Here is a 72,089-nt window from a genome sequence, read left to right on the forward strand (position 1 = left end):
GGAATTCAACAAAATTAGAAGCAATACAAGCTAGACATCACACATAACATGCAACCACATATAATAGTGCCAAGTTAGAGGGAGCACCGGTGATGCTGCACTAGGGGAGACGTGCTCATCATAAACACATCTTTGTTGAGTTTCTATGCATGTTTTGTCTTGGAAATCAACTTGGGGGTGTGGAGGAGTAGAAACTGTAGAGGCCCTCCGTTCGGAAGGAGCACCTTTATCCGCTGCCTTGCTAACTTCCTTCTTCTTTATTGATTTTGAATTGTCAAGTAAAACCGACAAGAAAACGCAATAAAATTCTCTCTTGAGAACTCATTCATGCATGATACTGACAATCACTACTTTGATGTAAGGCAAACACAAGATACCAGGATGGAATATGTACGAAAAACAGGACGGCATGGCATGTTCACAACTGTTTGTGTAAACTAAGCAGAAACCATTCCGGCAAATAAGAAGCAATGCAAGTTAGACACCACATGAAAGATGCAACCAATATGACTCTGCCAAGTTAAAAGCATCCCATCATAAATGGAATTTCAACAAATTAGAAGCAGCGCATGCTATAAATCATATGAAAGATGCAACTAATATCGCACTGCATATACTAAAGGTGTCTCGTCATATTGATTGATGCTGGATACAAAAAACAATAGTTTTATGTAAGGACATGCTTAATAGACAGATGTACTATGTACTAAATACAGGTATAATGTATAAGCTAAGCAGACTAGCACATGGAGTTTAACCAGATTGGAAGAATTACAATCTAGACACCATATGCAACATGCAACCTCATATCACACTGCCAAGTTAGAGCAAGCACCTGCGATGCTAGTGTAGGGGAAATGATGTAATCAACTACAGAGCTACGTTCACTATCTTCATCTAGCATTTCTGTTTCTTTAGAATCATGTCAGGAGGCTGACGCTGCATTCTTTAAATGAGGAGTAGTCCCCTTGCCTGCCTGCCTCATAATAAGTGATTGATGAGGGATACACAAGAACATTTGTTTGATGTAAGAACATGGTTAATACACATATGTACTAGTATATACCAAAACAGAAAGGCATGTCATATTCAAAGGTATAATGTGTAAGCTAAGCAGATGCAATTTAACCAAATTGGAAGCAGTACAAGCTAGACATCCGGCTGGAGTAGTGAGCATGATCATCTAGGACCTGAGAGCCTAGTGGGAGGCGGGCTGCTTCGCCACCATCGCAGCTTTTTAGTTGGCTTCTAGGTGATGTCTATCTTTGCTCGGCTTGTCATTGGCTCGGCCAGTGCCCTGACTAGCTATTTGTCTTCTGGTGCGCACGGGATGGTGGTTCATGTAAAAAAATATCTTTCCTTATCAGACCGACTTCGGCCTTTCGAATACAAGCTAGACACCATATTGAACATGCAACCACATATGACACCGCGAAGTTAAAGCAAGCACCTGGGATGGTGGTTCATTGTGAGCGAGGTCATCAACTCTAGAGCTATGTTTACCATCTCCATCTGCTGACACTGCACCCTTTATAGAGCTATAACGTGACGTGCATACCCGCGAAGAAAGCTGATGCAACTTCTCTCTTTTCTTTGCTGCTTCTCTTTCGGCAGACTCTGAAATACCCTTGCATAAAAACACAATAGTGAGAGTATGGGTGAAGTGTGTGTAGAACTAGTGCACTGTAAAAGTAGCAGATAGCAAGTGGTTGAAAAATAAATGACAGGAGACATATGATAGCTCTACAATATTGCATGGCAAACAAAATTAGATTCTACTCCGTATGATTTTGTAATATATGAGCATAGGAAATGCAGGTACTCCTCCAGCACACCACCACATGTGGTCATATCTAAGATAACAGTCAACTGAAAATAAATAGGTCAGTCGATTTTTTTAATGAACAGTCTGATCTATAAGGAACGGGCAGATGGCCTTCGTCTACCTCCCGCCAGTCACTGTTGACGATCTTTCTCGAACCGCCAGCGACCACCAGCCCAGACCCCTGCCTCCGCCGCCCCGCCCTCCCCTCGACCTCACACCACCGCCGTGCTTGGCAGCGCCCCCAAGCCATCCCTTTAATCCCGGCCGACCTCCAGATTGGGCCCCATTAGCTCTAGGCCGCACACGTACCTAAGATAAATACCAAGGCGCTGCATCCCCGGCATAATAGGCGTACTAGCGCCTGTTACGCTGGGGAATGCTTCCGTTAATTGGGAATCAATTGGCTAGAATTTGAAATTCAGGGGGGCGACGGACCTCTAGCTAAGGTGAAGTAGTATATGAGGAGAAACCTTGTGCATCGCGAGTTATTAGGAACATCTAGTATCAAGAAGAAGCGGTCAACTAGTGTCTTCTGTGGGATGAATACCGTGCAAGCAGAGACGTAAGATTTGCATGAATAAGGGAAGAGGAGTACCTTTTTTGGTTGCCGGTGTGGTCACCTCCATATGTCGCGCCGATCTTCTTCTTTTTACTGGGGAAACCGATGTTCTGGAGGGTGCAGGCTTGGACGAACCCATGGCCAAATTGTTGAGTGTGTTGCTGTGGCCGTATGTCGGTAGAGGTGAAGCAGATCCGAGGCGGCAAAGGACGGCGTAGCAGGAACAGCTCCGGTGCGGTGGAGGGTGGCAAAGTTGGAGCGGCAGCGGTGAGGCGCAGGACGACGTGGTTGAACTGGCTTGGGTACGGACGGCTCAGCCTCGGCTTCAACTACTAGCCGTGGAGGGCGTTGCGGTTGAGGTTGCGGTGGACGACGACGTCGGGGTATCGGCTCCGGCGTGATGGAGGAGGGCGGCGGTTGATGGGTGGGATGGGGTGGCAGACGGAGGACGCCGGGGTTTCGCAGCTGGTGGGGAGGTAGTTTTGGTGCCCACGAAGTACGAATGGGGAATCAGACAGGTGGGGGGAACCATGTTTCGGTCTGGGACGCGCTTGTTTTTGGCTTTTTTTGAACAGAAGATGGGACTCGCTTGTTTGAAATTTGGGGAAAGTACAAACTTTGCCCCCTCTTAAATTTCGGACCTACTGCGGGTTGGGGTAGGATGGTAATCCCAGGTGTCCCAAATAGTGGGCGGGAGCGATTTCAGCCGCGCGCATGTGTGCTTAGGCGGCCATTGTGTATGAATGTTTTTCTGAGGCGATTGTGTGGCGTCTAGATGAAGCTACAAACTCACCCCGGTTTAGACCTTTGGACGTCAGGCCAGTAGGTTTCACGGGTCGGAGTTATTAGAAAAGTAATTTCCTTGTACTACCAAACATTGGTCTGACGCGGTTTCAGGCGAGTAGAGGCTCTTTTGGCGCTTCGTTCGAAATTTTGAAACACAAGCATTCACGTTTAGAGTACTCTTGAACTATGAGGATTGACCTAAATAGACAACGTTATATTTGACCTTGTATGTTTGAAAACCTCATTAAATTATCCACTTCTTTTTGAAATTTTGACACTTGAAAATCCTATAACTATGATTATTTTGGAATGGAGAAGCTAAATTTGAATCTATTTTGTACACGACTACATATGCTATTATGTACAAAATCAGAGCAAAGATTGGTGCCCCATAATTTAGGTATGGTTTACAAATGCCATGATATCAAATTCAAATAATTGAATGGACTTCATGTTGAATTCGATTTTTTTAAAACCATCTTAAGTTGAATTCAAATGTATGCTAGTTCATAGGTAGCTATTTATAATGTTCATTGTGTAACTTTCGTATGTATAATGTGCTTTACACACACAACATGAACTATACTCACGTTTATATTCGATTGCTAAAGCGATGCATTGTCTGGAGTTAAAAATACTAACTATGTGGATCAATTGTGTCGAATAATAACATAGACATGCTCAAATTCGATATAATCTAGATGTCTGATGGATCAATGACCGCTCCTTGCGCGAATTGCAAATATCATGATCCCTTCCTAATATTTGGATACAATTTATATCTTTAATCAATGTGTAAAGCAGTCTTTTACGTGTAGTTTCACTCTCCGTCGGTGGTCTCTCACATATGCTCACACACTCTCTCCCGAGGTGTCTTTCTCGCACACATGCTCTAGATATAACCCTCCCTCCCTCTCGTAACCATTTACAATTGTTTTCACTAACCTTTATCACAAGCACTCTTCCTCTCGCAAACATACACACGCACAATCCCCGTCGACCCTTTCTATATACATGGACCTGCCTGCGTGTCTCATGGACGCACATTTTCTTTAGGCCTGTCTCTCACGCATTGTCTCATACCTCTCTTCCTAATCGACGAGTATGATTCTAGCAGAGCATTCTGTAGGATGCCCCTTAAAGTTAGGTTGGATCAATAGTAATGTCTGAGATAAAGGGGTTACCTTAGTCCGAGAACCTAGGGTTACAAATCCTAGCCGGCTTTGTCAGTGGACACAGAGTCCTTCACAATTCTGCTATCTTTGTCTTGTACGACTAGTCATCCATGGGTCTTCTTAAATATGTCACGGGCCGACCAATGTGGCGCAGGACGGAACCGAACGAAGGGCCTCACCTCGACCCACTAGACCTCAGGCGGTGACACACCCTCTTCCCCCACGTCTCATTATCTTCTCACACCCACACATACCAACACAAAGACCACACACACAGAAAATTTCTGTTGGTGCCTCTATTCCCTCCCCCTTGCATATACACACTCAAGGGAATGGAATCTCTTGTCGTGACGTTATATTCGTCTCTCTCTCTAGACCACTCTCATTTCTCATGCTATCTCTCCCACTCCCCACCCCGTCGGTCCCTCTATCCATGCCTCTCTCGAATACATAATGCACACACATACCTCTCTAGGCCCCGCCAAATGCATCAACTACACATTCACACATGTTACATCACATACCCCATTGATCTAAAAAGCCCTCTCTTCATGTTTATTTCGCATACAACATTCCTTTTGAATAAAGCACGGCCAAAAGATTATGTTAGAGTTTCTACATATATACAACATTACAAAGTTATATGGAGGAGTACGAACGCTAATTTGCATTGCATGGTGCCCACAATGATATTTATTTCGCACTGTGAATTTGTATATTTTTATACTATATACAAAGTTAGTCATAATAAAGAGAAACGAAGAGCATCTCTCTCTCCATCGCATACCCCCCCTGTACGCCCCTTTCACGTATGCACACAAAACTATCTCCAGGTCCTCTAAAAGTAAGCCCCCAGAAAATTCACGCATGTTTCATCTTTCTCTCGCGGTATATGCAATGATGATCATTGTATTTGAAGCGAAAGCACGATACATACATTGGACTTCAGAATCCACTCATTACGGTCACCATTTACGTTTAGTGGTTATTATACAGTCACGGGCTCACCGTACAACTCTGTATTTGCTCATGACATGACTAGTTGACCAGTTAAACGCTCCACGTGGCACCTCTAGTGTTGCATCACATTATCTCACTACCATTGTGCCCACCTGCCGACTTGTATCTACTCTACATCTACACTCTTATAAAATACACTCTTATAAAAAATAGAGTTGGTGATGATGGTGTGCCTGCCATCCTGCAATATAGGTCATCCGATTTATATCTGACGATAGGAAAGAAACTATGGAAATTTTGCAAAAAGGTACCCACAGACCTCTCCACATTTGCAAATAAGGCCTTCCCTCGTTCATCCTTTTCTCTCACAAGATAAAGAAGTCATACAAATGCATCTTGATGTTACGTGCAACGCATGGGCATCTTGCTAGTAAGAATGAAAACAAACGACAAAAAAATATTTGGATGGTGGTTCGAAGTCATGACTGCGGGCACAGCGGACAAGGTGGCCTTGTATTGGTATGTTGAGCCGTCTATTTTAACAGACAGGAGCTAGTGTGGTGATTATACACACACGCACGCATGCACACGAACTGCATCCACGCAACACTCACACAAACACATGCACCCACGCACGCACACAACACTCACACGTACACACGCAGCCATGCATGCATGCAACACTCACACACACACGCACGCATGCATGCACACACCAGTACACCACACGACCAACACACACTCTCATGCTCAAGTGCTCAACCTACACGTGCATGCGCACACATCAGGCCCTGACAGACACATACACAACCAGGTGATTCACGCGCACGGGTTGGCGCCTTGTCGCGCCTGCGTAAATTTGTGTTTATCTGACCTTTTCCCTATGTGAACTAATAGGTGGGACCCACAAGGAACATGGTCAATTTAACTAGTCAACATGGCTCCACGCAGACTATTTGGCCGGTCAACAGAGTGCAATCCGATGCTGAACCGTGAGCAAGTGACCGTATGATCACCGCAAGACATATATAGTGACCGTAATCAACTTATTCTGAAGTTCGGTGACCGTATTACGCTTTTCTCTCTGTAGGCCCTCCAAAACTACATCTCTACATGTTCTCGCATGTTACAGACTACTACACTCTAACACAATAAATCATATGTGTTTTTAGTTTTACTACATATCATATTGTTACTTATAATTATTCAATTTGCATACATTAAAATTGCCTTTGAAATGTATGGCCAGTATCATCTACCGCGCAGGAAAAATCCCGCCCTTTCCTGTTTAATCGGGTTTGTATCAATGGATCGTGCGAAACAACAAAACTTTAGTACTATACAGTACAAGTGACAGTTCACTGGGCCGTCGTGTCGTCTACTCCTCTGTCGTAAGAGTGGAGGGCTCGCTATCATAAATCTTCTAGTCCCTTTCGCCGACATGCGGGACATCAAGCTACCGGGTCCACGTGCCATACCAGAATATAGTGCAGAGCAGCCGGGGTGAAGCACCCCAGTCATGGCGCCGGTGTAGTAATGAGCAATGAGGCGTCAAATCACAAAGCTGCACCTTTCCCGCAGTTAAGTTGGAGGGACGAAGTAATAATGCTAAAAAAAGAAGTTGGTGGGACGAAGCAACCATCATTTCACTCGTTGTTGAATCCGCTTCTCCCTCATCTTCTTCAACTTAACCATGTGTTGCTTCTGCCGTTGTTCTGCCTCATGTGGGATACGGATCGGCTTGGTAAAGCACTGACACGTGGGACTGCATGTTAGCAAACCGCCAGGACAAAGTCCTACAAAAATAAGACCCCCCCCCCCCGCCATCCGCACGGCAAAATCACCTCCTTTTTACTAATCTTGATTCTATAATTTTTTAGATCAATATAATTGAGATTTGTATAGATAGCACACAGGAGCAAAACCAAGTGGTACAGTTAAGGGCATCCACAATGTGTAGCCAAATGTGAAAATAGCTTTTGGCATCGTGGGAACCATTGTGGACGGTGTTGCCAATGCCAAAAAGATGGAACCGAAGCTCCCTGATTGATTGATTGATTGAAGGAATAGAAAAATGCAACGTATCTCCTCTTTCTCCCATGCTTGAACGCATGTAGTACAGTATAGAGCACAGAGTCTACTCCCCTGTCCCTTCTATCACAAATCACAAAGCAGCAAGGCGTCAAATCATAAAAGCACGGACGAAGCAACCATCATTTCACTCTTCGCTAATTCCGCTTCTCCATCGTCTTCTTCGAGAAACCATCTCACCACACTAGTACTCCTAGTAGTACTAGTCCTTTGGTTCAACGGACTTCCTGGATGCAAATAAGGCGGTTGTCTTGGCTTGTAGGCGGCACTTGCGAATGACTTACCGTGGTCTCCCTCGATGGTGTTCTCCGTCGAAAGCACTTCGCCAAACCACAAAAAAAAAGATATCGTCGACGTCACCGCAATGGGGAAGGAAGTCAAATATAGTTACTACCTCCATTTTTTGTACACAAGTCCAGTATATCAAAATTACAATTTGCAAAGGGCCACTAACACTAATCGAGGCAAAATTGATGGGGTTGGCAACCAAGGACATTAATATCCCCTGTATGCATGCGGAAGTGAGAAGGTTGGTTTGCATGGCGCTGCATTAATCATGCGATGAGGAGTGAGATGGTTAGCTCTTTGGTCTTTGGAGAAAAAAATACGCATTAATTGACATGTGAAACGAGGATTTGTATCGATTAAATCCCGCGAAGGAAAACCCCGCCTTTCTTTTTTAACACTAGTACTCCTAGTACGTATGTACTTGTCCTGTTTGGGTCTAGGCCTTGCATTGCCAAACTTCGCCACACATTTTTGCCAAGCTTGCCTAATGTTTTCAAAATGAGGAGGTACACTTGCGCACGGCTGTTGCGGTCGCACCACACCCTCACACGGTCGCTCCTGCATGCCGCGGTCGCATCGCACCCTCACACAGTCGCTCCTGCACGCTGCAAACCCAACCAAGGGAACGTACCCTCACAAACATGTGCTGTCGCATGTGAACAAACCAAACTCAGCCATCCTATCGCTGACACATAATTTTCATTCATAGAGTATGTTTATCCAACCACATGTTGGGGAGTATCCGTACGGCCCGTGCGGTGGTTTGTTGGGGAAGAAGAAGAGGTGAGGAAGAAGGAAAGAAGGGTTAGGAGACGTTGGATATTCATCCAACCACTTGAAATGGTAGACTGACCCAAGTCAGGCGACTTGCATAACAAATATACGTTTTTACACAGCAAAAGATCCATAAAAACAACAACATAAAGAAAAACTATCACTGCTCGCGGAAAGAGACGGCCTCGTCATCTTTGGCTGCCGGCGCGAACCAGCCGTAGTTACCGACGTGTGTCTCTGCACCGTGGTTGTCCTCGGCCTCCAGCTACTTGTTCAAGTGAAGCGTGCGGGCGCTCTGCACGGACGAGAGCACAACCCAGTTCAAGTCGAGGATGTCCGGTTCCGCCTGCAGGAGGGCTTCGATGGCAGCGGCATTCGCGCGCTCCGCGTCGAGTCGAGCCTCCGCCGCCCGGTTCAAGTCTAGGACGTCCGGTTCCGCCTATAGGAGGGCGTCGATGAGAGCAGCATCCGCGCGCTCTACGTCGAGTCGAGCCTCTACCGCCCGGTTCAAGTCCAGGATGTCCGGTTCCACCTGCAGGAGGGCCTCAATGGCAGCGGCATCTGCATGCTCTGCCTCAAGTTGAGCCTCCGCCGCCCGGTTCATATCCACGACATCCAGTTCCGCCTGCAGGAGAGCCTCGATGGCAGCGGCATGCACGCGCTCCGCATCAAGTTGAGCCTCTGCCTCCCGGTCGTCCTTTAGTATTGCGATGTTGAACCGCTGGTCCTCCTGCACCATGGAGGACTCAGACGCTGGCACGAAGTCGACGTCCATCGTCTCATACCCATCGAGGGCCTTCTGCACCGTGACCTCCGCCATGAACATTGGATCGACTTCCTCCTCCTCATAGCTTGGCTCCAGAGAACTCCGGGATTGGCCCGCCGCAAAGCGAGCTTGGGAACGGAGGTCTGTGGCGCCGACTACCGCTGCGATTTTTGCATGATGCTCCGGCGTCAGCATCTTGTAGTAAGTGATCTTGTGGCGCACCATGGCTTTCCAGCGAACTAGGGGACGCTTGATGCAGGCTAGGGGATCGAAAGGTGGGGGAACGGGATGGAGATTTGGTGTGGTTTTAGGGCAGTGGCTGGCGTAGGCCGAGCAACGAAGGTTCTGGTGTGAATAGTGGTTCCGGTGACGACAGGTCAATCGGTTTTGACTGTACATCGCTCTTGTCGCATTCGCGTTGTAGCCCAGCACACTGGACCCTCCACATCACTCACCGAATGGAATGCGCTTTGTCTTGCGTTTTCGCTCGCTTGTGGGACCGCAGTTGAGAGCAAACCGACATCCCTCCCCCTCCCCCGCCCGCGTCATTTATTATACTACCACTCCCTCCGTTTTATGCAGAGTAAATAAAAACAGAGGGAGTATACTACGGATGAGGATCCCCTGACGTGGCTGAACCCATTGAGTAACTGACATGCGGGGCCTAGCAAGCATGGGGTCCACCAATAAGTGACTGAAAGGGAGGGTAAGGGAGGGATGCATACGTCAGAGGATCCACTTCCACTACTACTCCCTCCTTCCATTTACTATAGAGGGCCTAATGTGTTTTTTGAGGCTAACTTTGACCAAATGTTAGAGTAATAATATATGACATGCAACTTACACAAAGCATACGGTCAAATTCGTATGTGAAAGGAGTTTCCAATGATATAATTTTCACATTATACATCTCATGTACTATTAATCTTGTCAATAGTCAAATTGGAAACCATCTCGAGTACAAATCTAGGAGTACGTACGAATCTAACAATATTGATTGGGCATTGTTGAATGTTGATACCTTCTTGATCAAAGTAGAGATACTTTGACTACACATAAAACCTATATGTAAACTAGAAAGGATAGGAGGGAGTATATTGTACGTTCAAAAATGAAACGAACATTGAATACCCTTTATATATGATTTGCGGATGCTATGATCACCGGTTCAAAATTTTGAATCCGCCTTAGGTATCACGTGCCCCCACTCGTTCCCTCTCAATTTCATCTCGGGGTCCGGAGATCTATTGAAAGAGGACTAGGGTGGGTACATGCGAATGATACTCGGCGGAATGTTCAAATGAGGCATGTGGGAGGATGGACTCTACTGGAGGGCGACATGATCGATGGAGAAGAGGGTTGGAGAGGAATGAGAAATAAGCAAATGCCACATGATTATACTTGAACGGCTCAAATATGGCCGGGAAAATAGGGAAACCGACATGTGGGGCACACCCGTTGGGACGATGTAGCGCAGACTAGTCCAATGGAGGAGCTGGCCCACGACCTCCTCGCCACCGACAACCGTTCATGTGGGTCGTTGGGGCCAACAATGGGGCGCAGCTCCAGCACCGCCTCTGGACACGGCGACCGCGGTGAGCGACACACTCATATCGTCGCTAGGCACGGTCGGTTTCAGTGTGCCGAGGGTGGCGTTAGTGATGTGGCACGACCAACAGTATGTTTGGTTTGTAACCAAGGTTGCCCCATCAAAGCATTGGGTAGCCAAAATTTTGGTAGAGGTATTGGTTGCCCATGATTTGGCCGACATTGGCAAGAAAAATGAACTAGAGTTGGCTAGAGTTCATTGGCATGCCAAAAAAATGGCAACCATCCAAACAAAGACCAATCTTTGGGTCATGACCAAAATTTTGGTTGAGGTATTGGTTGCCCATGATTTGGCCTACATTGGCAAGAAAAATGAACTACATTTGGCTAGAGTTCATCGGCATGCCAAAAAAATGGCAACCATCCAAACAAAGACCAATCTTTGGGTCATGACCAAAATTTTGGTAAGGTGCACTTTGGCCACAATCCAAACACACCCCAACACCCGGCTCGTCGAGGATGCACAGGGCGCCGCGACGCGTCCGTGGAGTGGTGTCGCGCGGCTAACTGCATCCTATGGACCTGAGACCATGCCGGGTCATCTTGCTTTTCCAATGACATGCGGGGATCGCATATGAGCAAAGGGCATCTCCAATGTTGCCACGACCGCAGCTGACTACCCTGGCACACCAAAACCCACATCCCTCACGCCATCGCGCAGTGTGTTCCCAGCGGGCGCCAGCTGCCCGCATTCATGTTGTCCTTTCGTATGTCGTCGTTAAGAGGCTAGGTGCCCGAGGAACCAACTCTGGTTACTTAATGACGCACCCGGACGCTTGGCCTCACCAAAATGCGCTACTTAAAGTGGCAACACCCAACTAACCTCCACATCATAGCGCATCGTCCTCCTACCTGGCACCACATCCGCCATGACCGCATATGCGAACGCTCTGCGGGAGAGCTTGTCTTCGGGGATGAAGATCGAGGTTGCCGCCCTCGCTCAAGTCGCCTCTCATGATGCAATAGCGGCGTAGCCGGACGCAAACGCGACCGCACAAGCGGTGGCCACGCTGGCGGCCGACGACGGGAGCACCATCAGCCACGCGTCCTACTTGTCGCCGTCCAACGTCCAGCACCGCCGAGGTCGGGGACTCCTCCGAGGATGAGTAGGGCATGTGAGGCGGCAGGGCATGGTGTGCCAACTGGCCGGTCCATATCCCGTGTTCTACTCTTCCTCGCCAGAGACCGCACCTTCACTTCACGGGTCTTGAACCCTGCCCCGTACATAGAGATCGCAAATGGAGGACGTCGGTCGCCGTTGTAGAATAGGTTTAGGGTCGGGTTTCTTTTATTTTTCAGTCCTATAAAAGTTCGAAATGTAATGAAAATCTGCCATGTTTGCATTAATCTCGGCCGGTGTATATGAACTTTCACAATAATATACATATTGTAGGAGTACTAGCAAGATGCCCGTGCGTTGCACAGAAGATCAAGATCTTGTGGGAGAAAAGGATGAACGAGGGAAAGCCTTATCTGCAAATGTGGAGAGGAGTGCGGGTAAATTGTCATAGTTTCCTTCCTATCCGTTAGATATAGATCGGACAGCCTCTATTGCAGGATGACAGGCACACCATCATCACCAACTCTGCTTTTTACTGAACCGAGACAAATATAACATGCGAAGTAAAATAAACATACATAAATTATCTTAGGCACTCCAATAGTACGTCCACTACACATTCACGCATTTCACATCTTTCTACATCTACGGGAACCTACGAAAGGGTTAACATAAATTTCCTCTCTCTCTCCTCCCTTGATTTTCATGGTGGTGGGCCCCTCCCTCCCCCAATCTACAATCAACAGCTCACATGTTTCACAATACATTAATTACGTAACTGGGATTACGTAGGTGTAGCATTACTCGTCCTAAAAACCCAACTAGGCCAACCTCCCAGCATATCGCGCGGGAAAAGACCCGGCCGCGCCGTTTTAGTCAGGATTACCGAATTAATAGTAGTAGTATCGATGGATCACACGAAGCGACATTTTTTTGAGGGGGCGAAGCACCTAGATTAAAAGGAAAAAAGGCGGTACACTCACAACACTCCTGTCGCGGTCGCATTGCACCCCACACACATTCGGTCCTGCACACGGCTCACACAAATGGAACGTGCTTCGGCTTGCCTCTTCACTGACACGTGGGACTGCACTTGGAGAAACTGACCATGCGCCAAACTCCCCCCGCCCACCGTGCGAAAATCTTCCCGCCCCCCCACACACAAAAATTCCCCCCAAATCCGATTCAACCGCCCTTCGGCCAACTAGCCAATAATATTCCCCAACCCCCCCCCCCCCCCGCCCCCTCTACTCCATTCGCTCTGCCAAAGCCGCCCTCCCCGCCATGCTGATACGTCGGCGCCACGGTTCATTGAGGGAACGCACGGTGATCCTCTCGCTCCCACAGTATGCTCTCGTATACTGTCATCCTCTAGCCGCGCCGCCACCTCTGGCTACGTTCTTGTGGAGGCGCACGGTTGTCAACGCCGCCACTGCTGGCGACGTTCATGTGGAGACGCACGGTGATCAGCTTCTCCCACGGTACGCGCATTCTAGACAGAGGCCCCGTTCATGTCGGTGTAGCGCTGAATGTTAGCTGATAGACGCTGTTAATCTCATTGTTTGCCGAAGTAGTTTACTGTCAATATGCTCTGCTTAAGAAGCTTCTTGCCCTGTTCTGCACTCAATCTGCTTAGCTGAGATGGCATGCCAAGGCCGATTAGTTGCTAAAATATCCTGCCATATATTTATTGTGACATAGATTTCCATGGTCTAGTAGCCAATCTGTTAGGTGAAATAGCTCTACACCGTTTTATACTCGATCTTTGTTGCTGCGATGGCCTTCCATAGTTTGATGGTTGTGTGCTTGGCCTCATTGACTGCTGAAACAACCTGCCATAATTTGGCACTCAAATTTGTTTGCTGAATTAGATTTACATATATTTCGTTACTTAGATCTGCTCATCCAAATATCTTGCCATAGCTTTAGACATCGACCTAGGTAATTTTTTTCTGGACTTCATAAAAAAGCATATATGTTTTTCCTATAATATCTAGTAGAAGAACTAATTTGTATGTCTAACAGATGGACATGATTTGGATAACTTCTGCTTGAAGATTCTCCGTTGCATATGTCGAGGGGGTTGAAAACTCCATGAACTTTATCAGAGCTGAGTACGGTGGTCCGAAATCATATGTGCTCTGCTCATGTAGCAGTTGTATGAATTCTGTTACAAGACCCCAGTTAACTGTGCAAAATCATCTACACTTGTATGGGATGTCGGTCACACATACTAGGTGGGTTCATCATGGTGAAGTTGTAAACATCAATGTTATTGACTACATGGAAGCAGCAGATCACCATCTTGATCTGCATGATGCTCAAGTGGAAGAGGAGGAGGAGGTGGTGGTGGCGGAGCCAGTGAGTTTGACCAACATTGAAACAATGCTACGGAATGCTCGTGCATTCCGTAAACTTTCACCTGCAGAAGAAAAACGGTGGGCCCACATGTTGGAACAATGCAACGTTGCTGTCACTCCAGGAAATAAGCTATCAGTATTCTCAGCTATGGTCACCTTTCTTCAGGTGAAGACATCTGAGTGGATGACCAACAAATCATTCGATGCGATGTTGGATGCTTTCCGCAAATCTTTCCCATATGCATCTGAGCTGCCACACACCTACAGTAAAATGAAGAATTTCCTTCATGCAATTGGAATTGGATATGATATGATCCATGTTTGTAAGAATAATTGTGTTCTGTTCCAGAAGGATTATGCCAACTTAAGTGAATGCCTGAAATGCAAATCATCAAGATGGAAAGATGGCGATGCTGTGAAGAGGGTTCCTCATAATGTTCTGAGACATTTTCCAATTACACCAAGATTGCAGAGGTTGTTTCATGATGCTGAAACAAGAGAGGATGTACTGTGGAATTCTAGGAACCAGGAGTACAGAGATCAGAATGTAATGAGCCATCCATCTCATGGTAGTGAGTGGAAAAGCTTCAATCATAAACACAAAAGGTTTGTTGCTGACCCGAGAAACATTAGACTTGGCTTAGCTTTAGATGGATTTAACCCATTTGGCCACCAGAGTGCCACATATAGCATGTGGCCAGTGCTTGTTATCCCTTCCAACATGCCTCCAAATGTCTGCACCAAAGAATCAAAGTACATGATGGCCTTGCTCATCCCAGGTCCAAAAAGTCTTGGAAAGGATTTTGATTTGTTCATGGAGCCTCTTGTGGAGGAACTTCAACAACTATGGAAGGGTGTTCTCACTCGAGACCTATATAGTAGCCCACCAACTGATTTCTTTCTGTGTGCTGTTATAATTTGGTGCATCCATGATTATCCGGCTTTGGGCACTATGTCAGGGCGAACGACACATGGTTACAATGCATGTGTTTGGTGTGACAGGAATCCGCTGTCATACGCAATACTTAGCAAGATCTTTTACATTGGACACTACCATTTCCTTGCCAAGGACAAGCCGCATCCTAGAAAATACCGAAGACATGTGTTCAATGCGAAGCATGAAAACCGTGATGCGCCAAAGATGCTCACCGCCGATGAGTTGCAAGTGGAATTAGAGAAGGTCAGGCATATTACACCAGGAAACCATCCTGGTAATGGTAGCAGGAAAAGGAAGCATGGCAGGGCAGAAGAGAGATTATTGTTTACCCACAGGTCCACTTTGTGGGACTTGGAGTATTGGTAAGATTTGGATCTGCGGAATAATCTTGATGTGATGCACATCGAGAAAAATATATGTGACAGCATTATCGGCACACTTCTTAATATTGAAGGCAATACAAAAGATACCTTAAAATCTAGGATTGATTTGACACACCTGGGTATCACAAAGGATTTGCAGGTGCAAGATGAAGGTAAACCACAGGATATGGCACCAGCTGTGTACGTCTTGGACAAGGTAAAAAGAAAAGAATTCTGCGAGGTCCTGTAACGTGTGAGATTCCCACATGGATTTGCTTCCAACCCTGAAAGGAGAATTAGTGCAGATGGAAACGAGGTACAAGGGTTGAAAACTCATGACTGCCACATCCTACTTCAAAGGGTTTTACCTGTTATCCTTAGAGGATTGGGCCGCCCTGACTTATACAGAGCAGTTGCAGAGTTGGGACAATTCTTCAGGGAACTCCGCAGTAGAAATATCAGGATAGATGCTTTGGAGCGTCTTAGAGACAAGATACCAACTATCCTATGCGACCTTGAGAAGATATATCCTCCAACCTTCTTTGGTGTGATGGTGCATTTGGCTGTTCATCTACCTGATGAGGCACTACTTAGAGTTCCAGTACAGTATGGCTGGATGTTCCCTATTGAAAGGCGGCTAGGCACTTTCAAGGGCTATGTTAGGAACAGAGCTAGACCCGAGGATTCCATTGCAGAGGCCTACATTGCTACAGAAGCGTTGACATTCTGCTTAAAATACATTGAAATAGCTGATCAGCTTAGCAAAGAGGTGGGTGAAGACAATCTCGGGCTCAATGTTTTCGATTATTCTGTTCGAGTTACAGGGAAGAGTCGATAAGAGGACAAACCTAAAGATTTGGACAAAATGGTTTGATATGTGTTGAATAACTGTGCTGAGATACTACCTTATATCAAGTAAGTGCAGTACTGCAGCTTATACATCATAATCTACTAAACTTGCAGCACATTCTTATATATTTAGATGTTTGACGCGATCACTATGTTGTGCAGCATCTACAAAGAGGAGTTACTGTCGCAAAATCCAAGAAACATTGACAAACTGGTTATGGCAGGATTTGCGAAATGGTTCAAGAACCATGTAAGCTTTTGAAGTGCACTGTCAGTTTTTTAATATATTGAGTACATAAGAAGATCAGCTTGTCTACTTTCTAACCATAGGTTAAGAAGATGCGGGAGGATGGCAGGCAGTTGATGATGCCCTTTACTCACTAGCAATGGGTCCTGATACTCGGGTAAGACATTATGAATCTTTCGTTGTTGGAGATGTGCGCTACAACACCCTTGCACGAGACGAAGGCATGTAGACACAAAATAGTGCCATCATGAGCATGGATACGTATAACAAAGAGACAACTGAAATGTATGCTAACATAACAGACATTGTTTAGTTGCAGTATATCTCTAGTTTCAAGGATCATTGGTGTGTGGTTCTGTTGTGATGTCGTTGGTATAACCTATTTTCCAGGATCGCAAAACCCAGAGCTGATGATTATTTCAAATCCATCAATGGCAAGGCGGCGTACTAGACCAATGAGCCTTTTATTTTGGCAAATCAAGCAACACAAATATTTTTCTTGGAAGACACATTTCCACGTAGCGATGACTGGAGAGTATTGCAAAGGTTTGAGCAGAGGAATTCGTTTAATGAAGTTGCACAACAAAATGATGCTTACACTGCTCCTGATGTACAAGATAACACAGATGTTCCTAATATCTTTGAGAACCATCACGTCAATGACGCCGGCGAAAAGATTGCCATTTGTGCTGTGGACATACAAGATCTGATCAAGAAGAAGCCAACGTTTGAGGACGTTGAGGACGAAGAAGAAGATGACACTGTGGGGAATTACGATTCAGACTGATACACATGGCGAAGATGTTGACACTGCTGCTATGGATGATGATTACATTGCTTTTGTCGTATTTGCCTATCAGAAGACGTTTTTTATCTACTATGTGAAATTGTGTTTGCTATGACAACTGAAACCTGATGAACATGTTGTTTAGTATATTGCTGTGAGAACATCACTTGTTATGTATGCTGATTTGTGTTTGGTGATTGTATGACAACTAAAACATGATGACATTGTTGTTTAGTTGTACTCATGTTTGGCTATGAAACTTGAATTTGATGACATAGTTTGCTGTTGGACTGCAATTTGCTCGATGTCTTCGAATGAGAACAAAGCTGACCCGACAGGGCCTCTGCTATTTATGTATTTATGAGAAAAAGGGGATACCCCCTGATTTCCGTTAATATAAATCATTAGATGTTCACAACACTACGCCCATCCTGCTACACATGTTTCATTCATTACTAGTTTCAGCAAATTTCTCATGTCGTAGCCACTGAATACATCACGAGTGCTACATACACTGCAAATAAAGAGACAATCATCCTACAGAGCACATCGATTTTGCCCATTATCTTCACAAGCTCTTTCATCTCCTCATTGATGTCAAGGCCGTTCAGCAGCTGTTACTTGGCCATGATAAGAGGAACTGCATCTTTAACCTTCTGCTCTGCATCTTCCTCTTCTGTCATTCATTCAGTTACTTGTCCAACACCCCAACCTGCTGGTATTGGGATTCCTCGGCTAACCAAATAATTAGCGTAGTTGCATTCCCCCACATCAACAACTTCCCAGAAATACAAATCATATGAATCTTCCCTTTTCTGCACGAATCAAATTGGAAGATCATCAACCAAACTATTAAAAAATCAGCAACTGAAAGCAGCAGAACAACTATTAAACATATTATTACCCCATGATTCGGGCATTTGTAGAAGACTCGGCCAGGGTTGAGGATTGTGGTTGAGACGCGATAGATGACTCTGCGTGATTTGTATCAGTGGCACCACACCAACGGCAGCGGGTTGCGATGAGCAATCGGCTGCAGTGCGCGTGCCGGCGGGGGTGTGATGAGACCCACAGGCGATGGTACGGGTGGAGACTTGGCGCATATCTGGTTTTTGCCTGCTGAAGAGCAAGTGGACGAGCAGCCAGCAGACATGGTTGTTGCGGCCAGAGCTTCTGTTGCTAGGCAGAGTAAGTAGAGAAGAGGAGAAGCGAATGTTGGATATGTCAGTTTCATTACTTGCAGAGTAGTATAGCACCATATATAGTCATAGTTCAGGTTTGGATTCGAACCAGCTACAGGAACACGTCTCTCTTTTTTCTAAAACTCGGCAACGTATCTTTATTGGTACACTAGCTTGTTTTGTACGCCTTCCCAAGTCTTTGATTTTCTTTCCCTTTTTTGCGAGGAAGGATGGAGGACAAAATTCAGAGTTCCTGGGACTCGAACCCAAGACCTCTCGGTTGAAAACCAAGGGTGCTAGTCACTTATGTGGCGAACGTTCCCTGTGAGGAGGATGGAAGACGAACGCATTTTCCTCGCAGTTTTCTTCCTATATAAAAAATGTATTCTACTCGGTGTCCGCATAGTCAACAAACGATTGTGCCAACCTTGATCGTTGGATTGACATTCAATGTCTGTTGCGTTTCTTTAGTCTCTTCTTCCTCGAGCCGCCAAAGCCAAACCAGCGCCGGCGGGACCGCCTGCTCCCGCCTACCACGGCTGGCTGTGATCTTCCCCGGCTCCTGTTCGTTCTCGTCCAAGGCCTCACCATCATCCTCCACCTTGGTTCGCTTGCCGCGGCGCCGCCCTCCGGTGTTATCAACATGGTCAACAACCGAGAGGAATAAGGAAATGATTGTACATGGTGAGGATGACAGTAGGGACCCAGCAGCGCGCGCAGTAATTTTGTTTTTTCGGGATGGAGAAGGGTATCAACTGGGTTGTGCGGGACCCGTGGCCCGTCTAGCCCAGGCTTTTATTTCATATGTTTAGCACGTGACCAGCCCAGTTTCTTTTTTTTTCCTTTCTGAAAAATGGATAGCCAGCTATTTTGTTTTTGCGGAATAACCAACATAGGCCTACTTGCTTTTCTACGCCCCGCTCGGCCGAAAATCTTTCAAGACGAGGAGGGATGCATTTTGCCCAGAAAATGGGCTATAAGTAATAAGAAATGAGCTATAAATAATAAGAAATGGGCTATAAGTAATAATAAATGGGCTGTAAAATGAAAAAATATAGCAAACAAGCAATTAGTTCCAAAATACTGTTTTCTTTCGGATTTTGATATTTTAAATTTCATTGTTTTTGTGCAGGTAAAATTTCATTGAATTTAAATTAAGGTATATTTAGATTTAAAATTAATTTGAATCTGGCTAGAAATTTCGGGCGGTATGCTGTTTGGGGCAGATTTGGAGGCTGACGTGTGGGTCTACTAGGTTGATTGTACTTTGGCTTTGTCAACTTAGTCCACAAACGATTCTAGCAGCAGTGACCGTTGGATTTTAATCCAACGGCCGTGCTGCTTCTTCAATATCTGATCTTCTTGCTCCAGCCACCCAAACCAGCTCCGGTGGGACTGCCTGCTCCCACCTCCCGTGGCCGGCTGTGCTGCTGCACAAGCCGCATCGCCCCAACCTACTTCATTGCTGGCCAGGCCATTCCTCTACTCACCCACACCTCTTGTTATTTTCCGGCGACAACAGCCGGACCAGTAAACCCTCGTACTCCCCACCGCGTGGGAAACCATTGTCGAGTCTTCCCCGGCTCTGTGTCGTTCCCTTCCTAGGCCTCGCCGTCGTCCACCGCCATGGTGCTCTCGGCCCGGCCTGGTCAATGTGGTCAACGAACGACATCCATCGGTCGTGGACTGTACGTGGAGAGGCTAACAGCTGGGTCCATGGCCGCACACAAGGAAATGCCTCCTTATTACGCGCAAAATAATGATTCCTCCACCTGACAGCTAGGACCCACCGGAAGGGCCTCTGTATTTCACGAAAAAATGTTCCCCCCATTGACATGTCGGACCCACCAGCTATATCTTCGCACGCAAGGAAGTGCCTCCTTATTACGCACAAAAAATGAATACCCCCCTGCTAGCTGGGACCCACCATAGTGGGAGGATGACTTGTGGGCCAACTAAGTTGACGGGGACAGAGGGCTTTGTCAACTTAGTCAATATGAACGATTCTAGCTCTAGTGACCGTACGATGTTCAGCCAACAGCCGTAGTGCTTCTTCAACCTCTGGTCTTCTTGCTCCAGCCGCCCAAAGCAGCGCCGGTCGTGCCGCATGCTCCTGCCTCTCGTTGCCGGCTGTGCTGCCACGGAGGCCTCACCGCCCCATACTATTCCCACCGTGGGCCAGGCCCTGTGGCAACGACAGCCTCACACCGCAGCCGAACCAGTGAACCCTCGTAGTCCTCTCCGCACGGGCTTCCACTGTCGCGTCTTCCCTGGCTCCGCGTCGTCCCCTTCCTAGGCCTCGCCGTCGTCCACCTCCGTGGTGCTCTCGGTGCGGCCTGGTCAACGTGGTCAAGGAAGGACTTCCATCGGACGTGGACTATACGTGGAGAGGTTGACAGCTAGGTCCACGGCCGCAGCAAGGAAGTGCCTCCTTATTACGCGGAAAATAATGATTCCTCCACCTGACAGCTGGACCCACCGGACGGGCCACTGTATTTCGCGAAAAAAACATTTCACCCTGATTGCTGGGACCCACCAACTACATCTTCGCACGCAAGGAAGTGCGTCCAGGCAAAAAAAAACAATTCGCCCCCCTCACTGCTGGGACCCACCAGCTACATCTTCGCACGCAAGGTAGTGCGTCCGGAAAAAAAAACAATTCGCCCCCGTGACTGCTGGGACCCACCAGCTACATCTTCGCACACAAGGAAGTGCGTCCGGGCAAAAAAATGATTCGCCCCCTGACTGCTGGGACCCACCAGCTACATCTTCGCACGCAAGGAAGTGTGTCCAGGCAAAAAAAACGATTCGCCCCCCTGACTTTTGGGACCCACCAGCTACATCTTCGCACGCAAGGAAGTGCCTGACAGTCGGGACCCACCTGGTCGAAGCGTACGTAGCATTGTCATTCTGGTCGCGAACGTGTACATACATATATACTGGTCGATGTAGAGGCACGCACGTGTCGTAGTAGAGGCGCGTACATGTCGTAGTAGAGGCGCGCACGTAGCATGTACACATACGTACAACGGCCAGTGTGCAAGAAAGGAAATACGGCCACCTATGTGTACATAAGGGCGGGGTCTCGAACGCCTCCTCGCGCATACGTACGGCCAGGGCTCGTGTACATGGCTGGGTCGGAACGGAGAAACAGCGTCGTCGTCGTGTTCATGGGGAGGCAACGGAATGCGTCGTGTTCATGGGGAAGCAACGGAATACGTCGTGTTCATCGGGAGGCAACAGAACACGTGGGAGCCAACCGGCTGGGTCGGAACCGAATGCATGGTCGTGTTCATCGGGAGGGCTTGGACAGAACATGCGATGGAAATGAGGCCTGGCGTACCGCAGAACGGAGGAAATGGCCTTGTGTTTGACCGGCCACGTTTGAAACGGGATCCTGTTCATCGGGAGGGGTGTGGTGTACCGCAAAACGGAGGAAATAGACCTCCTACGGTCGAAACGGGGGTCCTGTTGATTGGGAGGGGTGTGGCGTACCGCAAAAACGGACAAACGGACCTCCTACGGTCGAAATGGCGGTCCTGTTGATCGGGAGGGGTGTGGCGTACCGCAAAACGGACGAAACGGAGTTGTGTTGCAGCGCTACGGTCGAAACGGAGGTCCTGTTCATCTGGAGGGGTGTGGCGTACCGCAAAATGGGACTCCACGGGATACTGTTCATCTCCACCGTCGACCTCCTCCAGCCTCCACGGGCTACCGTCGACCTCCTCCAGCCTCCACGGGCTCCTGTTCATCCAGCCTCCACCGCGCGCTACTCCACCGGCTACTGTTCAACCACCCCTCCACGGGCACCCCTCCACCGTCTACTGTTCATCCAGCCCTCCACACCACGGGGTCATGTTCATCCAGAGGCAACGTCACCGCTCACTGTTCATCCAAAACCCCCGCAACACTCACTGTTCATCCCAGAGGCAGCATCGATCGGCTTCAGTTAGCAGCAGTAGCGAAGGAATCGCTCGACCGGGTTCAGTTAACAGCCATCGATCGATCGCTCGGGTTCAGTAACGCGTAGCCTGCAGTGCAATCGCTCGGGTTCAGTTAGAGTCCAACGCCTCGCTCGGGTTCAGTTAGAGCCAACGCCTCGCACACACGCGTGTACGTGTACGAGAGAAACGTGCTTCGCTCGGCCCCCGACCGCCCATCATAACCGGAACTCCCCGAAATTTTCCTCGCCCTCGCTTCTACCACAGTTTTTTTCGTCATGGACGGCCCAAAGAATGTCATGCAGCTGCGTCTCCGTCCCGCCCAGGATGAAAAGCCCATTTTTTGTCATGATTTTTTGTCATAGAAGTAGGAGCCTACCACATCTATGATGATACCGGGTTTTGTCACAATTATCGTCATAGAAGTGTCATATGTATGACAGGAAAAAAATTCGTTCGGCCCAAAATGTCACGGATGAGTCTTTTTTTGTAGTGCATGGGCTTGAAGCACCACCACCACCCAAGGTGGTAGAGGTAAAATCTTTAATGAAATTCAATGATAGTGATGATCCTCATAATAAACATCCTAGCCAATGCCTTTATGATTTTGATAATTACATTAGAAAGCAAGATCACTTCAATGCAAAGGTTATGAAACAATTGAAATACAACTCTGATATGATTGCTCGCTTAAGTGACTTGTTATTTAGAATCTCAAATGATGTTAGAGGTGTAGGAAAACATGCCTCTATGGTTCAAACTCAATTAGAACAAGTTGCTAAATCTCAAAGAGAGTTACTTGATCAAATGAACAATAATATAAGTGACTTTGCTGTTAGAGTAGCAACTAGAGGAGGTAAAATGACTCAGGAACCACTTTATCCTGAGGGACACCCAAAGAGAATTGAACAAGATTCTCAAAGGAACAACACCACTACACCTAGTACTTCTAAAAAGAAAAGGAAGAAGAAAAATGATAAAACTTTGCCTACCTCTAGTGAACCTGAAATCGAAAGGCCTCCTGATAATGATAATGAAGTTTCCATCTCTGATGCTAAAACTCAATCTGGTAATGAACACTCACCTTCTGATAATGAAAAAGGTACTGATGAGTTTCATGAAAACAGTCAACCAAATGAAAAAGAACCAGATAATGATGTTGAGATGGAACGAGCTGTTGATCTGGATAACCCACAACCTAAGAATAAAAAATATGATAAAAGAGACTTTGTTGCCAGAAAATATGGAAAGGAAAGAGAACCATGGGTTCAAAAGCCTATGCCCTTTCCACCTAAGCCAGCTAAAAAGAAAGATGATGAAGAATTTGAACGCTTTGCTGAAATGATTAGGCCAGTCTTTTTGCGCACTCGCTTGACTGATCTCTTGAAAATGCCTCCTTATGCAAAGTATATGAAAGACATCATCACCAATAAGATAAAAATACCAGAAGCTAAAATCTCCACTATGCTTGCTAATTACACTTTCAAAGATGGAGTACCTAAAAAACTTGGAGATCCGAGAATACTAACTATACCTTGCTCCATTAAAAGAAATTATGTGAAAACCGCTTTATGTCATTTGGGAGCTGGTGTTAGTGTTATGCCTTTCTCTTTATATAAAAGACTTGATTTGAATAAACTCACACCTACTAAAATATCTTTGCAAATGGCTGATAAATCAACCGCCATACTATCGGTATTTGTGAGGATGTGCCCGTTGTCGTTGCTAATGTTACTATTTTTGCTGACTTTGTTATACTTGAGATGCCCGAGGATGAAAACATTTCAATTATCCTTGGTAGACCCTTCTTGAATACTGCAGGGGCTATTATTGATTGCAATAAAAGCAAGGTCACTTTTGATATCAATGGTAATGAGCATACGGTACACTTTCCAAAGAAATAATTCCAAGTGAATGGTATTAATGTTATTGAAAAATCTCCGACAATCACTATTGGATGTTTTCAACTACCTCTACCTATTGTCGAAAAGAAATATGAAATGATTATTGTTTGGGACATTCATATCCCCATTGAGGTAACTTAGTGATTTACGAAAGTTCTTCGATTTCATGCTAATCGAAAGTGGTTGTTAATAAGACTTCATCAACCTTATTAATTGATCATTTTTGAGAGGTATGAAGTTGACGAATTTAGTAAGCACTACCTTATGTCCCTACATTTTGTTTTCTGTTTTTGTTAGTTAAATAAAATAAAATGCCATGCTTTGTCTGTTTTCTGCTTTTTCTGTGCAATAAAAAATGACCCAAAAATAAAAGTTCTCAAAATTCTCTGAAAACTTGATAAGATTTTTTCTGAATGTTTATGAATTTCTGGTGCAAATAATATCAAAGGGAGGTGCACCAGGTGGGCAAAATCCACTTGGGTGCACAAGCACCCCCAAGCGTGCCCTGGTGGGTGCTGCCCACCTGGTGGGCCCCCTCACTTACTTCTTCCTACCACTCCACTCCATTCACCCAGAAATAAATCACCAACACACTCTCTCTCTCGTGTTCTTGCCTCTGAAATCATGGGTTTCGATCTCTTTGCTCGAAGCTCCGTCTCCGAAACTGTTTTGGCGATTGGTTGCTTGGTATGTGACTCCTCCATGTGTCCAATTAGTTTTTGTTTTAGCGGTTTATATTTAGAATAATTAGCTACTCTTGGTGTTGTTGTAGATGAGCTTGCATGTTGATTTCTTAGAGATCTAAGTAGTGTGAATGTTTGCTATGGCCTCTATACATCCCTATGAGTAGTTGCTATCCATTTTGTGAAGTTTTTTTAATAAATATTTCATGACCAAAAAATTTCAGAAAATTCTATGCGAACATTATGAACTTCTTTGGAAAGAGTTCTTCAAGGAGGAGATCCTCGGAAGCATCCTCTAGTAGCAGCTCCGTTCGCCGTTCCTATGTTGAACCAAGCGAAAAGTCCATTCGAAGTGCCACCACCAAAACATGCTTATGGGCATGCGACGATTACATGGTGAGAGTTGGCATTAAGTAGGAATTTGAGCAATTAGTTCACAATGTCAAACTCGGTCCCTACATTTCAGATAAGTGCGACCGGCGCCTCATCTTCACTGAATCATTTGTCGAAGAATTTAAATTCTTTGCTCGGGAGTGTAGGGTGTCATTTAAACTGTAGGATAATCCATTTACCATTTCTCTAGAAAGGTTTGCTCACCTCTGCAAAAATCCCGTTCTGGAGTTTACTCGATGAGCCACCTAGGTCTGAGTTTGAGTCATTCTTAACTAGTCTTTGCTTTGGTGAAAGTAGGTGAGCGGTGTCGCTGTCAAAACCGGTGGATCTCGGGTAGGGGGTCCCGATCTGTGCGTCTTAGGCTGATGGTAACAGGAAGCAAGGGACACAATGTTTACCCAGGTTCGGGCCCTCTCGATGGAGGAAAAACCCTACTTCCTGCTTGATTAATATTCAAGATATGTGTAGAACAAGAGTAGATCTACCACGAGATCGTAGAGGCTAAACCCTAAGAGCTAGCCTATGATGGTATGATTGTAATTGTGATCGGCCTTCCAAGGACCATCCTCTCCGGTTTATATAGACACCGGAGAGCTAGGGCTTACATGGAGTCAGTTACAAGGAAGGAAACATAATATCCAGATCGCCAAGCTTATCTTCCACGCAAAGGAGAGTCCCATCCGGACATGAGCCGAAGTCTTGAGTCTTGTATCATGACGCTTCTATAGTCCGGACGATGTATACAGTCCGGCTGTCTGGATACCCCCTTATCCATGACTCCCTCAGTAGCCCCTGAACCAGGCTTCAATGACGATGAGTCTGGTGCGCACTCTTGTCTTCGGCATTGCAAGGAGGTTTCCTCCTCCGAATACTTCAAGATGGTTACCGAACAAGTAGACCGTGTCCGGATCTGCAACATGATCTTCACATACCCTAGCATAAATCCGTTCTGCTGGCAATTTTTGCACGTCGTGCCCTTGCATTGTGGCCTGGTTCAACATGAACCGGCGTCTCCTGCTCCCCCTCGACTCGCGTCGCGAGGCAGTTTTATTGGCACGTCCTGCCAAAGCAGAGATCGTGTCCCCCTTAATATAGGCTCTTTTATCAATATGGGCATATGTGACCCCACGGTGACCGTTGGTATGATTCCGTGTATTTTAGATAAGTCTCAAGCGGTCACGCTGAGTACTCTTGGTATTCATCCATTTTATAAAGGGGTCAAGGCCTACGCCTTTTTACCACCTCTCCTGTTGTTCCTCGCCCCTCGAGCTCCCGCACTCAAAAGCTAATCTCCAGCACCCCAGATCCTCCAGCATGTACGGATCCGACGCAACAGGCCGGTGGGTGGCCTCCTCGATTCAGGAGGAGGATATTGCAAAGCTTAGGGAGGTCGGATACCTAAACGCCGATGTCCATCACAGGCTTCCTGCTCCGGGGCAAATTATCCCCACGCCGGAGCCCAATAAGAGTGTCATGTTCATTCCTCACTTCCTCCGAGCCCTGGGCCTCACCCTCGACCCCTTTGTGAGGGCTCTCATGTTCTACTATGGGTTGGATTTTCACGATCTGGCTCCAGACGCCATCCTCCACATCTCGTCTTTCATTATTGTGTACGAGGCTTTTCTCCACGTCAACCCACACTTCGGCTTATGGCTGAAGACCTTCAATGTGAAGACGAAGATGATCGAGGGGTGACATGTGGAGTGCGGAGGCGCTATAATAAGCAGAAATGCTGATGCCCCATGGCTAGAGGGTTCTTTTCCGGAAGTATCCGACGTATGGCAACGGAGATGGTTCTATGCCACTGCTCCCAGAGGCACAAAGTGGGTAGCTGCCCCCGAGTTACGCTCAGGCCCTCCGTCACAGTTGGCATCTTGGACCGATGTGGTACGGAATTATGGGCCTGCTAGCGATGTACCAGAACTGCAGAATCACATCCGGGAGCTTATTGAGAGGGAGATAAATCTTGTCAACATAATTCAGGTAATGCTAGTCCGGCGGATGTTGCCGTGCAAACGTCGGCCTCTCGGATGTGGGAGTTTAATCCGGAGGGTCCGCGGACTATTAAGCACTTCTTCGGCCTGACGCTCAAAGGGATGTGCAAGTTATTCTTCGGACCACATGTAAAGTGTTCGGACACCACCGAGGATGCGGGCCTAAGCTGCAATCGCCTAGATGCCCATGTAAGTAACCTTAAAGCCAGACACTTCATTTATATTTATCATAACCATTATTCTGAAAATCCTTCCATGGCCAGGAATGGCTCAACAAGGCGGAGAGAATCAGGTGTCCGGCTCCACTTCCTGAAGGCTCGCCTGGTCCCACTATTGCAAAGATGCTGGGTCGGGCGCTCAGCAAAATCCCTTCAGGGAAAGGCGAAGGAAAGGGCAGTGAAGCCGAACTTCACGCGCTATGCATCCAGACCGGGGAAATCGCTACCCATCCTATGGAGGATAGCCGGAAAGGGGAGGCCAAAGCCTCCTCCCCACGCGAGAAGAAGAGGGCCACCTCCGAAGATTTGGAGGCAGAGACGCCCAAGCAAGGGAAGAAAACATCACCAGAGGGATCTGCTGTGACGGGCACTCTCAGCGCGTCATGCCCACTAAGGGGCCAGCCCTCCACCGAGTTGTAAGATATTCATTAATTCGAAGGTGTGATGTTACTCTGAGATCCATAACCACGACTTCGTCTTTTGTAGTCCGGCGAGCAGCTCTTCTCAACAGAGTTCGTCTTCGGGGGATCTTCGTCCAGAGATGATGGAGAGTGAGACTCCACCCAACTCTCAGCCTTATGAAGTGGGCGACACGGAGGTGTCGTCGTGGAGGAGTCCGGATCTGCCGAAGCCGGAGGCTAACACGTCATTCGCCCTGAGCCCGGAGCGTTTGGCTCCTATGGGGGGCAATAAGAAGGGTCTGGCGCAATTCAGTGTCCGACCGGACGTATTGACGGGCCGTCTGGAGCGAGCCGCGCTCTCGGAGGAGCACCGCTCTTTAATGAGCACGGTGCTCAAGAAGATTCCATCCGCTACCAGCGATTTGAATGAGGCATTTACAAGCCTGCTCAAAGGCTTTGAGGTATGTAGTGAAAAATGCACAATTTTTTGATTATGAAGCGCGCGCTAGGAGTGCTCCCTATAGATAGTAGTCCCTGAGACACTGGTTGCCCGCTGTAGGCGGCAAACGGGGGATCATATATTAATGGCTGTGCCGTTAATGTGCGCAGGTTTACGAGGATCCGGCAGCCGACCAGTCTATTGAAGTTGCCGGACTAAGGAGGCAGATCGGATCCATTGATCCCGATATCACGCTGGTGAATAAGCGGCTGGAGGAGTCACAGGGTATGTGCTCGGCTTCCCTTATTATGATGTATAGGGAAATGCAAGAGGGGCATAATATTAATGCCATGTGTTTGCACTGCAGATGGTGCTGCTGCCGTGGAGGCCTTGAGGGCGGAACTTGCTCAAGCCAAGCAACAAGCTCGGGCTAGCAATGCGGATGCCCTAAAGGCGGCCGAAGAATTGAGAGCCGAACAGGCTGCTCATCGCCCAAGCGAGGAAAAGATAGCCGAAATGGCTGGGGAGTTAAAGAATACCGCCGACCGGTACGCACTCCTCGAAAAGGAGAATAAGGCTAGTTCGGTCGAGCTGGACAAGGCACTTAATGCCGCCAAGGAGATGCGGGCCGAGATTCGCAGTATGCGGGAGGAGCTCCAACAGGCCGACAAAATCGTGGCTGGGGGCTCATACTTACTGTGGATGAAGTTCTTGGATCCGAAGTATGCTCCCTTGGCGGGGCGCTTGAGTCCTGCAGATGCATATGCGGACTTGGCGAATAGTATAGCTGACGCTGTCAAGTTCTCCGAGGGTCAAGGCGATGAAGAAGTGGAGAAGCTTTTCTGGTCGCAGTTCAATGCTCCCACTCGCCCGATGCCGCTGAATGAGAAGGTGGCTCCTATGGCGGAGCTCCACGGGCTGTCCGGGCTTGCAATGTGGTCTGTAATAGATCATCTTTGGCCGAAGGGGCCTAAGCCGGACAGCTATTTTGGTTTGGTGCACCAATTCCTTCGAGCCGTGTCTCGGATTAACGCCATGAGGAGGTCGGCGTGCATAGAGGGTGCGCGGATGGCTCTAGCCCGCGTTAAAGCCTATTGGACGGATATGGAGGCCACTGTAATAGCGACCCAGGATCCGACGGGAGGCCAATATCCAGCCGAGCACTACTTGGCGCAAGTCACAGAAGGTGCCCGCCTAATAGAGGCGCAGTGCTCGAAGAATGTCTTGTTCGAGTGAGAAGTCGAACCATTGTAGAAAACAATGTTTTAGTTTAATTATGAGGCTATGTTTATACTTTTGCCCGGAAGTATGGTTGTATCCCCTTTGCGGCCGTTTTTATATGTATAAGTAGTCTGAAAGATAGCAGTCGTTGGCTTCAGCCCCCACGCATATAATGCGGGGGTGTTCGCAAAAAATATGCTTAATCACACTTGATCCAACGTCTTGGTCCATTAAGGAGGTGATCGCATGTCGAACTAGGCAACCAGACTATATAGCTGTAACACTTTCGCTTAGCCATGGGAGTATAATGGTGGGGCTACTATGTAGCCCCTGGTACCTTCGTGTGCATCCGAATACGGGCGCGTGTGTACATGGCCGGGAAACGGACCTTCGTTAATGCGGAGGAATCTTTAGGGATTCTGGTGAGTCTTCGAGTGGTTGAACAGTCTCTCGCTGTATCATGACAGTCAGTTTTCGGCTTTCTCTACTAAGGCGCTCATATGGAATAACCAGGGCACAATCGCAGTAGTTCTCCTTTGGCCTGCCTTAGCCGGTGATAACGGAACGTAAGGCGGCAAACCCAGGAGCCAGGCAAACCCAACATTTGACCAAAGACATGATTCGGAGCTGATGCATATACGGCCAAACTCGTGACGCCGAACACTCCCAAGGGTATTCGGTCTTTGTAAAGGAAAAGAGGCTTGACAAGAGCCTATTATAAGCCCTTAATTCCTAGGTACGTGCAATTTAGTCTGTCGTGGCCAAATGCCAATAATGGGAGTATCCTCTATGGGTATAGAACCCATGGGATGGTTAAACAACAAGAGGCAGTAGAAAAGTTTACACCGGGGCTTAATATAAAAAGAAACCTGTTGAACGGGGCCCTGCTGCATGTCTGCGCTTTTGTCTCCGTTGTGCCGTATCCTAGAAGGGTCTCACGCGAACGTTGTCTGTAAAAAAAAAGAAAAACTCGTAGGAGAGTGCAACGTAAGTATGCGACTAATAATAGAAGTGTAAGATGTTGGCCTGCCAATAAGGTCGAGCCAAGTGTGGGGCTGTATTAAATATATATAGCCCCCGGTTTCCGTTATGGGATTACATATACAGTGCCCTGTTTGAATTTTATCCGGGCTACCGGACTCGTCTAACCGTGTTTGTGGTCGTAATGACTAGTCATGTTTTCTGATATTGGAGGCCTCTTATAGTCCGGCCGCTAGGGCCGTCGCGTGTTCCTCTGCGCGTGAAGAGCGCTCCGTTATTCCGCTAATGGTGATGACACCACGTGGACCGGGCATCTTGAGTGTAAGGTAGCCATAATGCGGCAATGCGTTGAAGCGGGCGAAGGCCGTTCTCCCAAGCAATGCGTGATAGCCGCTTTGGAAAGGTGCGATGGTGTAGAGCAGTTCTTCGCTTCTAGAGTTGCCTGGGGGGCCAAATATTATTTCCAGCGCAACTGAGCCCCTGCCATAGGCCTCAACGCCTGGTATGACCCCTTCAAAGCTGGTGTTGCTTTGTCTAATTCTGGATGGGTTTATCCCCATTCTGCGGACAGTGTCCTCATATATTAAATTGAGACTACTACCGCCGTCCATGAGGACATGGGTGAGACGGTATCCGTCGATTATTGGTTCAAGCACCAACGCCTGTGATCCTCCGCGCCGAATACTAGTTCGGCCGTCCATGTGGTCGAAAGTGATCGGACGAGAAAGTAATGAGATGTAGGTACGATGGGCTCTACATCGTGCGCGTCTATGGGCGCACGTCCATGTCTTCTCGTGGATGTGTGAGTCGCGTGGATCATGTTTACTGTTTTAACCTCTAGCGGGATTTTTTTCTGTCCCCCAGTGTTCGGCTGGCGAGGTTCATCCTCGTCTTTGCTTGGTGTGTCCCTCCCCTTGTGTTCGACATTTAATTTGCCGGCCTGCTTGAAGACCCAGCACTCTCTATGGGTGTGGTTTGCAGGTTTCTCCGGGGTGCCATGAATTTGGCATAGTCTGTCCAGGACTCTGTTCAGACCGGACGGTCCCTCTTTACTTCCTTTGAATGGCTTCTTTTGGTGATTAGGTCGAGAGCCCCTAAATCCTGCGTTGATCGTCATGTTATCCGGGCTCTCTTCCTTGTTTTGGCGTTTGTTTTTATTACGTCGTGGCTTCCCGTTTCCATCCCTTATTTCGGATGTGGTGGGGTCGTTGGTGCCTTTACGGGCCAGCCAGCTATCTTCACCCGCGCAAAAGCGGGTCATACGGCTTGTTAAGGCTGCCATTGTCCTTGGCTTTTCTTGGCCGAGGTGTCTGGCAAGCCACTCGTCACGGATGCTGTGTTTGAATGCCGCTAAGGCTTCGGCGTCCGGACAATCGACAATTTGATTCTTCTTAGTGAGGAATCTGTTCCAAAGCTTGCGGGCGGACTCTCCGGGCTGTTGGATTATGTGACTTAGATCGTCTGCATCCGGAGGCCGGACATAGGTCCCTTGAAAATTGGCCCTGAAAGCGTCTTTGAGTTCCTCCCAACTCCAAATTGAGTTTTCGGGGAGGCTTTTCAACCAGTGTCGAGCTAGTCCCTTCAACTTGAGGGGAAGGTATTTGATGGCGTGGAGGTCATCCCCACGAGCCATGTGAATATGCAGGATAAAATCCTCGATCCAGACCCCTGGGTCTGTGGTGCCGTCGTATGCTTCTATGTTCACACGTTTGAAGCCTTGTGGGAATTCATGGTCCAGTACTTCTTCGGTGAAGCACAGGGGGTGAGCAGCCCCTCTGTATCTGGACGCGCTGTGGCATGTAGTCAGCTGTTGTTGTGTCCGGAGTTTATTCCGGGCTGGTATCTGGCTTGTGTGAGCGTTTGGGTGACCATATTCCTTCGCTGGGGTGTGTCTTTTAGGTCCATAGATGGACCTGGCTGCACTGGCCTTCTTATCCAGATGCTCACGTAGATCATGCGCAGTGTCCGCAGCCGCTCTGTTATGGTTGTGAAGCCGTACGTCTGGTTTCTTGGTCGAATTTTCTTTTGGTGGAATGGCCGCGTCGTCGAATTCTGGTAGTAGCTTGCGCTTCGGATAGCTTTATGTATGGCGGTCATCACCATATCTTTCTTCGGTGTCTAGCACTTTATTCCATCTTCGGCTAAGCTTTTCTTGTGCGACCTTGAGCCGTTGCTTCTGCTTTTTTAGACCTCTTGCGGTGGCCATAAGCTTTCTGTGGAGGTTGTCTCGTTACACTTGTTCGTCGGGGACGATGAATGCATCGTCGTCCGGACTGTCTTCCTGTTCTGGGGCGCCCTCATGAGCTCGTCCCTTCGGATCATTGTGATTGGTTATTTGCTCCGAACTTGATTTGGCATGACCTGGCTCATCCTGCTCCATCGCTGGGTCCATGTGGTTGTTGTTGCTTTCGGAGTTTGCGGGTATATCGACCCTTCTTGCGCTCTTGTCGCTATTTTTGCAATTGCTAGACTTTGAGCGGCGTCTGCGCCGTCTTTTTGGCTTTTTCCCGGGTGTTTTATCTTCCGGATTATCGTTGTCGTCCTTGTTGGGCATATCTACCATGTATATATCGTGTGACAAGGTAGTAGTCCCATGCCCCAGGGATTCTGGAGCTTCTCCTGCATTGTCGTCCATACCATCGATGTCTTCGGAGTCGAAGTCAAGCACGTCGGTTAAATCTTCGATCGTGGCAATGAAGTGGGTGGTGGGCGGGCACCGAATTCCTTCGTTGCCTGCTTCCCACTCGGGCCGTACATAGTTCGGCCCAGAGCCTCCTGACAAAGAGAGATACTTTAATGAGTTCAGCATGTCGCCAAAGGGCGAGTGCTGAAAGATGTTCGTAGTGGTAAACTCCATTACCGGAGCCCAACCTGGCTCGGCTGGCTCAAAAGCAAGCAGACCGGGACCAACGACCGGATACGAGTCCGGGGGCCCGGGGTTACATGCCTCCACAAAGGTGAGACATGTGTTCGGCTCCACCGCCGATGAGTGTGCGGACTGCGTGGAGGGGCCCAGCCCTCCTTCCATAGGCAACGCAACCTGCCCCGGATTTAGATCCGGGGCTGCTGTGGGGGTGATGTCCCGAGCATTGTCCAACAGCAGGTCTAGCCCATGCTTGTCGTGACTGTCCGACGCTCCTGGCACAGGCTCGAATCCGTCGAAGATCAAGTCTCCGCAGATATCTGCCGTGTAGTTCAAGTTTCCGAACCTGATCTGGTGGCCAGGGGCGAAGCTATCGATCTGCTCCAACTGGCCAAGCGATTTGGCCCGCAGTGCGAAGCCGCCGAACTTAAAGATCTGTCCGGGGAGAAAAGTCTCACCCTGGACCGTGTTGTTGACGATTGAAGACGCCATCAAGCCTCGAAGCGACGACACGGAGGAACTCTCAATGAAAGCACCAATGTCGGTGTCAAAACCGGCGGATCTCGAGTAGGGGGTCCCGATCTGTGCGTCTTAGGCTGATGGTAATAGGAAGCAAGGGACACAATGTTTACCCAGGTTCGGGCACTCTCGACGGAGGTAAAACCCTATTTCCTGCTTGACTAATATTGAAGATATGTGTAGTACAAGAGTAGATCTACCACGAGATCGTAGAGGCTAAACCCTAAGAGCTAGCCTATGATGGTATGATTGTAATTGTGATCAGCCTTCTAAGGACCATCCTCTCCGGTTTATATAGATATCGGAGAGCTAGGGTTTACATGGAGTTGGTTACAAGGAAGGAAACAAAATATCGGGATCGCCAAGCTTGTCTTCCACGCAAAGGAGAGTCCCATCCGGACACGAGCCGAAGTCTTGAGTCTTGTATCTTGACGCTTCTATAGTCCGGACGATGTATACAGTCCGGCTGTCCGGATACCCCCTTATCCAGGACTCCCTCAAGCGGCACAAGGTAGAATAAAGAGCATACATTTTCCTGCAATTCAGTACTTCGCATTATTTAATGGAAAATTCATAGTAGGCAAGCAAGACTGTAGTACACTTTGTGCACCAGACTTGAGCCTCATACGCGCTGCTCTTACCAGTGAAAGGAGTTATAATCTTGCAACGATTGTTGCATGCAGATTGCAACATAACTCTAGTAGTGGCTATTTCTATGGAGGAATTTATGCCATGCGTTTAGCACGAGAGCTGTGTGTTGTACCTTTGCCCTTTGACCTGATCCTACCCACGCAATATTTAGATTTTGATGCTGTAAAATTCAAAAGATCCTCAAGGGAAAAGTTCATGACTTCACTTACAATTTTTTGTTTAACCAAACTTCTATCATGCACACATATTTGCCTGTGCCGGCTCTTTTTGACTATCACACAAAGGAAGATATTTTGTTCTTGAGAGCGAGGCTCGAGCTCACAATGCAGCGGTGGAGGCAGCACGGCAGGCTGAGGCATCAACACCGAGGGCCTTCGTGAGCTACCACGCTAACTACCATCCATGCTACTAAGTGATTAACAAGTTAGGCCAAAAGCCTAAGCTTGGGGGAGTACGTATTCCCACCGGCATTACATTCATGTTCACACATTTCACTCCAGTTGTCGGTGTTCACGCTTTTTCATTGTATCATCCATGCTTAATTTATTTTTCTTGTTTTCTTCTTGTGTGTTTGAAAAACTCTGAGAAAATCCCAAAAATATGTTTCTTTCTTCTTTTTGATTTTTCTTCCTAGTGTAAATTATTATAGTACTAAAAAGAAAACCCAAAAAGATTTCCTTGTTCTTCTTTTACTTGTTGGGAGCTCTCCCGTGTAAATAGTTTTTCTCGTTTTTGCTTTTCCCTTTTTCATTTGCTTGCTTTCGAAAAACCAAAAACTCCAAAATATTTTAGTGTGTTTCTCTGAATTTCCTTTTCTTTTATCGAGTCATATCGAGGAGAAGACCACGATGAAAATGTTGAGTGGTTCTCATTTACATTATTGTTGATCTAAGAAAGAGCCCATATTACCTTGTCCTCTCCTCTTGAAGAAAACGTTTGCAGATTCCATCTTAGTCCACAATATTCTTGCACTATTATTATTTCAAATCGTTCGGTCGTGCAAGTGAAAGGCAATGATGATGATATTAGATGAACTGGCCGTGGCAGAGAGAAACGGGTATGAACTCGACTTGTTCTGTTTTTGTAAATATGTTTAACCTAGTATCCATGCTTCAGCCTATTATGATCAAACATGTTTGCTATGACAATTAGAGATTATAGTTCTCATGCCATGCATAAGTAGCTAGGAGTGAATAATGACTTACCTTGGATATCAACATTGCCTTAAAATGATTGTGATGTAGTATGATGATATGGTATCCTCCTCTGAATGTTCGAGTGGCTTGACTTGGCACATGTTCATGCATGTAGTTGAATCAAAATTAACATAGCCTCTATGATATTTATGTACATGGTATTCATATCCTACTCATGCTAGTATCCAATGTTACTTATGCATAATGCATGTTCATGACCGTTGTTGCTCTCTAGCTAGCCGCTTCTCAACCTATTTTCTAGCCTTCGCCTGTACTAAGTGGGAACTCTGCTTGTACATCAAAAACCCGAAACCCAAGTTATTCCAGATGGGTCCTCCATACCTACCTATGTACGATATTACCCTATCGTCCTAAGTAAATTTGCATGTGCCACCTCTAAAAACTTCAAATAAATATCCCTTTTGTGTGCCTGGATCGTTCATGGAATGGCAGGAGGTAGTCGATATCTTCCATGCTAAGCGGGTTATTCTTAGGTCGAGTGTTTATTCACTCGCCATCGCATGAGAAAATGGCGGTAATAGGGATGCCAAGTCCCAAACTACAAAAAGAAAAGAGCTTAGAAATAATCAAAGAAAAACTCCCAATGGACTCATAACCTTTACATTTCCGCTTGGCAACCGCCACTAGCGTGCTTAGCATGGAAGATATTGACAACTGATGGTCGTGAAGTGAATAAGAAGGGTGCATGTCTCAAAATATCATTTACCACTGTTTTAAAAACTTGAGCTATGACACCTCTGCAAATCACTGCTTCCCTCTGCGAAGGGACTATCTATTTACTTTTATGTCGTGTCATCACCTTCTCAAATAAGCGCCAGAACTTGAGAGCACTACTGTCATGCTGATGCATTGTGTATAGCTAATGTTGGATGCATGATGACTGGATCTTTTCTACCATGAATTACAATGTTTAGTCGTTGCTTGAACTTTGGGGTGCTCTGCATTTATGTTTTGCGGTCTCAGAAAGGGCTAGTGAGATACCACTATTGTCATATTATATCATGGTTGTTTTGACAACGTGTTGCTATTTGAGATATCTTATTATCGCTCTCTAGTTGTTAATGTCATTGATATGAGTTAATATAACTTTCAAGAGTTATTGTTGACATGGTTAGTTATACTCCTTGCTGAAAACCTTGGTGATGTTTAAACATATTTACGAAACAAGAACAAAAGAGTTCATAAAAGTTTTTCTTTTTCACTTTCAGTTTATCAACTGAATTGCTTGAGGACAAGCAAAGGTTTAAGCTTGGGGGAGTTGATACGTCTCCAATGTATCTAGTTTTCCTAATGCTTTTCCTCTTGTTTTGGACTCTAATTTGCATGATTTGAATGAAACTAACCCTGGACTGACGATGTTTTCAGTAGAACTACCATGGTGTTATTTTTGTGTGGAAATGAAAGTTCCCGAAATGGAACAAAACTTTGCGAGGATTTTTTATATCAAATAAGAGAATTTCTGGAGCCAGGAGGTACCTGAGGGGAGGGCATCTGGGTGGGCACAACCCACCAGGGCGCGCCATCCCCGTAGGCACCCCCTAGTGGGTGCTGCCTACCTGGTGGCCCCGCTGACCCTCAAACCGATTGTATAAAATCCCATATTTCCAGAAAAAAATCAGGGAGTAAGAATTATCGCGTTTCACGAGACGGAGCCACCGCCAAGCCCTGTTCTTCCTCGGGAGGTCAGATCTGTAGTCCATTTGGGGCTCCAAAGAGGGGGTTCTTCGATCTTCGTCATCACCAACACATCTCCATCGCCAATTCCATGATGCTCCCCACCGGGAATGAGTAATTCCTTCGTAGGCTCGCTAGTCGGTGAGGAGTTGGATGAGATTCATCATGTAATCTAGTTAGTTTTGTTAGGGCTTGATCCCTACTATCCACTATGTTCTGAGATTGATGTTGCTATGACTTTGCCATGCTTAATGCTTGTCACTTTGGGACCGGGTGCCATGATTTCAGATCTGAACTGTTTATGTTATCACCATTATATCCATGTTCTAGATCCTATCTTGCAAGTTATAGTCAACTACTACGTGTGATGATCCGGCAACCCCGAAGTGACAATAATTGGGACCACTCCCGGTGATGACTGTAGTTTGAGGACTTCATGTATTCACCGTGTGTTAATGCTTTGTTCCAGTTCTCTATTAAAAGGAGGCCTTAATATCCCTTAGTTTTCAATAGGACCCCGCTGCCATGGGAGGGTAGGACAAAAGATGTCATGCAAGTTCTTTCCATAAGCACATCTGACTATTTAAGGAATACATGCCTACATTATATTTACGAACTGGAGCTAGTGTCGTATCGCCCTAGGTTATAACTGTCTCATGAAGAATATCGTCCAACGAGTCACCGATCAAATGCCTACGAATTTATCATATATTGCTCTTGCTAAGTTACTACTGTTGCTACTGCTATCATTACTGCTACAATATCACTTCTATCACTTTTACTGTTACCGTTACTATTGCTGCTATCATCAAAACTATCATACTACTATGCTACTAACCACTTTGCTATAGATAATTAATCTCCAGGTGTGGTTGAATTGACAACTCAGCTGCTAATACCTTCAAATATTCTTTGGATCCCCTTCTGTCGAATCTATAAATTTGGGTTGAATACTCTACCCTCAAAAACTGTTGCAATCCCCTATACTTGTGGGTTATCACTAACCAGACATACAGTTGTCACAGCAACTGGAACTGGTCTACCAAATCCTTGTCTTCACCAAGCAACTTGTTATATTCCCTACTCTCATTACTCTTCAGTTTGTCTTCGTGAAGTCATTGCTTGCCTGCCTGATTCATTTGACTTCACTCTGTGAAGACTTATATCTATTTGGTTTCGTACTGTCTTCCATCCTAACCTGTCTACCTAGCTGCAGTTAGTCTTCGTGCTTTCACTTTATTGTATGCTTGTCTAGTGCTTTCCTACTGTAGCTTTCATTCTGCTACTTACTATATAGGTTCAATTTGCGTGTTTTGAAGACTCTCATAAAAATCGCCTATTCACCCCCCTCTAGTCGATAACTAGCACTTTCAATTGGTATAAGAGCAAGGTACTCCCTTGTTCTGTGTGATTTAGTTTAACCACCTGGAGTTTTAGCTATGCCGACTACAGGTATAACCAAGGTCTCCGTTGCGTGCCCCGTCTTCGATGGCACTGATTACCCCTACTGGAAGAATAAGATGCACATGCATCTTGAAGACATTGATGTCGATCTCTAGTATGTCATCAAGACCGGCGTTCCCAAAGTTGCTGAAGGTGTCACCGCTAATAATGTCAAGAGATTTACGCAATTGGACTCAACCGCCAAGAACATCTTCTATGGTCATCTGACCAAAGGGCAGTATGGCCGTGTGAGTGCACTGGAAAGTGCAAAGCTGGTCTGGGACTAGATGTCCAAGGTCAACGAAGGCAACTCAACTTAGAGAGGCTCAAGGATTGATGTTCTTCGCAATCTCTTCAATCGCTTCAAGAGAAATGACAATGACAATTCCTAGCTCACGTTTGATCGCCTGACTGATATCACTAATGAGCTTCATGCTTCGGCGCCACTGAGACCACAAAGCATGAGATCATGAAGAAGCTTCTGAGATCACTTGACAGCTCATTTAACACCTTAGCCCTGATGATACAAGAACGTCCTGACTTCAAAGATCTCGATCCGTCTGATATACTTGAGAGGCTCAACACAAATGAGTTCCAGCTATCTGAGAAGCGTGATATCTATGGTCCCAACTATGGTTGAACCCGTGCCCTGAAGGCAAAGGTTGTTTCCTCATCTGAAGAAGAGTCTGGATGTAGGTCTGGTGATCCTGAAGAACTTGGCAAAGAGCTTGCAATGCTTGTGAGGAAGTTCCAAAAGTTCTCCAAGAAGAATCGATTCAGCAAGCCTTCAAGATCTAGCTCAAAGAACGATGAGGCTTCATCATGTGGCTACAAGTAGAGAACTTGCCACAAATGCAAGAAGACTGGCCACTACATCTCTGAGTGTCCTTAGTGGGATAAGGAATCAAAGAAGAAGAAGAAGAAGAAGAAGAAGAAGAAGAAGAAGAAGAAGAAGAAGAAGAAGAAGAAGGAATATGATTTTGATGACAAGAAAAAGAAGAAATCGTCAAAATCTTCTTCAAAGTCTTTGTCAAAGTCTTCATGTCACAAGAAGACCTCATCAAGCAAGGCTCGTGCATTTATTGGCAAGGAGATGGATTCAGAGGAGTCTGCTTTTGAGGAGGCGGAGGTGGAGTCCCAGGAGGAGTCTGATTCAAGCGTGGCAAGCTTGGTTCTGGGGTCATCTTTCGTCGCCAAGTCCATCTTCAAACTGAAGACAATGGTCACGACGTTAAAGCCAAAGCTGATGATGATGAAGACTCTGCTCCAACCTACGACTTCATAGCACGTGGTGTCGGATTTCGGGATCCGGCAACTTGTGAGAGGTTCGAACACTAGGGTGCGTGCGGAGATCTCAACCTGTCCAGCTTGCCTACTTGCGATCCTCCCTAGCCTAGCGCGAAGAGCTCACAGAGATACAAAGACACAGAGATTTATACTAGTTCGGGCCACCGTTGTGGTGTAATACCCTACTCCAGTGTGGTGTGGTGGATTGCCTCGAGGGACTATGAGTGAACTAGTTACAAGGATGAACAAGCATCGGGAGGTGAGGTGTTCTTGAGCTGGTGTGGTGCTCGGGGTGGAATCGATCCCTCTCTATGGTGGTGGCTAAGTCCTATATATAGTCACCCTGGTCCTCTTCCCAAATATGACCGGGAAGGGATTCCACAATGGCGGGATTTGAAAGGGGACAAGTAGTACAGTCTATCCTTACAAAAGTATTCATCACCTGCGAAAAGCCTCTGGTCGTGACGCCGCGGTGGGCTCGATGATGACCTCCGTCCTACCGTCCTGGCGGTCCTAGTCTTGTTGCACCGGAATGGAAACCTTTGGTTGATTCCTCGGGACTCCGCGCCTGTGGCTTGCCTCCCTCGCACCAAAGAGGAAACCTACGCTCTGCACCTGCCTGGTGCTCGCCTGGCCTTCATCATCATGGCTCACGTCAGCTTAGCCTCATGAGGTAGCTGCATAGATCTCTCCGCCCCTTAGGAGCCCTAATGAGGAGGCCAACTCCTTTAGGGGTCTTAGCGTTGCACGCCTTGCGAGGCTTGGCCCCTCCCGAGGGTCTTGTGGTGTTGATGTCGAAGCTGGGTCGTACCAGGCCGTCGACGGAGCCACATGGTGGGCCGCAGGCAGGCAGGACTGGATACCCCAAAATCCAGGACGCCAAGTGTAGCCCCCGGGCCCAAGGCGCGCTCTGACTTGGCTTCTAGGCGAAGACAAGGAGAAAGTGGCATTGATTGGACGTGGGCGACTCCGCTTCCCATGCTGCCTCGGCAACTGCTCGACATGACTAGTCGATGCTGCATGGAGGGGCTCATGATGGCGCGAGGTCGTGGAGGCCGGCGGTTGGCCTCCCTTGACTATAAATGTCAGAGAGGGGCAGAGCCCCCTGTCTATCTTCCCTTCATCTTGCTCCCGCTTGCTTCTTTCCTCTTCGTCTTGCTCCCACGGCGTCGCCAAAGAGGTTCTCAGCGGCCGAGAAAGGGAAAGTCCCCAAGGAGGGGCCAGCCTCCCCTCCTCCCAAGAGGGGCCGTGGCCGTCCCCGCAAGCATCCTGTTGTCCCTCCGGCAGCATCCAGGGGGCGCGGGCATGCACCCCCCAAAGGCGGTGTTGCACCGGGCGCCCGTGATGGCACCTCTTCCTGCGGCGGGGGCTACCGGCCCCGGAGCAGCCCCATGACAAAGGGAGGCGCGCCGTGATTGTGCGCCCGCCTCGGTCGCGCTTTTCTTCACTGGAGGTGCTCCCCGAGTTCGTGGTGTGGTCGGAGAACCCGGCTGGCACCTCGCTCCGGCTCCCTCGCTTCTTCTCCGGCGAGCTTCCTTCTCGGGGCTTGTTGGCCTCTGGCTGCATGCTGATGGGTGCTGCAGCAGAGCCTCGTGGGTCAGCACCAAGGTTTTCGCCTCCGGCAGCGTTGTGCTGACCCATGGCTGGCAGACTTTCGCCCGCACGCATGGCCTGGGCGAAAGGTGCACCCTCCACTTCAAGTACGACGGCCTGGTGACCCTCTACGTGAGGGTGTTTAGGGGAGACGGCAGCCGCATGGGGTGCTGCCCGGAGGAGAGCAGCGACAACGACGGTGGCGACGACGAACTTGGCCTTGGCGACGCGTGCTCCTCCTCTTGCGATGGCATCTCTTCCTCGGACAAGAGCTCGAGCAGCGGTGGCTACGACCAGCCTCTGCACCGTTGTGCTCGTGTCGAGGACACCGATGGCTTGTCCCGTCGCGGCGCTCTAGTGAAGCAGGAGAGGAGCTCAGCCTGAAGCTGGGGGCCGGCGAACTTGGGCTCAAGACCGGTGTGTAACGCTCCGGATCCGATGCGCCAGGTGTCTTCCAGCTATTCGCCTTCGTTGCCATGTCATTGCTTGCGTGTTGCATTTTTCCATGTCATCATCTTCATTTCATCTGCATGTTTTTAAAACTTGCATCCGTTTGGGTCCCCCCGGTTCTCTCCGTTTTCCGTTCTGAGCCCGACCACTCTAGCACGTGCCCCGTCGCCCCTCTCAGACCTTGTTTCGTGAGCGGGAGTAAAAGATTCTCGGAATGGGCCGAGGTTTGCCGAGTGGCCTTGGTATAGCACCGGTAGACCGCCCATCAAATTTCGTTCCATTTGGAGGTCGTTTGATGGCCCAACGGTTAACCGCGTAGCCCGAAACCCCCTTCTCTTTGCAGCCCAACCCCTCTTCACCACAGCCCATGAGCCCATACAAACCCCCTCCATGCTCTCGACCGTTCGATCATGATCGTGTGGGCGAAAACCGCACCTCATTTGGACTCTCCTAGCTCCCTCTACCTATAAATATGTGTGCCTCCCCGAAATTCTCGGTCTAAACCCTAACCTTCTTCCCTCCGCGCCGCCGGACACATCTTACCCGCCAGCTGGACATGTCCACCGCCCGCAGCCACCTCACTCCGGCCACTCCCAAGCCGCCACGTCACCCCGCCGCCACTCCCCTCCACTCGCGTCGCGCCACGTCACCCCGCCGCCGCTCCCCTCCACTCGCATCGCGCCACGTCACCGCCGCCAGTGCCCCACATGGCCGCTGCCGCCCGGGGCCTAGATCCGGCCCGCCCCGGGGCTGAACCGGGCCTCGCCGGGCCCGCTCGCCGCCGCCCGCGCCCCCGCGCGCCTTTGCCGCAGCTCCGCCGCCCTCCGCGCTGGTGGCCTCGCCCCGCCGCCGCCTCCGGCGACCCCGACCTCGCCGCCGCGGACCCGCCTCCTCCTGTCGCGACCCCGCCGCCCTCGGTCATCGCCGCCCTTCGTCGGCACCCCGCGCCGCCGCCGTCCGCTGGCCGGGCGCCGCGCGCCTCGTCGTCGGACCCGGTCGCCTCCGCCTGCCGGCGACGACCTTGCCCCGCCGCCCCGCTCCAGTGGCGCCGCCGCCGCTTGCCTCGCCAAGGAGCTGGCCGGCCTCCTCTGCTGCGCCTCCCCGCCACCCCTCGTCACCTCCGGCGACCTCGCCGCCGCCGGAGGCCGCCCCATCCTAGATCCGGCCGTGTGGGATGAGATCCACCCGGTCCCGAACCAAACGGCGCCCCGAGACTCCCCTGGATCCCTCCATCCCAGATCCCGCTATCCCGGGTTGACTTTTTCCGCGAGGTGATTTTCTGCTGTCTAAAAATCTTACATTCTGGTGCCATGTTTGACATGCCATAACTTTGTCTGTGGTGATCCGTTTCATGCGCATGATATATCAAAATGTTCATCATGAGATGCTCTTCCTTTTGTTTTATTGTGCCATGCTTGTTTGAGTCCATATTGATGCCCTAATTGTCGTTGCAAGAGTGCTATATGATGTAATCTGCTGTCTGTTAGCAGAACTTGCTGTTTTGTATTTTTCATTGCATTTTGTGTGTGCATCCTATGAGATTGATGTCTACATGAGGTTTGAGCTACATCATGCCATCTTTACAGTGGTGCAATCCATGTATTTCTGTGAGTCTTGTAGTGAGTGCATCGAGCTCGTGAAGTAAGGTACTTGATGTTACTGTTTTGCTAGGCTAAATCTGCTATATCATGATGCTATGTAAACCTGCTGCTACAAGTCATTCTATGCATAATCTCGAGATGTTCACTAAGTATGTTTTGTTATACATGTCATGCTCTATACATCCATGCCACTTTTTTCATTTATAGCCAGCTGTAGCTTGTTGTTATCTTGCTCTCAAATTGCTAATAATGTTGCTGTCATTCTGTTAACATTAAGTTCAGTTTTGCCATGTGCTTTGCTAGTGATCCATGTACCCTATGAACTTGCTCTTGCCATGATTAGCTTCATAAACATGTCATCTTACTGTTGGTCACCTTGTCATGCCATGGGTTTCCCTGTGTTGAGTTTTACAAGCTCAATAACATGCCTACTTATTGTTGTTCCTGCCATAACTGAATCTGTCATATCATTTGCCATGTTTGCATGGATGCTACCATCTTTTCTGTTGATCTTTGGGGTTAGTTCAGTAAGGGAGTTTTGTTCTTTGTCTTTGGTACTAGCATGCATGCCTTTGTTTGCCATGTTAAGTTCCTGTAGCATGTTGTTTGATAGCTCTAAACATTGCAACCTGATGTTATTTCTGCTAAGTCTGAAACTCTTATTATTTGCAATTTTGCCATGTCCTTTTGAGCATGTTCTATTGTTTTCTGGAGATATCTCAGTGTTCATGTTTTGTCATGCTTTACCTGTACATCATGTCCATGGCTTTTGTTCTTATGTTGAGGAGCTGTAGCATATAGTTTTGATGCTTGCTAGATGCCTAGTTGCTGTTTTGGGCAGCTTGTCCTCTAAATTTGTATAGTGTGTGTGTGTTGAACCGTTGCTCCGTTTTGAGTGTGCTCTATATGAAACTTGCTTGATTTTGCATGAAGTTTCATATTATCATGTTGAATCCTTGTTTTGAGAGTGTTGCTTGATGTTTGAATGCATTCTGCATCAATGCCATGCTTATCTTGTTTTGCTCATATCTTCTAGGTCGTAGCTCCGAACTAAATGTACTTTATATGTAACTTGACTAGAAATTCGTGTAGATCCTCTTGGTGCTCTTAACTTTCTGTTGAACAACTTCAACTTAATGTTTGTTCAGATCTGGACCAATTTCGAAATTTGCATATGAGGACTTACCGGATTTGTTATATGTTGATTCCGGCCTCATTTAAACTTGCTTTGATGTGTTGCTCTTGTATGCATCATCTCTTGCCATGAGTAACTTCATGTAGTATTTTCTTGAATCATACTTGGTTGAGCATCATGTCATGTCCATGTGTGGTGTGTTTACCATGTTGTGTGCTTCTTCTTGATAGTTCCTATTTCGTTGCGATCGTTAGGATCCGTTCGTCTACGCTTGGTTCGTCTTCGTGGCTTCATCTTCTTCATGGACTCGTTCTTCTTCCTTGCGGGATTTCAGGCAAGATGACCGTCACCCTGGATCTCACTACTATCATTGCTATGCTAGTTGCTTCGTTCTATCGCTATGCTGCGCTACCTATCACTCGTTCTTCAAGCCTCCCGATTGCCATGTAAGCCTCTAACCTTTTTCACCCTTCCTAGCAAACCGTTACTTGGCTATATTACCGCTTTTGCTCAGCCCCTCTTATTGCGTTGTTAGTTGCAGGTGAAGTTGAAGATTGCTCCATGATGGACAGGATTATGTTGGCATATCACAATATCTCTTATATTATTTAATGCATCTATATACTTGGTAAAGGGTGGAAGACTCGGCCTTATGCCTGGTGTTTTGTTCCACTCTTGCCTCCCTAGTTTCCGTCATACCGGTGTTATGTTCCTTGATTTTGCGTTCCACCCCCCTCGGGGCCAATGCTTCTCTAAGTGTTGGTCCGAACTAGAGCCACTAGCATCGCCACCTCGAGGGCTGGTTTTAGTTGTACGTAGTGTTCATCCGGTGTTGCCCTGAGAACGAGATATGTGCCGCTCCTATCGGGATGTCGGCGCATCGGGCGGTCTTGCTGGACTTGTTTTACCATTGCCGAAATGTCTTGTAAATCGGGATTCCGAGACTGATCGGGTCTTCATGGGAGAAGGAATATCCTTCGTTGACCGTGAGAGCTTGTGATGGGCTAAGTTGGGATACCCCTGCAGGGTATAAACTTTCGAGAGTCGTGCCCGCGGTTATGTGGCAAATGGGAATTTTTCAATGTCCGGTTGTAGATAACTTGACACCAGATACGAATTAAAACGCATCAACCGCGTGTGTAGTCGTGATGGTCTCTTCTCGGTGGAGTCCGGGAATTGAACACGGTTTTGGGTTATGTTTGATGTAAGTAGGAGTTCAGGATCACCTCTTGATCATTGCTAGCTTCACGTCCGTTCCATTGTTTCTCTTCCCGCTCTCATTTGCGTATGTTAGCCACCATATTTGCTTAGTCGCTGTAGCAACCTCACCACTTTACCCCTTCCTTTCCCATTAAGCTTTGCTAGTCTTGATACCCATGGTAATGGGATTGCTGAGTCCTCGTGGCTCATAGATTACTACAAAAACAGTTGCAGGTACAGGTTATGCGATGATCATGATGCGAGAGCGATGCTTGCTTGTTTTGGGAGTTCTTCTTCTGCTTCTTCTTCGATCAGGGGATAGGTTCCAGGTCGGAAGCCTGGGCTAGCAGGGTGGATGTCGTTTGCGTTTCTGTTTGTGTTTCATCCATAGTCGGATGGTGCTCTTATGTAAGATGATGTTGTATTCGTGTGGCATTGTATGCCTTTTGTATGTATCCCCATCTATTATGTAATGTTGATGTAATGATATCCACCTTGCAAAAGCGTATCAATATGCGGTTCTATCCTTGGTGGGACCTTTGAGTCTCTTTAGGATAGTATCGCATATTGGGCGTGACAAGTTGGTATTAGAACCTCGACCGACCTTAGGAGCCCTCCCTTGTTTGATCGTGTAGCTTGGCCACTGTCGAGTCTAGAAGAAAAACTTTTCGGAGTCTAGTTATATCGGAGGGTAGGAATTCTTTTTACTCCTCAGCCCCTTCGTCGCTCTGGTCAGGAATCTTGACGTAGGTGTTTTGAATTACTCCTCTTCCCCTTCAAATTTTTCTTTAGGATCACGCAGTTGGTTTTTCGATCGTTGGTTCTTAGCTATTTCTTCCGGTGCATTTTCTCGTCAAGACGATTCGACCCTATTTGTTTTTGCAAGTTCAATCCTCAGTTGTTTTATTTTCCCACCCGCCCACGCTTTTCTTCTCGGAGCCGGAGTCCGTAATCGAGTATCCATCCTACTCGTGTGAAGCATTTGCATTCTTTCAACAAGTGTTTCCTATTAAAGTTATTCATCCGTTTTTCCCCTTCCAAGTTGCCTTTGTTTTTCCCACCCTCCCACCCTTTTTCTTCCCGGAGTCTGAGTCTCTTTCGACCATCAGTGTCATTTGTGCGGAGCCTCTTCAGTCTTTCCTCAATTGTCTCAACTGGTGAATTCTCATCAAGTTAATCGTTGTTCGTCTCATTTTCTTTCCCGGTGGTTTCAATTCAAGCTTTTTCATTGTTGCTCATATTCCTGTCCTCGACTCAAGTGCTTTCTTTGCTCGCTCGTCTCTCGCCAGTTTATCCTTATGGTGTGTTCAAGTCATCTCAGGAGATTCGTCAGTGTTCCAATTAATTCGTGGTCGTCACCTCATTCAAATATTTCAATTGTTCCGATGCATCATCTATCTTTTCAACAATCCTTTTCAACGGTGTTATCTCTCCAGTGGGCCCTAACCCACAGGTCTTTTCCCAGGATCTTACCTGACTCTTCTAATTATTCCGGAGCCATTCCTAATTCTTTCTGGAGTTTGACGTAAGAATGAATTTCATCGGTCAGATGCCTTTCCAAGATCGATTTCAAATCATTTCATTGTTGGCTCAACCTCTTTGCTTTCCATTTTACCGGGGTGCCTTAACAATTTTGGTGGTGTTCCTCGTCGTCATTCTCTACAATTGAAGACCGAAGAATAGTTTTTCCTCTAAATCTTGTCTATTCTCTCAAAGTTTCGTGGTTACAGCTTCATGTTATCCTCTTGAATTATTCCATTGGTCAGATATTCTTTTCCTTACCCATCCGGAGTATGTCAGAAGTTGTTTTCCCGTTTCTTTTCACCGGAGGCCACCATTCCAGAAGAATTCTTCATCCTCAAATTTCGCCTACCGTTATCCATTTAACCCAACGCTTCGTTCAAATGTTCGTTAATCAGCTCGAGTTCTTCCCATTCTCTTGTATCTAAATCCCCTCAAGCATATTTGCCTTCTAATTCTTTCCGGTGATTCATTATCTTTCGGCAGTCATTTTCGAATTCTTACGGTGGTTCCTTCAGATTCCATTCCCCTTTGTTATCATTTTAATCCATTCATTCTTTCCAATCCCACCGGTGGTTCATGAGGACCTTCTCAAGTCTGCGATATGTCACTTCTCAATCCTTTTCAAGAAGAATAAGTTGCATGCCAAATCCGTTTGTCATCAATTAAATTGGATGAGGATAAGCATAACGTAATTCTTATTCTTACTTCATCATCGTCAAGTAATCCCATCCTTCAGAGTTTGTTCGTGAGGAATAAATTCTAGTTCCAAGTGTTCTCATCTTTTCTTTTCCGGAGTTCAAATTTCCTCGGCCATTTCGTCGGAACCTCCATCTAAATCACTGCAAGCTTTAATCTTATTTTTTCCATCCTTCATTTCTATCTCATCATCCTTTTGTCACCGGAGTTCTTCATGGGGTTCTTCATGATTTAATTCATTCTTCAAGAGTTCATCAAGATTTTGTTGGAGGAGTTCAAGCATCTTTTCTTCTCGCGTCTCGAAGTGCAAATAATTCTTCATTTTCTTCTGAAGTGGAGTTTTGCATTTCTTCATTCTTCTCTGATATTCAAGCATTTGGTTGTGGCATAATTTCACCTCAAGTTTTGAGTTGTTTTTGGATAAGTCCACAACAAGCTTATTCTTTCGTTGTTGATTTTCTCAACAACTCCATTCAATCCATCCTTCTAAGTTCTTTTCATTCCATTCTTTCAATTCTTCCAGAGGCATTGCGTTGTTCATCTCATCAAGCGCCATCCCATCTTGTGAAGTTCGTGTTCTATTCCTCCATGTTTCAACCGGAGTGCTGCCTAAATCCTTTCAGTCTTATTTGTTTCTTATCTCGTTCTAACCGGAGTGGTTTCATAGTCTATCTGATTCCGTGATCTTTCAATTCCTGTCATTCTCGTCACTCCTCTCTTCTTCTCGAGTGCTCTCGATTCTTTGCTTCTTCTCTTGAGTTCTTGTTTCACCTCATCCCTTTTCCCTTCCGTCTCGGTCCTAAGATCTCGGGACGAGATCTCTTGTTAGTGGAGGAGTGTTGTAACATCCCGGATCCGATGCGCCAGGAGTCTTCTAGCTATTCGCATTCGTTGCCATGTCATTGCTTGTGTGTTGCATTTTGCCATGCCATCATCTTCATTTCATCTGCATGTTTTTTAAAACTTGCATCCGTTCGGGTCCCCCGGGTTCTCTCCGTTGTCCGTTCTGAGCCCGACCACTCTAGCACGTGACCCGTCGCCCCTCTCAGACCTCGCCCCGCCGCCACCTCCGGCATCCCCGACCTCGCCTCCGCGGACCCGCCTCCTCCCATCGCGACCCCGCTGCCCTCGGCCATCGCCGCCCTTCGTCGGCGCCCCGCGCCGCCGCCGTCCGCTGGCCGGGCGCCGCACGCCTCGTCGCCGGACCCCGTCGCCTCCGCCTGCCGGTGACGACCTTGCCCCGCCGCCCCCTCCAGCGGCGCCGCCGCCGCTTGCCTCGCCCCAGAGCTCGCGGCCTCCTCTGCCGCGCCTCCCCGTCGCCCCCACGTCACCTCCGGCGACCTCGCCGCCGCCGGCGGCCGCCCCGTCCCAGATCCGGCCGGGTGGGATGAGATCCACCTGGTCCCGAACCAAACGGCGCCCCGAGACTCCCCTGGATCCCTCCCTCCCGGATCCCGCTGTCCCGGGTTAACTTTTTCCGCGAGGTGATTTTCTGCTAAGTCTCGAAAATCTTGCATTCTGGTGCCACGTTTGACATGCCATAACTTTGTGTGTGCTGCTCCGTTTCATGCGCATGATATATCAAAATGTTCATCATGAGATGTTCTTCCTTTTGTTTTATTGTGCCATGCTTGTTTGAGTCCATATTGATGCCCTAATCTTCATTGCAAGAGTGCTATATGATGTAATCTTCTGTCTGTTAGCAGAACTTGCTGTTTTGCATTTTTCATTGCATTTTGTGTGTGCATCCTATGAGATTGATGTCTACATGAGGTTTGAGCTACATCATGCCATCTTTACAGTGGTGCAATCCATGTATTTTTGTGAGTCTTGTAGTGAGTGCATCGAGCTCGTGAAGTAAGGTACTTGATGTTACTGTTTTGCTAGGCTAAATCTGCTATATCATGATGCTATGTAAACCTGCTGCTAGAAGTCATTCTATGCATAATCTGGAGATGTTCACTAAGTATGTTTTGTTATAAATGTCATGCTCTATACATCCATGCCACTTTTTTCATTTATAGCCAGCTGTAGCTTGTTGTTATCTTGCTCTCAAATTGCTAATAATGTTGTTGTCATCCTGCTAAATTAAGTTCAGTTTTGCCATGTGCTTTGCTAGTGATCCATGTACCCTATGAACTTGCTCTTGCCATGAGTAGCTTCATAAACATGTCATCTTACTGTTGGTCACCTTGTCATGCCATGTGTTACCCTGCGTTGAGTTGTACAAGCTCAATAACATGCCTACTTATTGTTGTTCCTGCCATGTCTGAATCTGTCATATCATTTGCCATGTTTGCATGGATGCTACCATCTTTTCTGTTGATCTTTGGGATTAGTTCAGTAAGGGAGTTTTGTTCTTTCTCTTTGGTACTAGCATGCCATGCCTTTGTTTGCCATGTTAAGTTCCTATAGCATGTTGTTTGATAGCTCTAAACATTGCAACCTGATGTTATTTCTGCTAAGTCTGAAACTCTTATTATTTGCAATTTTGCCATGTCCTTTTGAGCATGTTCTATTGTTTTCTGGAGATATCATAGTGTTCATGTTTTGTCATGCTTTACCTGTACATCATGTCCATGGCTTTTGTTCTCATGTTGAGGAGTTGTAGCATATAGTTTTGATGCTTGCTAGATGCCTAGTTGTTGTTTTGGACAACTTGTCCTTTAAACTTGTATATTGTGTGTGTGTTGAACCGTTGCTCCGTTTTGAGTGTGCTCTATATGAAACTTGCTTGATTTTGCATGAAGTTTCATATTATCATGTTGAATCCTTGTTTTGAGAGTGTTGCTTGATGTTTGAATGCATTCTGCATCAATGCCATGCTTATCTTGTTTTGCTCATATCTTCTAGGCCGTAGCTCCGAACTAAATGTACTTTATATGTAAATTGACTAGAAATTCGTATAGATCCTCTTGGTGCTCTTGAACTTGCTGTTTAACAACTTCAACTTAATGTTTGTTCAGATCTGGACCAATTTCGAAATTTGCATATGAGGACTTACCGGATTTGTTATATGTTGATTCCGGCCTCATTTAAACTTGCTTTGATGTGTTGCTCTTGTATGCATCATTTCTTGCCATGAGTAGCTTCATGTAGTATTGTGTTGCATCATACTTGGTTGAGCATCATCTCATGTCCATGTGTGGTGTGTTTACCATGTTGTGTGCTTCTTCTCGATAGTTCCTATTTCGTTGCGATCGTGAGGATCCGTTCGTCTACGCTTGGTTCGTCTTCGTGGCTTCATCTTCTTCATGGACTCGTTCTTCTTCCTTGCGGGATTTCAGGCAAGATGACCGTCACCCTGGATCTCACTACTATCATTGCTATGCTAGTTGCTTCGTTCTATCGCTATGCTGCGCTACCTATCACTCGTTCTTCAAGCCTCCCGATTGCCATGTAAGCCTCTAACCTTTTTCACCCTTCCTAGCAAACCGTTACTTGGCTATGTTACCGCTTTTGCTCAGCCCCTCTTATTGCGTTGTTAGTTGCAGGTGAAGTTGAAGATTGCTCCATGATGGACAGGATTATGTTGGCATATCACAATATCTCTTATATTATTTAATGCATCTATATACTTGGTAAAGGGTGGAAGACTCGGCCTTATGCCTGGTGTTTTGTTCCACTCTTGCCTCCCTAGTTTCCGTCATACCGGTGTTATGTTCCTTGATTTTGCATTCCTTACGCGGTTGGGTGATTTATGGGACCCCCTTGACAGTTCGCTTTGAATAAAACTCCTCCAGCAAGGCCCAACCTTGGTTTTACCATTTGCCTCACCACCACCTACTTTTCCCTTGGGAGTCGCTCTCTCGAGGGTCATCTTTATTTTACCCCCACCCCCCCCTCGGGGCCAATGCTTCTCTAAGTGTTGGTCCGAACTAGAGCCACTAGCAGCGCCACCTCGAGGGCTGGTTTTAGTTGTACTAGTGTTCATCCGGTGTTGCCCTGAGAACGAGATATGTGCAACTCCTATCAGGATGTCGGCGCATCGGGCGGTCTTGCTGGACTTGTTTTACCATTGCCGAAATGTCTTGTAAACCGGGATTCCGAGATTGATCGGGTCTTCCTGGGAGAAGGAATATCCATCGTTGACCGTGAGAGTTTGTGATGGGCTAAGTTCGGACACCCCTGCATGGTATAAACTTTCAAGAGCGGTGCCCGCGGTTATGTGGCAGATGGGAATTTGTTAATGTCCGGTTGTAGATAACTTGACGCCAGATACGAATTAAAACGCATCAACCGTGTGTGTAGCCGTGATGGTCTCTTCTAGGCGGAGTCCGGGAAGTGAACACGGTTTCTGGTTATGTTTGACGTAAGTAGGAGTTCAGGATCACCTCTTGATCATTGCTAGCTTCACGTTCGTTCCGTTGTTTCTCTTCCCGCTCTCATTTGCGTATGTTAGCCACCATATTTGCTTAGTCGCTGCAGCAACCTCACCACTTTACCCCTTCCTTTCCCATTAAGCTTTGCTAGTCTTGATACCCATGGTAATGGGATTGTTGAGTCCTCGTGGCTCAAAGATTACTACAACAATAGTTGCAGGTACAGGTTATGCGATGATCATGACGGAGAGCGATGCTTGCTTGTTTTGGGAGTTCTTCTTCTGCTTCTTCTTCGATCAGGGGATAGGTTCTAGGTCGGCAGCCTGGGCTAGCAGGGTGGATGTCGTTTGAGTTTCTGTTTGTGTTTCATCCGTAGTCGGATGGTGCTCTTATGTAAGATGATGTTGTATTTGTGTGGCATTGTATGCCTTTTGTATGTATCCCAATCTATTATGTAATGTTGATGTAATGATATCGACCTTGCAAAAGTGTATCAATATGCGGTTCTATCCTTGGTGGGACCTTCGAGTCTCTTTAGGATAGTATCGCATATTGGGCGTGACACGGTGGCCCCAGATCTCTTGTGGGAGAACTGGTGGAGCACCGGGCTACCTTGAGGCGTTGCTTGAGGATGTGGCACTGGTGCCAAGCCTGTACGCCTTCGGGCCTTCCTTGTTTAGCTTTTCCTTTCTCCTGCAAATCGAAAAAAAGAAGAATGTACCCTGCAAGGGTGTGTAATGAACTGTGGCTATTATGCCTTTTTATGTTATGGTTGTTGTCCTTGATGCTGGGTTGCAGTGTTTGTAATTTGAGCGGGTCAAGGTAGGAAGGCTTAGCTTGATACATGCAGTCGTCCTTCGCCTCGTGAGGGCCTGACCTTGGGTATTTGGCAGGGCCCCAGGGCGTGCGCCCTGCTCCTCCGGAGATACGCCTTGTGCCCTCAGGAGGTGCGGTAGGCAGAGCCATCTTTTGAAGGAAAAGAAAATTTGTTGAGCGACTTACTCCTCCTTATGCGAGCCCCCTGCCATAGGGTGATCTGGATCTGTTGCACCGCATCGCGCTGCCCAAGGGGCACGGACATGACGGGTGCTGTCGCCAGCAGACTCGATCGAGGGCTCCTTGCGAGGATAAAGCCGAAATAACGGGGTTCGGCGTGGTGCGTGCGTGCAAAGGCAGGCCCTGGGCGCACACACCTACCTAGCCCCACGCGCGAGGAGCGCGAGGAGAAGTGGCGGGCGACTGCCACCTCCCTCACGTCCTTAGACCAAAGAAGCTCAGGAGAAAACACACTTGAGAAACCAGCGCTCGCGAATACCAAATCCATTGAAAAACTTACTAAGAAAACCGCAAGCAACTTAAGAAAGCAAATGAATAGCCACGTCCGGCACCTAATCTAGTCTTCTCACCAGCTCGAAGCCAAGTACTGCCACTAGGACGTGGGAGGGAGCCCCCATGAGGCCCCAGGGCGACTATTAGGTGGCACCGGGGCGTGTACAGCCCCACTCATTATTACGTGAGAGTGTCACGAGCGGAGACCTTCACAGGACGGAGTCTTGCTTCACAGGCCGGAGCCTTTCTTTAGGGGTAGAACTTCCGGAGGTGCTAGATGTTCCAGGCGTTCTGGATGGGGACCCCGTCGTGTGTCTCCAGGCACGCGGCGCTAGGCCTAGAGACACTGGCAACCCTAAACGGGCCCTCCCACATGGGAGAGAGCTTATGCAGCCCCTCCCTGGAGAGCACCTGCCTCAGGAAGAGACCACCCACCTCTAACGTCCTGGAGCGGACGCTACGGCAGTGGTACCGCCGCAGCACCTGTTGGTACCTCGCTGCCCGAAGCGAGGCTTGACGGCGGCGTTCCTCCCCCAACACGAGATCCATCCTCCTCTTGGCGTCCTGCTGCGTTTCATCGAACGCCAGGACCCACGTGGCGCGATGCTTGACCTCGTGAGGGAGTACCGCTTCTGCTCCATAGACGAGGAATAAAGGCGTTTCTCCTATTGGCTTGGTCGCGATGGTGCGGATGGACCACATCACGGACTGTAGCTCATCGAGCCAGCCCCTGCCGATAGCCTCGAGCTTCTTCTTGAAGGTGCGGGTCTTGAGGCCCCTCAGGACCTCCACATTGGCTCTCTCATCCTGTCCATTGCTCCGTGGGTGTGCCATTGAGGCATAGCAGATCTGCGTTCCAAGGTTAGCACAATACGTTTTGAAAAGATTGCTAGTGAACTGCGAGCTGTTGTCGGTGATGATGCGATTGGGGACCCCAAATGGGCCACGATTCCCTTGATGAACTTGATGGCTGATCCTGTTGGGATGGTGTGCACGGCTTCTACCTCCGCCCAGTTGGTGAACTTGTTGATGGCGACGTAGAGGTATCGGTAGCCCCCTGGTGCCCGAGGGAATGGTCCCAAGATGTCCAGCCCCCAGACCGCAAATGGCCACGTGAGTGGGATCGTCTGGAGGCCCTGCGCAAGATGATGGATCTGCTTGGCGTGGAACTGGCATGCTTCACAGGAGCGCACCAGCTCAGTAGCGTCGTTGAGCGCGGTGGGCCAGTAGAAGCCGATGCGGAATGCCTTGCCCACTAGGGTGCGAGATGAAGAGTGGTGCCCGCAATCCCCACCATGTATGTCAGCCAGCAGCTCGAGCCCCTGTTCCCTGGAGATGCACCATAAAGAAACGTTATTGGGCCTCCTGCGGTATAACTCACCATCTTTGATGCAGTACGCGGTGGTCTGGCGGGCCACGCACTCAGCGTCCTCCTCCTTCTCTGGTAGGGTCCCCTGAAGCAAGTATGCCTTGAACTCCTTCGTCCAGCACCCCTCCTCAGGCTCAAGCGCGAGCAGCAAGCGGGCACCTAAGGGATGACCACAGGCTGGGGCTCCCATCTCTGGTGCCCGTGGCAGGTCCTCCTGAGGTGGTGCTGGAGCCGTGACGTGCGGGACCACAGATGGCTTGAAGAGCCACTCCTCAAACACCCCTGGCTCCTAAGGGAGCCTGCGAGAGGCTCTTTTGGCGATGTCGTCTGCTTCCTTGTTCGTCCCGCGTGGCACATGCTGCAAGTCCACGCACATGAACCGCTTCTCCATCTTGCGCACCTCTTCTAGGTACGCCTCCATGTGTTCATCCTTAGGCGTGTACTCCTTGTTGGAGAAATTGACCAGAAGCTGAGAATCACCTTTGATGGTGAGGCACTTTACCCCTAGCGCGGTTGCGGCCCTGAGCCCAATGAGCAAGCCTTCAAACTCTGTGATGTTGTTCGAGACCTTCTCGCCCCGCTGAAAGCAGAGTTGTACTATGTAGCAAAGCTTGGCCTTAGTGGGCGAAATGAGGATGGCCCCTGCCCCTGCGCCTTGCCGAGCAAACACCCCGTCGAAGTACATGACCCATCCGTTTGGCTCTTCATCTCCTGGAAGGAGGGAGCAGTGCTCGCCTTCTCCGTGATCTAGAGCGTCGGTCCATTCGGCCATGAAGTCAGCGAGGGCCGCATCCTTGATCACCCTGGTGATACTGTACTCAAGGTCAAACGCTTGAAGCTCAATGTTCCATTCAGCGACTTGTCCGACTGCGTTCAGGCTCCGAAGCACCCTCTCTAGTGGGTATGCTAAGACAACTTTGATGGGGTAGCCTTGAAATTAGTTGCGCAGCTTCCTGGAGGCGACTAGAAGTGCGAGCAAGAGCTTCTGTGGCATGGGGTACCATGCCCGGGCCTCCCTCGGTACTATGCTGACGAAGTAAACGGGGTGCTCAACGAGGGAGGAGGCGTCAGCAGCATCTTGTTCTTCATGGGGGCACTGGTCCCCTTTGGCCTCATGAGGCCTGGGCTCCGAAACCTCGATAGACATGGGGCCATCCGTAGCCTCAGGAGGAATATCGGCCGCTGCGCCGGCAGAGACTTCTAATGTTCCATTCAGCAACTCGCCCGGCTGCGTTCGAGCTCCTGAGCACCCTCTCTAGCGGGTATGCTGAGACGAGTTTGATGGGGTGGCCTTGAAAGTAGTGGTGCAGCATCCTGGAGGCGACTAGAAGTGTGAGCAAGAGCTTCTGTGGCATGGGGTATTGTGCCCGGGCCTCCCTTAGTATTGTGCTGACGAAGTAAACGGGGTGCTCAACAAGGGGGGAGGCGTCAGCGGAATCTTGTTCTTCACGGGGGCACAGGTCCCCTTTGGCCTCATGAGGCCCGGGCTCCGGAGCCTCATTAGCCATGGGGCCATTCGTATCCTCAGGAGGAATATCGGCTGCTGCGCCGGCAGAGACTTCAGATGGGTCATGTACTTCGACGGGGCGTTTGCTCGGCAAGGCGCAGGGGCAGGGCCATCCTCACCTCGCCCACCAAGGACAAGCTTTGCTATGCAGTACAACTCTGCTTTCAGCGGGGCGAGAAGGTCTCAACATCACAAAATTCGAAGGGTTGATCGCCGAGCTCAGGGTCGCGGCCGCGCTAGGGGTAAAGCGCCTCACCATCAAAGGTGTTTCCCAGCTTCTCGTCGACTTCTCCAACAAGGAATACACGCCTAAGGATGAACACATGGAGGGGCACCTAGAAGAGGTGCGCAAAATGGAGAAGCGGTTCCTGGGCGTGGAGCTGCAGCATGTGCCACGTGGGATGAACAAGGAAGCAGACGATATCGCCAAAAGAGCCTCTCGCAGGCTCCCCCGGGAGCCAGGGGTGTTTGAGGAGCGGGTCTTCAAGCCATATGCGGTCCTGCACATCACGGCTCCAGCACTACCTCAGGAGGACCTGCCACAGGCACCAGAGACGGGATCCCCAGCCTATGGTCATCCCTCAGGAGCCTGCTTGCTGCTCGCGCTTGAGCCTGAGGAGGGGTGCTGGACGCAGGAGTTCAAGGCGTACTTGCTTCAGGGGATCCTACCAGAGAAGGAGGAGGACGCCGAGTGCGTGACTCGCCATGCCACCGCGTACTGCATCAATGATGGTGAGTTTTACCGTAGGAGGCCCAATGACGTTTCTTTACAGTGCATCTCTAGGGAATAGGGGCTCGAGCTGCTGACGGACATACATGGTGGGGACTGCGGGCACCACTCTTCATCCCGCACCCTGGTGGGCAAGGTGTTCTGCAGCGGCTTCTACTGGCCCCTCGCTCAACAATGCTACCGAGCTGCTGCGCTCCTGTGAAGCACGCCGGTTGCATCCCAAGCAGATCCATCAGCCCGCCCAGGGCCTCCAGACGATCCCGCTCACGTGGCCATTCGCCGTCTGGGGGCTGGACATTTTGGGGCCATTCCCTCGGGCGCCAGGGGGCTACCGATACCTCTACGTCGCCATCGGCAAGTTCACCAAATGGGCGGAGATAGAAGCCGTGCGCACCATCCCAGCAGGATCAGCCATCAAGTTCATCAAGGGAATCGTGAGCTGATTTGGTGTCCCCAATCGCATCATCACCGACAATGGCTTTCAGTTCACTAGCAATCTTTTCAAAACATACTGTGCTAACCTTGGAACGTAGATCTGCTATGCCTCAGTAGCACACCCACGGAGCAATGGACAGGCTGAGAGAGCCAATGCGGAGGTCCAGAGGGGCCTCAAGACCTGCACCTTCAAGAAGAAGCTCGAGGCCTGCGGCAGGGGCTGGCTCGACAAGCTGCAGTCTGTGCTGTGGTCCATCCGCACCACCGCGACCAAGCCAACAGGAGAAACGCCTTTCTTCCTCGTCTATGGAGCAGAAGCGGTTCTCCCTCACGAGGTCAAGCATCTCTCCACGCGGGTCCTGGCGTTCGACAAAACGCATCAGGACGCCACGCGGAGGATGGATCTCATGCTCGTGGAGGAACACCGCCATCAAGCCTTGCTCCGGGCAGCGAGGTACCAGCAGGCGTTGTGGCGGTACCACTGCCGCAGCGTCCGCTCCAGGACGTTAGAGGTGGGGGGTCTTGTCCTGAGGCGGGTGCTCTCCCGGGAGTGGCTGCATAAGCTCTCTCCCATGTGGGATGGCCCATTTAAGGTTGCCAGTGTCTCCAGGCCTGGCGCCGCGCTCCTGGAGACACAGGACGGGGTCCCCATCCAGAACGCCTGGAACATCTAGCACCTTCGGAAGTTCTACCCCTGAAGAAAGGCTTTGACCTATGATGCAAGGCTCCAGCCTGTGAAGGTCTCCACTCGTGACACTCTCACGTAATAATAAGTGGGGCTGTACACGCCCCGGAGTCTCCTGAGAGTCGCCCTGGGGCCTCATGGGGGCTCCCTCCCACGTCCTAGTGGCAGCACTTAGCTCTGTGCTGATGAGAAGACTAGATTAGGTGCCGGACGCGGCTGTTCATTTGCTTTCTGAAGTTGCTTGCAGTTTTTCTTAGTAAGTTTTTCAATGGATTTCATATTCGTGAGCACTGGTTCCTCAAGTGTGTTTTCTCCTGAGCTGCTTTGGCCTTAGGACGTGAGGAAAGTGGCAGTCGCCCGCCACTTCTCCTCGCGCTCCTGCGCGTGGGGCTAGGTAGGTGTGTGCGTCGAGGGCTTGTCTTTGCGCCAACGCACCGCGCCGAACACCGTTATTTCGGATTTATCCTCGCGAGGAGCCCTCGATCGAGTCCGCTGGCGACAGCACCCTCATGTCTGTAACCCTCAGGCAGCGCGACGCGATGCAATAGATCCAGATCACCCTATGGTAGGGGGCTCGCGTAAGGGGGAGTAAGTCGCTCAACAAATTTTCTTTTCCTTCAAGGGATAGCTCTGCCCTGCCGCACCTCCTGAGGGCTCAGGGCGTGTCTCCGGAGGGCACAGGGCGCGTGCCCTGGGGGCCCTGCCAAATACCTAAGGTCAGGTCCTCATGAGGCGAAGGACGACTGCACGCATCAAGCTAAGCCTTCCTACCTTGACCCAATCAAATTACAAATACTGCAACATAGCATCAAGGACAGCAACCATCACATAAGAAGGCATAACAGCAGCAGTTCATTACACGGCCTCGCAGGGTACATTCTTCCTTTTTTGATTTGAGAAAGGAAAAGCTAAACAAGGAAGCCCTAATGGCGTGGAGGCTTGGCACCAGCACTGCATCCTCAAGCAGCACCTCAAGGTAGCCCGGTGCTCCACCAGTTCTCCAATAGGAAATCTGGGGCCACCGGTCTTGAGCCCAAGTTCGCCGGCCCCCAGCTTTAGGCTGGGCTCCTCTCCTGCATCACTAGGGCGTCGCAACGGGACGAGCCATCGCCGTCCTCGACACGAGCACGGCGGCACGGAGGCCGGTCGTAGCCACCTCTGCTCGAGCTCTCGTCCGAGGAAGAACTGCCATCGCGAGAGGAGGAGTGTGCATCGCCAAGGCCAAGTTCGCCGTCGCCACCATCGTCGTCGTTGCTGTCCTCTGGGCAGCACCCCACGTGGCTGCCGTCTCCCCTAAACACCCTCACGTAGAGGGTCGCCAGGCCGTCGTACTTGAAGTGGAGGGTGCACCTTTCGCGCAGGCTACGGGCGCGGGCAAAAGTCTGCCAGCCACGGGTCAGCACCACACTGCCGAAGGCGGAAACCTCGATGCTGACCCACGAGGCTCTGCTGCAGCACCCATCAGCATGCAACTAGAGGCCAACAAGCCCCGAAGAAGGAAGCTCGCTGGAGAAGAAGCAAGGGAGCCGGAGTGAGGTGCCAGCCAGGTTATCCGACCACACCACGAACTCGGGGAGCACCTCTAGTGAAGAAAAGCACGGCCGAGGTGGGCGCACAATCACGGCGCGCCTTCCTTTTTCATGGGGGCTGCTCCGGCGCCGGTAGCCCCCGCCGCAGGAAGAGGTGCCATCATGGGCGCCCGACACAACACTGCCTTTGGGGGTGCACGCCCGCGCCCCCTGGATGCTGCCGGAGGGACAGCAGGATGCTGGCGGGGACGGCCACAGCCCCTCTTAGGAGGAGGGGAGGCTGGCCCCTCCTTGGGGGCCTTCCCTTTCTCGGCCATTGAGAATCTCTTCGGCGACTCTGTGGGAGCAAGACAAAGAGGAAAGGACCAAGCGGGAGCAAGATGAAGGGAAGATAGAAAGGGGGCTCCGCCCCTCTCTCACATTTATAGTCAAGGAAGGCCAACCACCGGCCTCCACAACCTCGCGCCATCATGACCCCCTGCATGCGGCATCGACTAGTCAAGTCGAGCAGTTGCCGAGGCAGCGTGGGGAAGCAGAGTCGCCCACGTCCAATCAATCGCCACGCATCGTCAAGGCTGCAGGCGGTTAGGGCCCCCGGCGCTCCACACTTGCCCTTTGGCATCGCCTGGAAGCCAAGTCCGAGCACGCCTTGGGCCTGGGGGCTACTGTCAGCGTCCTGGACTTGGGGGTATCTAGTCCTGCCTGCCTACGGCCCACCCCGTGGCTCCATCAATGGCCTAGTACGGCCCAGCTTCGACATCAACACCACAAGACCCTCGCGAGGGGCCAAGCCTCGTGAGGTGGACGACGTCAAGACCCCTGAAGGAGTTGGCCTCCTCAGGAGGGCTCCTGAGGGGCGGAGAGATCTATGCAGCTACCTCATGAGGCTTAGTTGACGTGAGCCATGACGACCAAGGCCAGGTGGGCACAGAGCATAGGTTTCCTCTTCGGTGCAAGGGAGGCAAGCCACAGGCGCGGAGTCCCGAGGAATCAGCCAAAGGTTTCCATTCTGGTGCAACAAGACCAAGACCGCCAGGACGGCAGGACGGAGGTCATCTCCGAGCCCACCGCAGTGTCATGACCAGAGGCTTTTCGCAGGTGAAGACTACTTTTCTCAGGATAGACTGTACTACTTGTCCCCTTTCAAATCCCACCATTGTGGAATCCCTTCCCGCTCATATTTGGGAAGAGGACCAAGGCGACTATATATAGGACTTAGCCACCACCATAGAGAGGGATCGAAACCAGAACAAGTGGAGCACCACACCAGTTCAAGAACACCTCACCTACTGAGGCTTGTTCATCCTTTGTACTAGTTCATCCATAGCCCCTCGAGGCAATCGACCACACCACACTAGAGTAGGGTATTAAACCACAACGGTGGCCTAAACTAGTATAAATCTTTGTGTCTTTGTGTATCTATGAGCTTTGCGCGCTAGGCTAGGGAGGATCCCAAGTAGGCAGGCTGGGCAGGTTGAGATCTCTGCACGCACCCTAGTGTTCGAACCTCTCACGGGTTGCCGGATCCCGAAATCCAACAGCTTGGCCCCTCACGAGGGTCTTGTGGTGTTGGTGTCGAAGCTGGGCCGAACCAGGCCGTCCACGGAGCCACGTGGTGGGTCGCAGGCAGGCAGGACTGGATACCCCCAAATCCACGACGCCGACATGTGGTGCCAAGGTAACTGACACGACGCATATTTCCAAACCTCTAGTGAAGATGACTCTAAATGTGAATCCAAACCTAGCTATAAGACAGTTGCTAAAATTGCAACTGAGCAACAAACTGCTATGGAACATATTCAAAAGCTGGAAGACAAAAGCGATGACCTGTTGGATGCGGAAATGAATCGAACTCAGTCCTTAATCGAAGATATTAAATGTCTTTGCGTTAAGTGTGAAGAACTTGAAAGTCATCATGAAACTCTCTCAACCTCTCACGAGAATCTTTCCTACGATTATCTTCAAAAAAAGCAAGACCTTAAGAAACTAAGAGTGTCTCATGAAGATCTTCAAAATGAGAACGATTCACTACTCGACCAACAGATCTGTTCTGCTCAGGTAGAATTTGTTCCACCATGTTTAAAATGTCTTGAGCATGATAATGTTGTCTTTGTTGCTGGATGTTCTAGTACTTCTGATGTTGCAATATCTTCAACTGCTGATGTGGTAACTAACCCCTCTACTGAGGATGCCACCACTATTCCTGAAGAGAATGGTAGGTTGAAGACACTACTTGAGACTAGCATGTACAAAAGCCTCAAAGGGCATCAGACTTTGTGCGATGTCCTCAAGATACATATTCAGATTCGAAACCCTAGGAAAGAGGGTGTAGGGTTCAAGAGGAAAATGAACGTTGATGGTTCATACCGGATGCCCGAGCAGTACCCCAAAACCACCTGGGTTGCTGCTAAGGATCCTTGAGTGGAACCATCCACTTTATCTGGCTTCACTTGTGCTAACCCAATTGTCATTGATGAATCCTTTGATGCCAATTATAAACTGTTTAAGAATCAGAATGGTGAAGTGTTTTCCAGGTACATTGGTACTAACTGCAGGAACGGGCCACCCCAGAAGAAGATCTGGGTGCCCAAAAGTTGTCTTGAGAAGCTTCCCGTCAATGTCGTCATGACACCACCTGGGAGGAAGACAAATCCCAGACCAAAGGCATCATATGGCCCAAAGGCTTCATACAGACAGAGGACCACTCATGGTCACCCTAACGCCAATGTTTTGCAGGAGAACCATTATGAGACTCAGAATATGAGTGTGTTTCCTCTAACCGCTATGTTCACAAAACTAAGAACTTTTCTGCATATTCATATGAGTACTATTCTCCTCCTGCAAAGCTATTTGCTAGGGCTCCCAAGCCAAAGTTCTCAGATGCTGCACTTAGACTCATTGCTTCTAAGCCACCCCTGAAGATGTGGGTGGTTAAGAAGAATTAACATCTCTTGCAGGAAAAGGTCTCCAGCCGGAAATCAAAGACTTCTGACGCCAATGATGGAGATCTAAAACATCTTGTGGGAAGCAAGATAAAATGCCCCAATGGTCTTACCATGTATTTCGTTCCAGGGTTCCTTGACGAGCATCCTATCATGCCTAACCAGAATCCAAACTTTGATAATATGCTTGTTCGCTACATGTTTCTGCTTCACAATACTCTTGGGAAGCCTATCCCGCTAACTGCACTGTAGGGTACAACTCTGAAAGCCACTGAGTGGATCATGGACAGCTGAGGGAGTCCTGGATAAGGGGGTATCCGGACAGCCGGACTGTATTCATCATCCGGACTATAGAAGCGTCAATATACTGTTGGGGAACGTAGCAGAAATTCAAAAAATTTCCTACGTATCACCAAGATCTATCTATGGAGAGACCAGCAACGAGTAGAAAGGAGAGTGCATCTACATACCCTTGTAGATCACTAAGCGGAAGCGTTCAAGTGAACGGGGTTGATGGAGTCGTACTCGTCGTGATTCAGATCACCGATGATCCTAGTGCCGAACGGACGGCACCTCCGCGTTCAACACACGTACAGCTCGACGATGTCTCCCACGCCTTGATCCAGCAAGGAGAGAGGGAGAGGTTGAGGAAGACTCCATCCAGCAGCAGCACAACGGCGTGGTGGTGATGGAGGAGCGTGGCAATCCTGCAGGGCTTCGCCAAGCACCTACGGGAGAGGAGGAGGTGTCACGGGAGGGAGGGAGGCGCCAAGGGCTCAGGTATGGATGCCCTCCCTCCCCTCCACTATATATAGGGGCAGGGGAGAGGGGGGAGGCGCAGCCTTGCCCCTTCCTCCAAGGAAGGGGTGCGGCTAAGAGGGGGGAGGAGTCCATCCTCCCCAAGGCACCTCGGAGGTGCCTTCCCCCTTTAGGACTCTCCCCTTTTTCCTATATCTTGGCGCATGGGCCTCTAGGGGCTGGTGCCCTTGGCCCATGTAGGCCAAGGCGCACCCCCTACAGCCCATGTGGCCCCCCGGGGCAGGTGGCCCCACCCGGTGGGCCCCGGGACCCTTCCGGTGGTCCCGGTACAATACCGATGACCCCGAAACTTGTCCCGATGGCCGAAACAGGACTTCCTATATATAAATCTTTACCTCCGGACCATTCCGGAACTCCTCGTGACGTCCGGGATCTCATCCGGGACTCCGAACAACATTCGGTAACCACATACAAGCTTCCTTTATAACCCTAGCGTCATCGAACCTTAAGTGTGTAGACCCTACGGGTTCGGGAGACATGTAGACATGACCGAGATGTTCTCCGGTCAATAACCAACAGCGGGATCTGGATACCCATGTTGGCTCCCACATGTTCCACGATGATCTCATCGGATGAACCACGATGTCAAGGACTCAATCAATCCCGTATACAATTCCCTTTGTCTAGCGGTATGGTACTTGCCCGAGATTCGATCGTCGGTATACCGATACCTTGTTCAATCTCGTTACCGGCAAGTCTCTTTACTCGTTCCGTAACACATCATCCCGTGATCAACCCCTTGGTCACATTGTGCACATTATGATGATGTCCTACCGAGTGGGCCCAGAGATACCTCTCCGTTTACACGGAGTGACAAAATCCCAATCTCGATTCGTGCCAACCCAACAGACACTTTCAGAGATACCCGTAGTGTACCTTTATAGCCACCCAGTTACGTTGTGACGTTTGGCACACCCAAAGCACTCCTACGGTATCCGGGAGTTGCACAATCTCATGGTCTAAGGAAATGATACTTGACATTAGAAAAGCTTTAGCATACGAACTACATGATCTTGTGCTAGGCTTAGGATTGGGTCTTGTCCATCACATCATTCTCCTAATGATGTGATCCCGTTATCAACGACATCCAATGTCCATGGTCAGGAAACCGTAACCATCTATTGATTAACGAGCTAGTCAACTAGAGGCTTACTAGGGACATGGTGTTGTCTATGTATCCACACATGTATCTGAGTTTCCTATCAATACAATTCTAGCATGGATAATAAACGATTATCATGAACAAGGAAATATAATAATAATCAATTTATTATTGCCTCTAGGGCATATTTCCAACAGTCTCCCACTTGCACTAGAGTCAATAATCTAGTTCACATCGATATGTGATTAACACTCAAGGTCACATCCCCATGTGACTAACACCCAAAGAGTTTTGGGTTTGATCATGTTATGCTTGTGAGAGAGGTTATAGTCAACGGGTCTGAACCTTTCAGATCCGTGTGTGCTTTACAAATCTCTATGTCATCTCCTAGATGCAGCTACCACGTTCTATTTGGAGCTATTCCAAATAACTGTTCTACTTGGAGCTATTCTAAATTGTTGCTCCATTATACGTATCCGGTATCTCTACTCAGAGCTATCCGGATAGGTGTTAAGCTTGCATCGACGTAACCCTTTATGACGAACTCTTTTTCCACCTCCATAATTGAGAAAATTCCTTAGTCCACTAGTTACTAAGGATAACTTTGACCGCTATCCTGTGATCCATTCTTGGATCACTCTTGTACCCCTTGACTGACTCATGGTAAAGCACACTTCAGGTGCGGTACACAGCATAGCATACTGTAGAGCCTATGTCTTAAGCATAGGGGACGACCTTCGTTCCTTTCTCTCTATTCTGCCATGGTCGAGCTTTAAGTCTTAACTTCATACCTTACAACTCAGGCAAGAAATCCTTCTTTGACTGATCCATCTTGAACACCTTCAAGATCATGTTAAGGTATGTGCTCGTTTGAAAGTACCATTAAGCGTTTTAATCTATCCTTATAGATCTTGATGCTCAATGCTCAAGCAGCTTAATCCAGGCTTTCCATTGACAACACTTTCCAAACAACCCTATATGCTTTCCAGAAATTCTATGTCATTTCTGATCATTAATATGTCAACAACATATACTCATCAGAAATTCTGTAGTGCTCCCACTCACTTCTTTGGAAATACAAGTTTCTCATAAACTTTGTATACACCCAAAATCTTTGATCATCATCAAAGCATACATTCCAACTCCGAGATGCTCACTCCAGTCCTCAGAAGGATTGCTGGAGCTTTGCAGACTTATTAGCATATTTCAGGATAGACAAAACCTTCCAGTTGTATCACATACAACCTTTCCTCAAGAATCGTCGAGGAAACAATGTTTTGACATCCTATCTGCAAGATTTCATAAATAATGCAGTAATTGCTAATATAATTCCAACAGACTCTTAGCATCGCTACGAGTGAGAAAGTCTCATCGTAGTCAACTCCTTGAACTTGTCGAAAAACATCTTAACGACAAGTCGAGCTTTCTCAATGGTGACACTTACCATCATTGTCTGTCTTCCTTTCAAAATCCATCTGCACTCAACAGCCTTACGACCATCGAGTTGTTCTGCCAAAGTCTACACTTTGTTTTCATACATGGATCCTATCTCAGATTTTATGGTTTCTAACCATTTGTCGGAATTTGGGCCTACCATCGCTTCTCCATAGCTCGTAGGTTCATTGTTGTCTAGCAACATGACCTTCAAGACAGGATTACTGTACCACTCTGAAGTAGTACGTATCCTTGTCACCCTACGAGGTTCGGTAGTGACTTGATCCGAAACTTCATGATCACTATCATAAGCTTCCACTTCAATTGGTGTAGGTGCCACAGGAACAACTTCCTGTGCCCTGTTACACACTTGTTGAAGTGACGGTTCAATAACCTCATCAAGTCTCCACCATCCTCCCACTCAATTCTTTCGAGAGAAACTTTTCCTCGAGAAAGGACCCGATTCTAGAAACAATCCCTTATTGCTTTCGAATCTGAGACAGGAGGTATACCCAACTGTTTTGGGTGTCCTATGAAGATGCATTTATCCGCTTTGGGTTCGAGCTTATCAGCCTGAAACCTTTCCACATAAGCATCGCAGCCCCAAACTTCTAAGAAATGACAGCTTAGGTTTCTCTAAACCATAATTCATACGGTGTCATCTCAACGGAATTACGTGGTGCCCTATTTAAAGTGAATGTGGTTGTCTCTAATGCCTAACCCATAAACTATAGTGGTACTTCGATAAGAGACATCATGGTATGCATCATATCCAATAGGGTGCAGTTATGATGTTCGGACACACCATCACACTATGGTGTTCCAGGCTGTATTAGTTGTGAAACTATTTCCACAATGTCTTAATTCTGTGCCAAACTCGTAATTCAGATATTCATCTCTATGATCACATCATAGATCTTTTATCCTCTTGTCACGACGATCTTTCAACTTCACACTGAAATTACTTGAACCTTTCAATAATTCAGACTCGTGATTCATCAAGTAAATATACTCAACATCTACTCGAATCATCTGTGAAGTAAGAACATAACGATATTCACTGCATGCCTCAGCACTCATTGGACTGCACACATCAAAATGTGTTACTTCCAACAAGTTGCTATCTTGTTCCATCTTACTGAAAACGAGGCTTTTCAGTCATCTTGCCCATGTGGTATGATTTGCATGTCCCAAGTGATTCAAAATCAAGTGAGTCAAAACGGTCCATTTGCATGGAGTTTCTTCATGCATATACACCAATAGACATGGTTCGCATGTCTCAAACTTTTCAAAAACGAGTGAGCCCAAAGATCCATCAATATGGAGCTTCTTCATGCGTTTTATACCGATATGACTTACGTGGCAGTGCCACAAGTAGGTGGTACTATCATTACTATCTTTTGGCATGAACATGTGTATCACTACGATCGAGATTTAATAAACCATTCATTTTAGGTGTAAGACCATTGAAGGTATTATTCAAATAAACAGAGTAACCATTATTCTCCTTAAATGAATAACCGTATTGCGATAGACGTAATCCAATCATGTCTATGCTCAACGCAAACACCAAATAACAATTATTTAGGTTTAACACCAATCTCTTTGGTAGAGGGAGCGTGCCATGCTTGATCATATCAAGCTTGGAAAAACTTCCAACACATATCGTCAGCTCACCTTTAGCTAGTCTCCGTTTATTCCGTAGCCTTTTGTTTCGAGTTACTAACACTTAGCAACCGAACCGGTATCTAATACCCTGGTGCTACTAGGAGTACTAGCAAAGTACACATTAACACAATGTATATCCAATATACTTCTATCGACCTTGCCAGCCTTCTTATCTACCAAGTATCTAGGGTAATTCTGCTCTAGTGGTTGTTCCCCTTATTACAGAATCACTTAGTCTCGGGTTTGGGTTTTACCTTGGGTTTCTTCACTAGAGCAGCAGCTGATTTGCCGTTTCATGAAGTATCCCTTCTTGCCCTTGCCCTTCTTGAAACTAGTGGTTTCACCAACCATCAACAATTGATGCTCCTTCTTGATTTCTACTTTCGCGGTGTCAAACATCGCGAATACCTCAAGGATCATCATATATATCCCTGATATGTTATAGTTCATCACGAAGCTCTAACAGCTTGGTGGCAATGACTTTGGAGAACCATCACTGTCTTATCTGGAAGATCAACTCCCACTCGATTCAAATGATTGTTGTACTCAGACAATCTGAGCACAAGCTCAACAATTGAGCTTTTCTCCTTAGTTTGCAGGTTAAGAAAGTCGTCGGAGGTCTTATACCTCTTGACATGGGCACGAGCCTGAAATCCCAATTTCAGCCCTCAAAACATCTCATATGTTTCGCGATGTTTCAAAAACGTCTTTGGTTCCTCAACTCTAAACCGTTTAACTGAACTATCACGTAGTTATCAAAACGTGTATGTCAGATGTTCGCAATAACCACAGACAACGTTCGAGGTTCAGCACACTGAGCGGTGCATTAAGGACATAAGCCTTCTATGAAGCAATGAGGACAATCCTTAGTTTACGGACCTAGTCCGCATAATTCCTACTATCAACTTTCAACTAATTTTTCTCTAGGAACATATCTAAACAGTAGAACTATAGCGTGAGCTACGACATAATTTGCAAAAACCTTTTGACTATGTTCAGGATAATTAAGTTCATCTTATGAACTCCCACTCAGATAGACATCCCTCTAGTCATCTAAGTGATTACATGATCCGAGTCAAACTAGGCCGTGTCCGATCATCACGTGAGACGGACTAGTCATCATCGGTGAACATCTTCATGTTGATCGTATCTTCTATGCGACTCATGTTCGACCTTTCGGTCTCCGTGTTCCGAGGCCATGTCTGTACATGCTAGGCTCGTCAAGTTAACCCTAAGTGTTTCACGTGTGTAAATCTGTCTTACACCCGTTGTATGTGAACGTTAGAATCTAACACCCGATCATCACGTGGTGCTTCGAAACACGAACTGTCGCAACGGTGCACAGTTAGGGGAGAACACTTCTTGAAATTGTTGTAAGGGATCATCTTATTTACTACCGTCGTTCTAAGCAAATAAGATGTATAAACATGATAAACATCACATGCAATCAAATAGTGACATGATATGGCCATCATCACTTTGCTCCTTTTGATCTCCATCTTCGGGGCTCCATGATCATCATCGTCACCGGCATGACACCATGATCTCCATCATCATGATCTCCATCATCGTGTCTTCATGAAGTTGCCTCGCCAACCATTACTTCTACTACTATGGCTAACGGTTAGCAATAAAGTAAAGTAATTACATGACGTTTAAGTTGACACGCAGGTCACAAATAAATTAAGACAACTCCTATGGCTCCTGCCGGTTGTCATACTCATCGACATGCAAGTCGTGATTCCTATTACAAGAACATGATCAATCTCATACATCACATATATCATTCATCACATCCTTTTGGCCATATCACATCACATAGCATACCCTGCAAAAACAAGTTAGACGTCCTCTAATTGTTGTTTGCATGTTTTACGTGGCTGCTATGGGTTTCTAGCAAGAACGTTTCTTACCTACGCATGAACCACAACGTGATATGCCAATTGCTATTTACCCTTCATAAGGACCCTTTTCATCGAATCCGATCCGACTAAAGTGGGAGAGACAGACACCCGCCAGCCACCTTATGCAACTAGTGCATGTTTGTCGGTGGAACCGGTCTCACGTAAGCGTACGTGTAAGGTTGGTCCGGGCCGCTTCATCCCACGATGCCACCGAATCAAGATAAGACTAGTAACAGCAAGCATATTGAACAATATCGACGCCCACAACTACTTTGTGTTCTACTCGTGCAAAGAATCTACGCAATAGACCTAGCTCATGATGCCACTGTTGGGGAACGTAGCAGAAATTCAAAAATTTTCCTACGTATCACCAAGATCTATCTATGGAGAGACCAGCAACGAGTAGAAAGGAGAGTGAATCTACATACCCTTGTAGATCGCTAAGCGGAAGCGTTCAAGTGAACGGGGTTGATGGAGTCGTACTCGTCGTGATTCAGATCACCGATGATCCTAGTGCCGAACGGACGGCACCTCCGCGTTCAACACACGTACAGCTCGACGATGTCTCCCACGCCTTGATCCAGCAAGGAGAGAGGGAGAGGTTGAGGAAGACTCCATCCAGCAGCAGCACAACGGCGTGGTGGTGATGGAGGAGCGTGGCAATCCTGCAGGGCTTCGCCAAGCACCTACGGGAGAGGAGGAGGTGTCACGGGAGGGAGGGAGGCGCCAAGGGCTCAGGTATGGATGCCCTCCCTCCCCTCCACTATATATAGGGGCAGGGGAGAGGGGGGAGGCGCAGCCTTGCCCCTTCCTCCAAGGAAGGGGTGCGGCTAAGAGGGGGGAGGAGTCCATCCTCCCAAGGCACCTCGGAGGTGCCTTCCCCCTTTAGGACTCTCCCCTTTTTCCTATATCTTGGCGCATGGGCCTCTAGGGGCTGGTGCCCTTGGCCCATGTAGGCCAAGGCGCACCCCCTACAGCCCATGTGGCCCCCCGGGGCAGGTGGCCCCACCCGGTGGGCCCCCGGGACCCTTCCGGTGGTCCCGGTACAATACCGATGACCCCGAAACTTGTCCCGATGGCTGAAACAGGACTTCCTATATATAAATCTTTACCTCCGGACCATTCCAGAACTCCTTGTGACGTCCGGGATCTCATCCGGGACTCCGAACAACATTCGGTAACCACATACAAGCTTCCTTTATAACCCTAGCGTCATCGAACCTTAAGTGTGTAGACCCTACGGGTTCGGGAGACATGAAGACATGACCGAGATGTTCTCCGGTCAATAACCAACAGCGGGATCTGGATACCCATGTTGGCTCCCACATGTTCCACGTTGATCTCATCAGATGAACCACGATGTCAAGGACTCAATCGTTCCCGTATACAATTCCCTTTGTCTAGCGGTATGGTACTTGCCCGAGATTCGATCGTCGGTATACCGATACCTTGTTCAATCTCGTTACCGGCAAGTCTCTTTACTCGTTCCGTAACACATCATCCCGTGATCAACCCCTTGGTCACATTGTGCACATTATGATGATGTCCTACCGAGTGGGCCCAGAGATACCTCTCCGTTTACATGGAGTGACAAAATCCCAATCTCGATTCGTGCCAACCCAACAGACACTTTCAGAGATACCCGTAGTGTACCTTTATAGCCACCCAGTT

Source organism: Triticum aestivum, chromosome 2B, assembly GCF_018294505.1.
Source record: "Triticum aestivum cultivar Chinese Spring chromosome 2B, IWGSC CS RefSeq v2.1, whole genome shotgun sequence".
Lineage (NCBI taxonomy): Eukaryota > Viridiplantae > Streptophyta > Magnoliopsida > Poales > Poaceae > Triticum > Triticum aestivum.